Source organism: Arabidopsis lyrata, assembly GCF_000004255.2.
Source record: "Arabidopsis lyrata subsp. lyrata unplaced genomic scaffold ARALYscaffold_6, whole genome shotgun sequence".
NCBI classification, from domain to species: Eukaryota; Viridiplantae; Streptophyta; class Magnoliopsida; order Brassicales; family Brassicaceae; genus Arabidopsis; species Arabidopsis lyrata.
Window position 1 is genome coordinate 2181226 of NW_003302550.1, and position 64380 is coordinate 2245605.

The 64380-nt window shown below is 36.6% G+C and overlaps 16 protein-coding genes, 2 non-coding genes and 1 pseudogene across 36 annotated transcripts in view; 11 read left to right on the top strand and 8 right to left on the bottom strand.

The window, feature by feature from the left end:
• Nucleotides 1–2111, bottom strand: part of LOC9307259 (deoxyhypusine synthase) — a 2396-nt gene extending 285 nt beyond the window's left edge. Inside the window, exons 1-7 of one of the 2 annotated variants that reach the window (XM_021020342.1) lie at nt 1709–2111; nt 1460–1630; nt 1154–1372; nt 930–1016; nt 731–836; nt 115–350; nt 1–19 (exon numbers count right to left, since the gene is read on the bottom strand). The exon at nt 1–19 is cut by the window's left edge and continues 285 nt beyond it. In XM_021020342.1, coding sequence (XP_020876001.1) covers nt 1–19; nt 115–350; nt 731–836; nt 930–1016; nt 1154–1372; nt 1460–1630; nt 1709–1903 — 1033 coding nt within the window. In that variant the 5' untranslated portion in view covers nt 1904–2111. The remainder of the gene's footprint in view (nt 20–114; nt 351–730; nt 837–929; nt 1017–1153; nt 1373–1459; nt 1631–1708) is intronic. The other variant, XM_021020343.1, reaches the window with a different exon arrangement.
• Nucleotides 2112–2236: 125 nt separating this feature from the next.
• LOC9309298 (protein GUCD1) lies at nt 2237–5693 on the bottom strand. The gene is made up of 10 exons (XM_021020360.1): nt 5395–5693; nt 4724–4999; nt 4508–4632; nt 4245–4356; nt 3999–4073; nt 3638–3726; nt 3325–3386; nt 3000–3072; nt 2577–2652; nt 2237–2485 (listed from the first exon to the last, which is right to left on the bottom strand). The coding sequence occupies exons 2-10, from the start codon at nt 4895–4897 to the stop codon at nt 2447–2449; spliced, it is 825 nt and encodes a 274-aa protein (XP_020876019.1). The 5' UTR covers nt 4898–4999; nt 5395–5693; the 3' UTR covers nt 2237–2446.
• Nucleotides 5694–13968: 8275 nt separating this feature from the next.
• Nucleotides 13969–17138, top strand: LOC9309299 (rop guanine nucleotide exchange factor 5). Its single transcript, XM_002871143.2, has 7 exons — nt 13969–14933; nt 15041–15157; nt 15236–15390; nt 15481–15555; nt 15639–15929; nt 16012–16377; nt 16465–17138. Exons 1-7 carry the CDS (start codon nt 14630–14632, stop codon nt 16984–16986), a joined length of 1830 nt encoding a protein of 609 aa, XP_002871189.1. The 5' UTR covers nt 13969–14629; the 3' UTR covers nt 16987–17138.
• A 203-nt stretch (nt 17139–17341) lies between these two features.
• Nucleotides 17342–17413, top strand: TRNAD-GUC. Its single transcript has one exon. It is a non-coding gene; the product is annotated as a tRNA-Asp (tRNA).
• A 32-nt stretch (nt 17414–17445) lies between these two features.
• On the top strand, nt 17446–18143 carry LOC9307260. Its single transcript, XM_002871144.2, has one exon. It carries the CDS (start codon nt 17507–17509, stop codon nt 18032–18034), a length of 528 nt encoding a protein of 175 aa, XP_002871190.1. The 5' UTR covers nt 17446–17506; the 3' UTR covers nt 18035–18143.
• An 821-nt stretch (nt 18144–18964) lies between these two features.
• On the top strand, nt 18965–19577 carry LOC9307261. The gene is made up of 2 exons (XM_021020395.1): nt 18965–19333; nt 19419–19577. Exons 1-2 carry the CDS (start codon nt 19000–19002, stop codon nt 19433–19435), a joined length of 351 nt encoding a protein of 116 aa, XP_020876054.1. The 5' UTR covers nt 18965–18999; the 3' UTR covers nt 19436–19577.
• Nucleotides 19544–21302, bottom strand: LOC9307262. Its single transcript, XM_021020394.1, has 4 exons — nt 20864–21302; nt 20309–20372; nt 19884–20069; nt 19544–19807 (listed from the first exon to the last, which is right to left on the bottom strand). Exons 1-4 carry the CDS (start codon nt 20993–20995, stop codon nt 19791–19793), a joined length of 399 nt encoding a protein of 132 aa, XP_020876053.1. The 5' UTR covers nt 20996–21302; the 3' UTR covers nt 19544–19790.
• Nucleotides 21303–24341: 3039 nt separating this feature from the next.
• LOC9309300 (protein NEDD1) lies at nt 24342–28680 on the top strand. Of its 3 annotated transcripts, XM_021020270.1 has the most exons (11): nt 24342–24440; nt 24537–24701; nt 25014–25126; nt 25237–25497; nt 25588–25692; nt 25941–26006; nt 26195–26416; nt 26691–27197; nt 27400–28026; nt 28108–28284; nt 28362–28675. In XM_021020270.1, the coding sequence occupies exons 2-11, from the start codon at nt 24539–24541 to the stop codon at nt 28467–28469; spliced, it is 2349 nt and encodes a 782-aa protein (XP_020875929.1). In that variant the 5' UTR covers nt 24342–24440; nt 24537–24538; the 3' UTR covers nt 28470–28675. The 3 variants fall into 3 exon arrangements, with proteins under 3 accessions (XP_020875929.1, XP_020875928.1, XP_020875930.1); XM_021020269.1 differs by having other exon boundaries at nt 24360–24701; nt 28362–28680; XM_021020271.1 differs by having other exon boundaries at nt 24362–24701; nt 28111–28284; nt 28362–28680.
• On the bottom strand, nt 28653–33736 carry LOC9307263 (folylpolyglutamate synthase). Of its 2 annotated transcripts, XM_002873186.2 has the most exons (17): nt 33547–33736; nt 33419–33458; nt 33209–33324; nt 33050–33115; nt 32460–32569; nt 32229–32289; nt 31635–31718; nt 31459–31515; nt 31041–31101; nt 30812–30858; nt 30643–30720; nt 30179–30343; nt 29805–30077; nt 29555–29633; nt 29299–29454; nt 29075–29190; nt 28653–28958 (listed from the first exon to the last, which is right to left on the bottom strand). In XM_002873186.2, exons 1-17 carry the CDS (start codon nt 33688–33690, stop codon nt 28899–28901), a joined length of 1713 nt encoding a protein of 570 aa, XP_002873232.1. In that variant the 5' UTR covers nt 33691–33736; the 3' UTR covers nt 28653–28898. The 2 variants fall into 2 exon arrangements, with proteins under 2 accessions (XP_002873232.1, XP_020875949.1); XM_021020290.1 differs by lacking the exons at nt 33419–33458; nt 33547–33736 and adding an exon at nt 32767–32905 and having other exon boundaries at nt 33209–33307.
• An 89-nt stretch (nt 33737–33825) lies between these two features.
• TRNAV-CAC lies at nt 33826–33899 on the top strand. Its single transcript has one exon. It is a non-coding gene; the product is annotated as a tRNA-Val (tRNA).
• An 81-nt stretch (nt 33900–33980) lies between these two features.
• LOC9309301 (PRA1 family protein A2) lies at nt 33981–36013 on the top strand. The gene is made up of 7 exons (XM_021020378.1): nt 33981–34241; nt 34338–34378; nt 34467–34545; nt 35074–35160; nt 35243–35331; nt 35421–35492; nt 35572–36013. Exons 1-7 carry the CDS (start codon nt 34084–34086, stop codon nt 35673–35675), a joined length of 630 nt encoding a protein of 209 aa, XP_020876037.1. The 5' UTR covers nt 33981–34083; the 3' UTR covers nt 35676–36013.
• Nucleotides 35958–37130, bottom strand: LOC9307264 (uncharacterized protein At2g39795, mitochondrial). The gene is made up of 3 exons (XM_002873187.2): nt 36847–37130; nt 36315–36691; nt 35958–36238 (listed from the first exon to the last, which is right to left on the bottom strand). The coding sequence occupies exons 1-3, from the start codon at nt 37087–37089 to the stop codon at nt 36079–36081; spliced, it is 780 nt and encodes a 259-aa protein (XP_002873233.1). The 5' UTR covers nt 37090–37130; the 3' UTR covers nt 35958–36078.
• A 324-nt stretch (nt 37131–37454) lies between these two features.
• LOC9309302 (eukaryotic translation initiation factor 3 subunit G) lies at nt 37455–39159 on the top strand. The gene is made up of 2 exons (XM_021020357.1): nt 37455–37844; nt 38496–39159. Exons 1-2 carry the CDS (start codon nt 37514–37516, stop codon nt 39032–39034), a joined length of 870 nt encoding a protein of 289 aa, XP_020876016.1. The 5' UTR covers nt 37455–37513; the 3' UTR covers nt 39035–39159.
• Nucleotides 39160–39252: 93 nt separating this feature from the next.
• Nucleotides 39253–39959, top strand: LOC9307265. The gene has a single exon (XM_002871149.2). It carries the CDS (start codon nt 39316–39318, stop codon nt 39643–39645), a length of 330 nt encoding a protein of 109 aa, XP_002871195.1. The 5' UTR covers nt 39253–39315; the 3' UTR covers nt 39646–39959.
• A 3257-nt stretch (nt 39960–43216) lies between these two features.
• Nucleotides 43217–53231, top strand: LOC9307266 (probable methyltransferase PMT12). 14 transcript variants are annotated; one of them, XR_002330896.1, is made up of 21 exons: nt 43217–43950; nt 44032–44181; nt 44267–44537; nt 44801–44911; nt 45175–45334; nt 45546–45803; nt 45896–46018; nt 46140–46217; nt 46319–46611; nt 46851–47449; nt 47949–48095; nt 48919–49036; nt 49123–49223; nt 49393–49482; nt 49733–49771; nt 50146–50520; nt 50863–51597; nt 51687–51918; nt 52218–52334; nt 52519–52650; nt 52747–53231. XR_002330896.1 is itself a non-coding variant. In XM_021020275.1 (9 exons), exons 1-9 carry the CDS (start codon nt 43312–43314, stop codon nt 46572–46574), a joined length of 2046 nt encoding a protein of 681 aa, XP_020875934.1. In that variant the 5' UTR covers nt 43218–43311; the 3' UTR covers nt 46575–46741. The 14 variants fall into 14 exon arrangements, 1 of the variants encoding a protein (XP_020875934.1); XR_002330893.1 differs by having other exon boundaries at nt 52519–52638; XR_002330895.1 differs by having other exon boundaries at nt 52566–52638.
• Nucleotides 48134–53269, top strand: LOC110227856 (annotated as a pseudogene).
• LOC9307267 (tropinone reductase homolog At5g06060) lies at nt 53240–55200 on the bottom strand. 2 transcript variants are annotated; one of them, XM_002873188.2, is made up of 5 exons: nt 55061–55197; nt 54629–54836; nt 54051–54267; nt 53863–53969; nt 53240–53668 (listed from the first exon to the last, which is right to left on the bottom strand). In XM_002873188.2, the coding sequence occupies exons 1-5, from the start codon at nt 55129–55131 to the stop codon at nt 53483–53485; spliced, it is 789 nt and encodes a 262-aa protein (XP_002873234.1). In that variant the 5' UTR covers nt 55132–55197; the 3' UTR covers nt 53240–53482. The 2 variants fall into 2 exon arrangements, with proteins under 2 accessions (XP_002873234.1, XP_020876023.1); XM_021020364.1 differs by lacking the exon at nt 53863–53969 and having other exon boundaries at nt 53577–53668; nt 55061–55200.
• Nucleotides 55201–57525: 2325 nt separating this feature from the next.
• On the bottom strand, nt 57526–59640 carry LOC9309303 (probable transcriptional regulator RABBIT EARS). Its single transcript, XM_021020376.1, has one exon. It carries the CDS (start codon nt 58479–58481, stop codon nt 57801–57803), a length of 681 nt encoding a protein of 226 aa, XP_020876035.1. The 5' UTR covers nt 58482–59640; the 3' UTR covers nt 57526–57800.
• A 978-nt stretch (nt 59641–60618) lies between these two features.
• On the bottom strand, nt 60619–62145 carry LOC9309304 (LOB domain-containing protein 33). Its single transcript, XM_002873190.2, has 2 exons — nt 61510–62145; nt 60619–61349 (listed from the first exon to the last, which is right to left on the bottom strand). Exons 1-2 carry the CDS (start codon nt 61786–61788, stop codon nt 61080–61082), a joined length of 549 nt encoding a protein of 182 aa, XP_002873236.1. The 5' UTR covers nt 61789–62145; the 3' UTR covers nt 60619–61079.
• Between the last annotated feature and the right edge of the window lie 2235 nt (nt 62146–64380).

A 64380-nucleotide genomic window follows, 5' to 3' on the forward strand; every position in this document is an offset into this window, starting at 1 on the left:
TGGTAGCATCACAGTATACCTGCAAGAATGATCCAATATCAAATATGTGCTCAAAACCATTGAGTGAGATATTAGTTAGGATGCAAAGAATTTAAAAGCAGGTTTGAATCAGACCTTAACGGTTTTAGCAGAACCCCTAATTTTACCCCAAGACACGGCTTCATCAGGGCGTGCACCCGAGTCGCTCCCATCAAATTCTTGCCCGGTGTTTATGAATACAGCGTAATCTGCACCATTACGCATCATGTTGGCATTACATATGTGGTGCTTTGGCAAGCCCCCTCCAAGGATTATCATTCCTGTCTTTCTCGGAGTTGCATGGACAGCTTCACCATTCATAGCTCTGATATCTGTTCATAAAACGTTAACTGTTTCAAGGACTATATCCATACACGTTTAAAACGTAAACATTGTGATAACTGATAAGATTCAAATAGATAAAGTCCTTTATTCAAATCACCAACAGACCAAACTGTAGAAGAGTTTGATTAACAACTAACAGTATAATTATTCTCTAACTCTCAACCCAGTGCCCCAGACCAAAATCAAAATGCCCCTATGCTATTCTCATAGCTCCCGTTTAAACCTTAAGCTATCAATTAGCAGTAAAGTAAGTATGTTGCTGAATTGGAAAGCTACAATTCAGTAATTCACTGCTAGTTACAATAGTTCTCCACTAGATACAGCACAGATAATTTACAACAATGACTCATTGAATGAAAAGAAGAACCTTGCACTACATCGATGATAAGGCCAGAGGTACGAAAGGAGTGAAAATACAGCATATCGCCGAGAGAGCCATCTGTTAACCCCGGGCAGAATACTGGAATATTCATCTACAAACACCACAAGAGGCAGGAAAAATTCAATCCCCGAGTTCATCACAGGATGTCCAAAAGACTACCAAAAAGGGTAAAGATTTTTGTTACCTTGTATGCCCAATAAAGGTATGAACTCTCATTGTTGATTTCTTTTCCCAGCCGTGCTAACAGTTTAGAAGGTGTCCACAACACATTCTACAAGGAAAAACCAGAGAAAGAAGGATTCACCAACGAAGTCAATGATGCAAGAGAGGAAGCAAAATCTATCTCCTCTCATTAAACTTAGATACACGGACAAAACCATTCAAATCCAAGGAAAGATCGAGCAATACCTCTTCTTTCTGTTCCTTCAACATCTCATCAAATATAGGAATGATCCAATCCTCAAACTTGCAGTAGTTATCATTAGGAACGAGCAAGTTCCCAATTCGGTTCAATCCCTTTGACCGTAGATAAGCTCCAGGTAGAGAGAAATCACCTTTAAATGTAGGTGCAAGGCATTTAATGAGATCTTCCTCAACACCACCAGTTGTAGTGACTATAACATCAACCTGCAGAAAACCATTGAAATCAAACTAAAGCTCGAAAATTTAACATCTATAATAATAAACAAGGGTGATAAAGCAAAAATCACAAACCATATGATGCTGAACAAGATAACGAATAGTATCTCTAACACCAGATGAAACAAGATTGGAAGTGAAACCCAGAAAGATTTTACACTTGACAGACTCTCTATACGATGGGTCTTTCTCCTCTGCACTACAGTCTTCAGATACTATAGTTTCATCAGCCAGTCTCCAATCTAGCTTCAATACAAATTCAAACCCTTTGTTACTACTTAAAAAAAAAAAAAGGAAATTCGAGAATCGGAAGAGAATAAAAACCATTTGATTGACGACATCAATGGCTTCGCCGAGATTAGAGGCTTGAAATCCAGTGGTGAGCATGGATCGCATAAGCTTTGGGTAATTGACTCCCTGATTGAAATCGTATCCTTGGATTTTATCACACTTTCCTTCTAGCGATTCGGATTCTTTGAAAACTGTTGAGTGAACCGAAGAGAAAACACGATCCTCCATAGTTGCTCCAAGTTCAAAATTGATTTCCCTGGATCTGGAACTGCAAGTGTACTGGAGGGTTTTGTGAGTTCTAGGGTTCTTCTAGTAAACGGAATAAAGATGGAACCATCTTCAAACGAATCTTTGCTGACAAATGTTGTTGTGTTTGGTCCGAATCTAAAATCGGTTTAATGAAATTCGAAGCGCGCGATTAAATCCGGTATTGGTATGGTATGGTTCGGTTCGTTCCGGTATTTATTTTTTATGTTTTTTCTATTGATACATACAACAAAGCTTGTTCACTAACACATTGAGGTGTGGGATCACGATCACTCTTATTGCTCGAACACACGAATCAATCAAATCTTTACACATTCACTTGAAACCAATTTTGTACAAAAAGGATTATAACTGCAAACACAAGAATCTGATAAATTCAAACCTATACTGACATTATATATGTAAAGACGTATGTATAGACGTATACTTTTCACCTTTTGGGAGAAAACACTCCAGGTTTCATTCTGATCCAGAATTGATTTGATGATGATGATGACAACTATTCTAATATCCCTTCTGGTTCCTTATATTCTCCAAATTTATCTGCACAAATCCAATAAAAATAACAATACATGAACAACATGGCCATTACACAAACCAAAACTAACAGTTCGTGTGTGTTTCCCTATATTACCAGGAGAAGATCTTCATCTGTACCAAACGATTTCCGGGCATTCTCCAGGCATTTTGATGATATCCTCTCATGTATCCTGCAACAAGTCTCTCTGTCAATTCTTACTAGTGTCGACTGAGTAATGGCAATTGCACGTTCCAAGATGATTGCATAACTGTTCTCTCTTATGTCTATTCATAGAGAGTATGAGAACTCGCATCTTAAAACACTATATGTGATGGGATATCTGAGTATAAAACCAACCTACTAATACCTTGGAACACAATTTTCCATTGTGTTTAGATTTTAACTCATTCCTAATTTAACATGTTCCTATGTTTTATGTTAACAGATGAACATGGCAACCAGATTTAACATCTCAGGAAAATGCTGGAGGGCACCGATTTGTAAGTATTGAAGCAATGAGATATAACAAGAAATTACTTGGAACTGGCGGGATCTCTGATCTCGAACTCATCTCTAACAGCATCATAGCCACATATCACGATATAGTGACCTATTGGAAACACCAAGGAAACAAATAGATGTAAGAAATTTTGCAAATGTAGTCTTTACAGTTTGAGCTTCTAGATTTAAGCTTTTGTTCATTAAAGAATGATCCTTTTGTCTGGTCTTGGTTTCATAAGTTCCCGGAGTTCCAATGATTATAACAGAGATAATCAACATAAGAGAATCAAGGATGTGAAACTGGGGTTCCCATTTTGGAAGAAGAAGAAAACAGAGTCTAAGGCTAGGGGACAATTCTCACCAGTGTAGCAGGAGTTGCTGGAGTGAAGACCAGCGACAATCACTTCCTCCAACCAAGACTTGCTGCAACAGTAAAAGACGAGCATGAACACTATGCAACTTCTTTATCATACTTCTTGCACAAACACTTGAAACAAGAAAGGCACATAAACACTTAATCAAGGGAAAACAATATTCTCGGAGAAAGGCTTAAGATATGTCAGTGAGCAAATTTTGTGAAGAACATGAAAGAAGCAGCACACATTCAAAATTTGTTAATGAAGGGATCTGAATAGAGCGAATATATGAGAAGAGAAAAAAAAGAGATAACCGACCTTAGCTTGTCCTGGTCGACTAACGCAATGGCAATATAGTTCCCGGACAATAGCAAACAAGATATCTCATGGATACTAACTGTTCTGCACTGCAAAAACGATAAGGTTGATTGAATTTGATTTCTAAATAATTAATGGATTACACAAGGGAAGATTTGATGACAAGTGACTTTCCGCAGAAAATCCTAAAACAATGCACCGATTTAAAGCGGAGTGTCTACAACAAAAGATCATGTCGTGGTAACATCTTTGGGTAGAAGAATTGCCCGCGTATTTCAAGCAACACTAATGGAACAAAAAATAGCCAGCACTTTTTTTTGAAGACCAGAGCAAGTAGAAACGTTTGGCCAAACAGTTTTACCTGTATAATAATGCCAGATTCATGTGCTTTCCTGAAGAGCAAATCCACACGCACCAGATCTTCAGGGAGCTGCTCCTGCATCATGATTGCCAAAAACGAACATCTTGAATATTATCTACTTACAAGAAAAATCAGGCAATGCTCACCATTTCACTAACATACTCGCTAAAGCACACAGCATCACATGGTGCAAGAGAAACTATTAAATAAAAATATAGAGGTCTTTGCCATCTATAGTCCAGATACCTTGTAAAACTCCTCAATGGAATAATTCGGGTTTGCTCCAAATGTTATCGTGTAATAGGAAAATTCCACACAGAACTTCTGCAGTAAATATGCGAGATCTACAGTCCAAATGCTGCAGAAATGTCAAAAGTCGATGATAAGTATCATACTGAGATAGCATTCCCTACCAAATATTATCATCTTTAAGAAGCAGATAGGGCACATAATATTTCTAATGGGATTAAACTGCTGATGACCATTTTACTAAGGTATAATAGACAGACCTATTTGTGGAGCAAATCTCAGCCAAATCCTCAAGAGTGCAGCTTGCGATGCCAATTGCTCTGAGAACCATAAGAACACAAGCGAGACCGCAATCCCATGAAGCTAACTGATGTACATGAGGGACCTAATAGCAATACAAGGACCAGCAACATGGCAAAGAGGACGATAAGTTTGCAGCAAATATAGATTTCCTAATTTATATTGATCGGTCTTACCTCAATGCGGGACGAGGATGGCAACCCTGCATCTCGATACTTTCCATCACTCACCAACGGATCATCGAATTGGCAGTATTTCGGAGAAGTCAAATCTCCATGTCCTTCTAGTCTCCCCTGATTCCTCTCTTCAACTCTTAATAGCTTGTTAAGCAGAAAACAAAGAGGCCACATCAAATTACCAAGTGCGCTGTTACGTGGTCATAAAACACACTTGTAACAGCCTTCTCTAATGATCTGTTTGTGGATCCCCAAAACTAGTAGGATTAAATACACCTGCATATGCAACACAACGGAAGAATCATCAAAAAACGAATAAACTCACAAAGCGAGCTAAATCCTTCAGGAAAAGCTCGAATTCTCGAAATTGAAGCTACCTCAAACCTAAACCCCTAAAACGATGACTTTTCTTCGACAACAGAAATCTACCTAAAAGGGTTCAACGAAAAGTACCCAAAAGAAAACTTATTGAATCCAAAAACCCAGTTTTGATTAAATCTCCAGTGGCACCAACCAGAAAGTCTCACAGTTGCGAACCCATGACGCTAAAATTCATAATAGATGCGAATCTCTAAGTGACGCAACCCAACATTTAAAATCGAGAAATCTGTGATCTGGTTCGTCAGGATTGTACCAATCGATTGGAGGGAGAGAGAAGAAGAAGAATATACCTTTGCTTAAGATGCAAGAGAGACAGCGAGCGAGAGATGATTAGAGAGAGAGAGAGAGAGAGAGAGAGAGAGAGAGAGAGAGAGAGAGAGACATTATGGGGTCTGCAGCTTGTTGGCTTTAACCCAGATGAAGAAGAGTTTTGTTACTCAATTTTTCTGGGGAAATCAAAAAGGTTTTGGATAAAGGAGACGAGGACCTGTATCTTCACGTTTTTCGTGTTTTTTGTTGGTTTTGGTCTTGGGATAGCGACGAATCCTGAGATTGTTCTAATTTCAATCTTTTCTTCTTCTTGTTATTGTTGTCTTGTTCTTCTTATTCATCCTTCAACTGTTTTCTTACCAAATAAAATGGCAGCAATAAAACCGTTCAAATAAGTTGGAACGTGAAAAATCACGTTCTAAATAACTTCAAAACGTGATTTATCAATATTTCACCGTTCAGAACATGAAATCGTTTACCACTTTTTCACGTTTCCAAACATGTTTTTGATTAAATTTTCTTTTAATTCAAAAAGAATTATCATGTATTCAAAAGAAAAAAAAAAAACTAATAATTGTTGTATTCAAAAAGATTTATCAAGTTAAAAAAAACTAATTATTATATTAGTCTATTTAAAACAGTTAAAAGTGTTTTATGTCTATTCTATGAAACCCTCTATTCATCTATAATATTTTTGTTATTCAATAATATTATGCGATTTAGCAATCAATCTCACCGGCTAATGCTTACAATAACAAAAATTTGGTCGTTATAATTTTTTTTAAAAATAGGTTGTTTCATTTCAGTGAAGTTTTTTTTTTTAATTTTTATGATATCTTTTCTTATGAAATTTATGGCTGTATTTATTATGATTAGTGAGTTTATTCTTAAGGTTGAGGTTGGCATATGGTTAAACAACCCTATTGCTTCATGCTTAATTAGTTTATGTAGGTTAACTTGTCCTTAGATCTTAAGATAATATGTTTAGTTTAAAAAAAAAAAAAAGATCTTAAGATAATATGTATGCAGCCAGCGCTACATGTTTTGAACCATGTTTAGATAGTTTCCATTGCAATCTCATGGTATATGAGAATTGAAGTAAGGTTTAGACTTCGTGCTCTCAGTTATTATCACTTATCAAATGTGATTGAGTTTGAAACCTGAAACCTAGTGTTTATCTAGACTCCATATATAAACTCTCACGATATTTTGGTCATGAGTACGATAGTTTATCTAATTTGAATGGAACATCAAGACATTCCAATTCAACTGCGTTTCGCTCCTGAATAGAAAACGAATGCTTGTCTACGGATTGCATTTTGCACCTATGTAACGTGAGAGAATTCATGATCGGGAATGTAAGAAGAAATGGAACTGAACAAAACGGGGCCAAAGCTTTTTTGTCCATTCTCCATCGATACTGGTAACTAAAATATTTCTTTATATCCAAAAAAAAGAGTCTATAGGTCGGTCGTTTTCCTTTGAATTCAAACCTCTTACGAGATTTTTTAAAAATACTGTAAAAAGGAAAAGTCTATAAAAGACAATAATATATGCCAAAAAAAAAGTATGAAGACATGGGTTTGAAAACCGAGATTGAATGTAGAAGGCGGGACTTGGAACACATTAAACATATATACAAAAAAAGTATATAAAAGTCATTAAGAGAATAGAATATCAATATAGATTTTAAATTAAAAATTAAAATTACGACATTTGCGAAAAGTAAAATTTATGTGAGTGCTGTGTCCAAAAAGTCAAAAACTGTCACTTTAATAAAAAGTACTATACCTATATACACAAGTCATTTGAATTTTGGTAAAACACATCCGTTATGCTGTTAACAATTCGAATTTAGACAGTCCATAACCTTGCACTTTTATTTTACTAGTAATCAATAGTATCGCTTTATTGAAGTTCAAATTTTAGAATTGTTAGATGTGATGGACATGACAAAACAAAGTAGTTGTTTATTCTTTTTTTTTTTATATTAATGAAAATTATACATTTCTTAGAAAAACTAATAAACTTTTTTTGTATATATAAATTAATATGTAACAAATTGATTAATCAGATAAATAATGGATTTTACTCTTTCATTTGAAAGAGTATTTTTTGTTTTCTGCTTTCAAAGTCAATAAGTCATAAAGCTACGCCTAATTGTGGGAGGTTAGGCCTTTAAGCGGCTACTGTGGAGATGAAACCGTGATGACCAAGTTATGACACGATGAGATAAGGACTCAGTTGTTTAACTCATGTCTTACCAAAGTTGATGTAAATTGAACCATGGTAAGATTGCTTTTGGGACCACAGATAGGAGAAACGGCTACATGGCCAGCAAGGCGTCCGTACTCGTTGTCTTCTGGTGCTTTCAAATGATAAAGCAGTCTTTGTCTCATCTGTGAAGGTGACTCCTATGAGCTGTCACCAGCGACAAGAAGGAGGAGCGTCTACTTTAGGTCATTGCACAGGTTCCTTATGCAATTGCTATAAAAGGAACGGTTAAGGTAAAGAGAGAGCGGTGTGTTGCTGAGTGAGATAGAGTGAGAGAAAGCTTGTATTTGCATAAACTTATTTCAAGTTGTTCTCTAAGGTTAGAAACAGATAGAGTGAGCACCAAGTGCTAGTGAAGGGCATTGGTGCGGGTCACTTATTGTTTCTTGTTGTAATCTCTGTCTTGAATCTAGTGGATTCCGAGTATGATACTCGGCCCAGACGTAGCTACCCTTTGGGAGTGAACTGGGTTACCAAAGCTCTTGTGTGCTCTCTTTTATTTTCGTTACAAATACTCTCTGTCTCTCTTACATCTCTAAAAACACCAAACACTCTGTTCTCACATCCTCTGTTTTCTCTCTGCAACTTTCATTTGATTCCGTGTATCTCTGTTCTTGGTTTGTGAGGTGTTCTCTCAAGGAAAGTCGACGCCTTGGGGTTTAAGGATTCCTTACAAAGTGGTATCAGAGCAAGGTTCATTGTTCTCTGGTTCTATAAAGTTTCAAAGACACTGAACCATGTCATCGGCGAGAATAGAGATTGAAAAGTTTGATGGGCGTGGAGACTACACCATGTGGAAGGAAAAACTCATGGCACATCTGGATATACTTGGCCTGAGTTCTGCTCTTAAGCAAGTTGACGTTTTGGTGGAGAAAGTTTCAGATCTGAAGTTATCTGAAGAAGAAGAGAAAGAAGAGATAGAAAAGCGTGAAGCTTTAGAAGAAAAACTGAGAAAAGCGAGAAGCACCATTGTGTTGAGTGTTACTGATAGGGTTTTAAGGAAGATCAAGAAACAGCAGACTGCAGCTGCTATGATAATTGCACTGGACAAGCTATACATGTCAAAGGCGCTTCCAAACCGGATCTATCTGAAGCAGAAGCTTTATAGCTTCAAAATGTCAGAAAATCTCAGCATTGAAGGTAATATAGACGAGTTTCTACATATTATAGCTGATCTAGAGAATACAAATGTCTTAGTATCGGATGAGGATCAAGCTATACTGTTGTTGATGTCTCTGCCTAAGCCATTTGATCAACTAAGAGATACTTTAAAGTATGGTTCAGGAAGAACTACATTAACGCTAGATGAGGTTGTAGCAGCTATCTACTCTAAGGAACTAGAGTTAGGATCTAGCAAGAAAAGTATTAAGGGTCAGGCTGAGGGTCTCTATGTGAAAGAAAAGAATGAGACCAGAGGAAGATCTGAGCAGCGAGAGGGTAACAATAGCAAGAATCAAAGATCTAGATCTAAATCAAGATCTAAGAAGGGCTGTTGGATATGTGGAGAGGAAGGACATTTCAAAGGGTCCTGTCCTAATAAGAATAAGTCTCAGTCTCATAATAAGGGTAATAACAACAAAGGAGAATCGTCTAAAGGCAAAGGAAACTTAGCAGAGGCCAACGGTTTGTATGTGTCTGAAGCCTTGTCTTCTACTGACATACATCTTGAAGATGAATGGGTCATGGATACCGGCTGTAGTTATCATATGACTTACAGGAGGGAATGGTTCGAAGATCTTAATGAAGATGTTGGCGGGTCTGTGAGAATGGGAAACAAGACTGTTTCAAAAGTTAAAGGGATTGGATCAATCCGTGTCAGAAGTGAAGCTGGTCTAGTGGTTCTACTTACAAATGTAAGATACATCCCAGACATGGACAGAAACTTGTTGTCTCTGGGAACTTTTGAGAAAGCAGGCTATGGTTTTAAGTCAGAAAATGGAGTTCTCAGTATCATGGCTGGAGACAATGTTCTGCTTACACGAAGAAGGTGTGATACTCTATATCTCTTACAATGGAGTCCAGTAATAGCAGAATCACTGTCAGTGGTTAGAAGGGAAGATGATACTGTTCTATGGCACCGGAGACTTGGTCACATGAGTCAGAAAAATATGAACTTATTACTGAAGAATGGTTTCCTAGACAAGAAGAAAGTATCTACCCTGGAAACCTGTGAGGATTGCATATATGGTAGAGCTAAAAGAATTGGTTTCAACTTGGCTCAACATGATACCAAAGAGAAGCTAGAATATGTGCATTCTGACCTATGGGGAGCTCCATCAGGGCCATTATCCCTAGGTAAATGTCAATACTTCATTTCATTTATTGATGACTATACTAGGAAAGTTTGGCTTTATTTTCTGAAAACCAAGGATGAGGCTTTTGATAAATTTGTTGAATGGGCTAACCTTGTTGAGAACCAAACTGACAAGAGGATAAAAACTCTTAGAACAGACAATGGTCTTGAGTTTTGTAACAGGTTGTTTGATGAGTTCTGTGCATCTAAGGGAATTCAAAGACACAGGACGTGTGCCTATACTCCGCAACAAAACGGTGTTGCTGAACGCATGAACAGAACTGTAATAGAAAAGGTTAGAAGTATGCTAAGTGACTCTGGTCTCCCAAAGAAATTTTGGGCAGAGGCTACACATACCGCATCCATTCTCATCAACAAGACAGCATCAGCTGCTCTGAACTTTGAAATACCTGACAAGAAGTGGTCAGGAAAGGCGCCAATCTACAGTTACTTAAGAAGATTTGGTTGCGTTGCTTTTGTACACACTGATGATGGGAAGCTCAGTCCAAGAGCTAAGAAAGGGATACTCATAGGATATCCTATTGGTGTTAAAGGGTACAAGATTTGGTTGCTAGAAGATAAGAAGTGTGTTGTGAGCAGAAATGTCATATTTCAAGAAAATGCATCATACAAAGATTTGATGCAGAGCAAGCAAATTGACAACGATGATGAAGCAGAGTCATCAAATTCTTATCTTGACTTGGATCTTGATACTGAAGAAGATGTCACTTCGGGTGGAGAACATTCATCAGAATTTAATGGTCAATTGCAGGCAGTTTCAAGTCCTGCAACACCAAGTTCCCGAAATGACGTTGTTGAATTGGAGACTGACATAAACCAGTCACCAATAAGCTATCATCTGGCCAGAGATCGAGATAGGAGAGAAATCAGAGCACCTATACGGTTTGATGATGAAGACTATCTCTCTGAAGCTCTGTATACTACAGAAGATGGTGGAGAAATTGAACCTGCTGATTATAAAGAAGCTAGAAGGAATGCTAACTGGTTTAAATGGAAGAATGCGATGAATGAGGAAATGGATTCTCAAACCAAAAACCATACTTGGACAGTAGTTAAAAGACCACTGAATCAGAGAGTTATTGGAAGTAGATAGATCTACAAATTCAAGATGGGAATCCCTGGTGTTGAGGAACCAAGATTCAAAGCAAGACTTGTTGCCAAGGGATATGCTCAAGGAGAAGGTATTGATTACCATGAGATCTTTGCTCCAGTAGTTAAGCATGTATCCATAAGGATCCTACTATCAATAGTTACTCAAGAAGATCTGGAATTGGAGCAGTTAGATGTTAAAACTGCTTTCCTCCATGGAGAGTTAAAGGAGAAGATCTACATGGTTCCTCCTGAGGGTTATGAAGACTTATTCAAAGAAGATGAAGTATGTCTCCTTAACAAGTCCCTATATGGTCTCAAGCAAGCTCCTAAGCAATGGAATGAAAAATTTGACACTTATATGTCTGAAATTGGCTTCTTAAGGAGTGAGTATGACAGTTGTGCATACATGAAGAAGTTGGTTGATGGTTCAATGGTTTATTTACTCCTCTATGTAGATGATATGCTGGTGGCAGCAAAGAACAAAGAAGATATATCTCAGTTCAAAAGGGAACTTAGTCAAAGATTTGACATGAAGGATTTGGGAGCTGCTAAACGAATCCTTGGTATGGAGATTATCAGAAACAGAGCTGAAGGTGCTTTATGGCTGTCACAAGAAGACTATCTGAATAAAATTCTTGAGACATACAACATGTCAGAGTCAAAACATGTAATGACTTCACTGGGAGTTCATCTAAAGATGAGAGCTGCTTCAGCAGAAAAACAAGCTCAAGACAAAGACTACATGAAGACAGTGCCTTACTCAAGTGCTGTAGGAAGCATCATGTACGCAATGACAGGTACTCGTCCTGATCTTGCTTATCCTGTGGGAATCATTAGTCGTTACATGAGTAACCCAGTTAAAGATCACTAGCTTGGTGTTAAGTGGGTCTTAAAGTACATTAAAGGCTCACTGAGGACCCGACTTATGTACAAGAGAAACAGTGAATTCAAGATCACTGGTTACTGTGATGCTGATCATGGTGCTGACAAAGATAAAAGAAGATCAATCACTGGTTTAGTGTTTACTCTTGGAGGCAACACTATCAGCTGGAAGTCAGGCTTACAGAGAGTTGTAGCTCTCTCATCAACTGAGTCAGAGTATATGTCACTTACTGAAGCTGTAAAGGAAGCAGTGTGGCTGAAGGGGTTGTTGAAAGAATTTGGTTTTGATCAAAGAAGTGTGGAGATCTTTTGTGACTCTCAAAGTGCAATTGCACTCTCCAAGAATAATGTGCATCATGAAAGAACGAAGCACATAGATGTCAGATACCATTTCATTCGTGAAATCATTGCTAATGGTGATGTTGATGTGGTGAAAATTGATACTGAGAAGAACCCTGCAGATATTTTCACCAAGATTGTGCCTGTAAACAAGTTTCAGGCGGCTTTGACCCTGTTACGGGTCATGCCTGAGTAGTAAAACTCAGGAGGGAATCCGAGTAAGGGATCCTGCAACTAGGTTCAGAGGTATTGCTCTCTTCTTTCTCTAAGTTTGTGCAAGTTTCAGGTTTCTGTCATCAAGTTTTCAGGTGGAGATTTGTGGAGATGAAACCGTGATGACCAAGTTATGACACGATGAGATAAGGACTCAGTTGTTTAACTCATGTCTTACTAAGGTTGATGTAAATTGAACCATGGTAAGATTGCTTTTGGGACCACAGATAGGAGAAACGGCTACATGGCCAGCAAGGCGTCCGTACTCGTTGTCTTCTGGTGCTTTCAAATGATAAAGCAGTCTTTGTCTCATCTGTGAAGGTGACTCCTATGAGCTGTCACCAGCGACAAGAAGGAGGAGCGTCTACTTTAGGTCATTGCACAGGTTCCTTATGCAATTGCTATAAAAGGAACGGTTAAGGTAAAGAGAGAGCGGTGTGTTGCTGAGTGAGATAGAGTGAGAGAAAGCTTGTATTTGCATAAACTTATTTCAAGTTGTTCTCTAAGGTTAGAAACAGATAGAGTGAGCACCAAGTGCTAGTGAAGGGCATTGGTGCGGGTCACTTATTGTTTCTTGTTGTAATCTCTGTCTTGAATCTAGTGGATTCCGAGTATGATACTCGGCCCAGACGTAGCTACCCTTTGGGAGTGAACTGGGTTACCAAAGCTCTTGTGTGCTCTCTTTTATTTTCGTTACAAATACTCTCTGTCTCTCTTACATCTCTAAAAACACCAAACACTCTGTTCTCACATCCTCTGTTTTCTCTCTGCAACTTTCATTTGATTCCGTGTATCTCTGTTCTTGGTTTGTGAGGTGTTCTCTCAAGGAAAGTCGACGCCTTGGGGTTTAAGGATTCCTTACAGCTACGAACTTGAAACGAATAATCGAGATGGGACCATGCGTTTGAATAAGATGCTCGGATTACTATATTGCATACTACAAATATCCATATTAACGAAAATGCCACTCCCTTACAAAAAGATGGCTGCATTAAATCCACTTAATCCTTTTTTTTAATTTTCAACTCTTAGGGGGGTGTATTGAAGAAAGAATTTGGAGTGATTTGAGTTTTAATGAGTTTTGAGATGATTTTGGTGAATTTTGGTGAATTAGAGAATTTGATATCAAAACTCTCCCAAATCCCACCTAAAACCATGGGATTTGGATATTTGAATTTTTAACTAAGATGTTCTCTGAAATCCCACCAAAAATCACTCAAGTCATTTCAAATCCACAATTTAAAATGTTTTCAATAACAGTGGATTTGATTGTAGATTTTAAAATCACTAATCCAATAACACTTGATTTTAAAAAGATTTTTAAACTTCATGTTTGAATAACATAGAATTTATCTTTTTAATACAAATCATTTCAAATCCTTGATTGAATACACTCCTCTTAATTCTCAAATCTTATTAATATTGGCGGCCTACGTGACATTTTCAAGAAGAATGTCTCCACTTTCTTTTTTGTGTTAACATTTTTTTTTTCCTTCATACAGTACTCTGCATTTATTAATCTTCTGATAGTGGTTTTGTTTATATCTGTGCTCAATTATTATTTTGATATAATATGATAAAACTTAAAACTAAAATTTCTGAAATTAACCATCTTAATGTATAACCTCTGTGTGTTTAACTTTTAACTAAAACAAGTTAAACTTATTTTTAGTTAGTTCCTTCCTCAATATTAAAACTTGCTACTAGTATTAAAACTATCTAACAGTGTAGTTAAAATGTCAATTTGGTAATTCACCTGTCTCAGTTACAAAACTAATTATTGCCTTATCATTAATAACCACACCAAAATGCTATTTGTGGTAAAATACTAAATTCTTGATTTAACACAATGGGCAGAACCGTAATATCCACACCATTCAAGAAATTTGTCCGCCAAAAAGATAAATTAATATTTTGAAAAGAAAAAAGTCAAATACACCTCTCTCTCTCTCTACTCTTGAGTCGTGACTGTGGAAGAGAACAGAGAGCATAACTTTATATCAGCCGATTTTTTTCAAATTACTTACCTTTTGCTCTCACTAAAGCCATGCTCTTTTACCTTTATAGTGTTATCTAAAACTCTTTTGGTGTTTTGCAAAAGAAACCAGTTTTCAAAGTTCAAATTTTGTTTGTTTTTAAAAATGGAGAATTTAGTGAAGAGCTGCGCAGGGATCGAGAAGAAAAGAAGCAATTTGACTCATTCGGAGGAAGATATGGTAACAGAGTCAAAGGAGAGAAGCAGCACGAGCGTATCGAGCTACGAGGGTTCCTCCGGCACCACCGTCGCTTCGTCTTCTCCACCATCACAACCGTCGCAGATTCTGGGTTGGCCGATAAGAAAAGCTTCATTTCGTAAGAATTCCAAGGAGAATGTTAATTTGGATCATAAGAAATCTACCCTTCACGATGATTCTGGGTTTCAAGGAAAAGAGATGAATTTTGCAGGTTAGTGAGAAAAAAATCAAAAATTGAAACTTTTTTTCTCAGCCCTTTTCAAAATTAAGATCTCATGTGTTTATTCTGTTGTTGTTGTTGATTTGATTTTGAATTAGACGTGGATATGATGAAGGAGAGATTTGCAAAGTTGTTGCTTGGTGAAGATATGTCAGGTTCTGGTAAAGGTGTGTGTACAGCTTTAGCCATCTCCAACGCCATCACCAATCTCTGTGGTAAGTTAATAAAAAGACTATCTTGTGTTTGTTAAAATGCTTGAACCATAGTGTTGAATTTGATGTTTCTTCTTTTAGCTACGATTTTTGGGCAACTATGGAGATTAGAGCCACTTTCAAGTGAAAAGAAGGAGATGTGGAGAAGGGAAATGGAGTGGATTCTTAGTGTTAGTGATCACATCGTTGAGTTAACACCTTCAACGCAAACTTATCCAGACGGCAACAAGTTTGAGGTAAGTTCTTGCTTTTTTTTTTTTTTTAAAGATTGTTGCAACTGCAATTACTGGAGTTTGAATGAATCAATTTTGTGGATCTTCCTTCAGGTCATGACTTGTCGACCAAGATTTGATCTTTTCATCAATCTCCCGGCTCTTCGTAAACTAGACAATATGCTTCTCGTGAGTTTCACTCAACTTTCTTATACAATGATCCGCTCAGATGAAACCTGTTTTGATCTCAGATTTAATCTCTTTTGCAATAGGATATATTGGCGAGTTTCAAGAAAACCGAGTTCTGGTATGTTGATCAAGGTATTGTTGCTTCGGAAAACGATGGCTCAGCTTCTTTCCGCAGAAAGATTCAGCGTCAAGAGGAGAAGTGGTGGTTGCCTGTTCCCCGTTTAGCACCTAATGGTCTTACTGAAGAAGCAAGAACAGAATTGAATCACAAGAGGGAATGTGCGACGCAGATACTTAAAGCTGCAATGGCCATTAACAGCCTTGCTTTAACCGAAATGGATGTTCCTGAAACATACCTTGAAACTCTTCCAAAGGTTTACATCTTTAACTCAAAACATCCTTATAAAAACCAATCTGGGATAACTTTTTTTTCTGACATTTAAACTTTTGGCGCAGAATGGTAGGTCCTGCCTTGGGGATGTTATCTACAGGTACATAACATCTGATAAATTTTCTGCGGAGTGTCTTCTCGATTGCCTTGATCTGTCCTCTGAGCATATTGCTCTTGATATTGCAAACCGTGTGGAAGCTTCGATATATGTTTGGCGGAGAAGAGTTCAAACAAAACTTGGAGTCAACAACAATAATACTTCAAGCACTACTCCAAAGTTAACATGGGAAATGGTCAAAGAGCTAATGGCTGCTGGTGACAAAAGGGGATTGCTTGTGGAGAGATCCGAAACTCTCTTACGTTGCTTGAAGCAGCGGTTTCCATCTCTAACGCAGACTTCTCTAGACATTAGCAAGATTCAATGGAACAAGGTCCAAAACACAAATCCTCTAAATACATCACATTAGAAAATGGCTCTGCTTATTCTCTTATATATTCTGTCCTTGTGAAATTTTCAGGATATTGGGAAATCAATCCTCGAAAGCTACTCAAGGGCTTTGGAGAGCTTAGCATCAAACATCATTGCACGAATCGATGATTTACTCTACGTGGACGACTTAACAAAGCAATCAGATGATAACAATCTGTTGTCAAGTCCAGCGGTCAGCAGCATTATAGCTCACAAGAAAGTAGTACCACTCCCTTATATAATATCTGCATCAGGAACTCCATACAGAACAAGCTTCTCAACAACACCAGGCTTCTCTCCTTCAATGATTAGCCCCAAGAAAGGAGAGAGGAGGACACCTTACTCCAGCAGAGACACTAACAAAATCATTGAGAAAGGTCTTCCTTCTCGAGGATTTGGAGTGAGAAGAGTCTTGAACAATTATCTTGGCATGGAATCGAAACTGAAAATATGCGTGAATCCGTCAGATAATGCAGATACAGCTGTGATTTGCAAAGAAGGTGGAGAAGAGAAGAAAAGAAATTCAATATCAGTCCATCAAAAGGGTCCTCCAAAGTACACAGTCTCTTAAGAGCTAATAAAAGAAACACGGTGTATAATTTATGCAGACATGGATTGATTTGTTTGATATTACTTGTAGTTTTTGTCTTATTTCGAATGGTAAAGTGTCTACCTTTGCAAACCAAATCAGATCAAAATATACAAAAATAAGAGTAGTCGTAACTCGTAACAAACATTCTCATCAAATTTGTTCTGGTTGGTTTACCAGCTTTATTTATTTGGTAAGCAACACCAACAAAGTCATTAATAACAAGTAACAACAACAAAGTCTGTAGTATAATTAAAAGTTTAGAAATATTAGCTGTCTGTAGTATAATTAAAAGTTTAGAAATATTAGCTTTCTTTAAGTAGCCTATAACAACAAAGTCGTTGTAGTATAGTGGTAAGTATTCCCGCCTGTCACGCGGGTGACCCGGGTTCGATCTCCGGCAACGGCGATTATATTTTTTTTTCTTTTGTTTTTTTCTCCTCCTCTTTTATTTACCTTTCTCAACGAATCTCTCTGATTCGCCGGATCTGCCGGAGAGAAAATGACGACGAGTATTCACATCACAGCTCTCGACGGAATCGTCAACGTGAACTCTCTCTTCACACTCGCCGTATTTATCGGATTAGCTTGGAACCCTACCGATCCAGACAACAGCCTCGTAACCGACCCTAATTGCGTTCCCACAGCTCGTATGGCGGAGAATCTCGTCGCCTTCCATGTCTACTCTTTCGCTTCGTTCCTATTCTCAAGTCTCATCGCTCTAGGTCTCAAACAAGCCATGAGGCTCAACATAGCTTCTTCGTTTCACATCTCTACTCGAATCGATCCTGTGGTGTACTATGTGAACAAGACGGCTCTTAGATTTGGGATGGTTATCTCCGGTTTGGGATCGGTTTGTGGATGTGGGTTTCTCATGTTGGCTTTGATTAATGTTGTTCAGATCAAGCTTGGGACTTTGGGTTGTGGTGCCAGTGGTCATACTTATGCAGCTGTTGTGCCGCTTGTGATTCTGGTTCCTTCTGCACTTTTTATCTATGTTTCTCTTATGCTATATGCTTTTACTCGTTAGAGACATGGTTTTGATTCCATGATTGATGCAATTAGGATTATGTTTGTATGATGATGATATATGATGGGAAATGAGAATGATTCTATGCTTGATATGGTTCTTGTAAATCTTTGGTTTGGCTTCTGTTTTAAGTTTAATGTCTGAGTTTTGGATAGATGATATTCTAGATTTGATTGGAATTAGGCACTTGTGTGTGTTTATCAGTAATATTAACTGGTGGATTCATACTGATTCGATCCGAGGAAATGGGTATGAGATTATGCTGGATTCTGATGCTGGATTCTGATGCTTGTTTGGTTTGATCTCTTGGATTGTTGATAAAGCAGAGTTACTGTACAAAGAAGGATTTTTTTTACCCTACTTGGAATCATTCATCAAAAAGAGAGAACTTTTCTCTGTTCCTCACTTGGATTAATAGATTTTTCAGTTGTTTATAGTTTTGTGTCATCTGACTAAGCTGAATTTCCTCTGTAAACTATCCCGTTCCTACATATCTTCGGAACTGCTTCAGCTTTGAGGACTGAAGAAAAAGAACCTGATATATCTTAGATCTTATGTGGTGATCAGTGATCTTCAGCTTAAAACTTGTTCTCACTGAAGGCTCATAATACTACTGATGGTATCCAAGTGGTTGTGAGAAACAGATAAGCTCAGACCATACTTTTGAAGCTTTTTCTTTGGTTTTTGCTATTCCTTTGTCATGTAAAAACACCTCTTTGCTTTCTCATAGGTTCAAATGATTAGCTTAGAGACTAAAGGGCAGTGTAATCTTACTTTAGATTAAAATAACTATGCACTTAGAGGCTCCTAATGCGACTGATTAGGTGAAGTAATTACTATGTTCCTTTAGTGCTTCTTCCACTACTATGTGGAATTACATTGATCCTGCCAAGTCATCCGGCCATTTCATTTGCTATAAATCTTAGGTTCCATAAGTAGTATATGCATCAAGTCATCTCTCAAGAATGGAAACCCATGTTTTATCTCGCATTTTCCTCCTAGTTCTCTGCATCTACAGCCTTAAAACCATGGTTGATGGGGCTGGAGAATGTGGGCGAAATCCCCCAGATAGAGAAGCCATAAAGCTGGCTCCTTGTGCAATGGCTGCACAAGACACATCTGCTAGAGTGTCTCCAACTTGCTGTGCTCGAGTGAAACAGATGGGACAGAACCCGAAATGCCTTTGTGCAGTCATGCTTTCTTCCACAGCTAGGAGCTCTGGAGCAAAGCCAGAGATCTCAATGACCATTCCTAAACGCTGCAACATCGCTAATCGTCCCATTGGTTACAAGTGTGGAGGTAATAATATAAAAGCTTATTAACTTTTCTATTTCATTGCAGCTGCAGTTTTGCTTATCAAGTGTTTTTACTTGTTCTTTTACAGCTTATACTCTGCCTTGAAGCAGCAGACAGAGAGCAATGGACGTGTTCGTCAAAACCAGTCTTAATTATCATACACAGGTGTTTGCCTTGTAATTTCAATAAAAATTTGGATGATCAAAACGATGATTGATCATGAAATGCTATGACTTGTTACTGAGTATTTAACGACTTGTTGTATGCGATACATTAGTCATAGATGCTGTCCATTAACCGCCCTCTTTAACTACCAATCCCCAACATGTAGGATTACAAACGAAAAAGATGAAGAACATATAAACAAAACCAGAAGATCACACTGCAAAGTTACTGATATGAATGCAGTCGATACATATGGCCATTGCGGAAATCAAGTGGACCAGTAGTTAGGTTGATCTTAGTAATACAAAGAACCTGCATTAATGAAACAAGCCATTGATGAGTGATTTGAGAATAGAGATTACTAAGCAATTAAGGTATAATTAAGTACCTTTCCACCAATTTCCTCTGGAAGTAGAGGTGGTTGTGTCAGTGCGATCATCGGTTTCTTTGGGCTGATGAGATGGAGAAGTGGAGGAGCCATCGGTTCGTGGAGGTGAATAATGTTGCTGGCCTCCGTAGTAAATGGATGAGCTATAATAGGATGATTCTCTCTTTTCATGGCTGCTTCTCTCATCTTTAGAAACACAAAAAAAAAAAGAATAAGAAAACCATAAATCGTCAACATCTTCCTATACTTTAAACTTTTTCTCCAATTTTAACTTTCGAAGAAATGAGATTAATAAAAATGTCTGTAAATTACTATATAAGTTACTAATTAATTTATCCCTAAAATAGGTTTCTAACATTTTCAAAATTTGAAAACTATTTTAGAAATTCATCCCAAAAGAGAGAAAATTTGTATAATATTAATACCAGTGGCTAGAGTGATGCTGCCTTGAACTTCAGGAGCAGTGTGACTTCCCTTCTTCCTTGCTACCTACAATATAAAATTGCTTCTAATTAGGGGACCCTCAAATTAACTTCAAACTATATAAAAAAACTATAGACCGCATACACACACATATATATATATATACATAGATATAGTTATATACTGTATATATATGTATGTATATATATGCACCCATAGGAAGATTCATGCATGGTTCTGATAGTTTCTATGCATACTTGTCGTGTAGCTAGTCAGGAAAATGCTTTATGACTTTGTATTAATCCTTATCCATTCCCAAAAAAATCGACACAAAATTAATGTGTACCATAATTCAATTTTATTCTAGTTGTTCTATATGTAAATTAAAACCAACAAATTACAACTAAATTGAACGAAATATATATGTGATCAACCGCTATATATGTTCAAGATCATCGAGCTATACATGCATGTATATATGCATATAATAACACTCAACATATACATAAATATCTCTATTAAAAAAAAGCATATATACATATATGTAAAAAGTATACCGGGGGAGGGAAAATGGAGTCGAGTATAGTTGAACAAGAAGAAGCAGATGAAGCAGAGGCTGATCCTTTAGGACCAAACAGATTATCAAATGAAGAAGAAGACGAAGCAGCTTTGGTTTTCTTGATGTCCATTTTATGGGTATATGTAGTAACTAAACTTAAAGAATATAACTCACAATGTGAGTTTCTTGAGAGGGAGACTAGAGAGTGAGAAAGAGAGAGAGAAATGGATGTTGATTTCTGTTGAATGAGAGAAATGGATAATGATAGTTTTGGTTTTTGCCCTAACGCCCCAACGGTCTGTTATATAACCAACTACTTCTGATGAGAAGGAGATGGGTTCACGTGATCCCCACGTGGCTCTGCCGCCGTCTTCGACTCTCTTCCCACCGCCACGTGTGCTTTCTCATAGATGCTGTGGATAAACTTTGCTTTTACTACTACTTTTGTACTCTTTCTTCTCTTCTTCTATTTTGTCATTTGGATAAGTTCTTTTTTTTTTTTTCGATAAGTTCTTTTACCTTCTTCTTTTCTTCCTTTATACAATGGCGAAATTAAAATCTCGTTTTTATTATTGGTTTTTGGCATATTACACTGACTACAATCTCTATCTTCTTCGTTTTCTTGAAATTAAATAATTCGGTCATGTGACTCAATATCGACTTATTCTCGATAATGTCGCTTTTGATTTTATTCTAAGACTTGTAAGTTTGAATTATATTATTATGGAGTATGGACTAAAGGTTTATTCATTGACATCCTCAACTCTCGAATATTAAACATTCATTTTAAAATGTTTTTATATATCGGATTATGTAGGAGACTAATGGTTGGTCGACCCTTTTTTTTTTTTTGATGTTAAAAATAAGAAAATGTCTAGTCTATTGGTATTGGGTCCGATCGAGAATGTCATTTATATACGGATAATGTTTAGATAGTGAAACAAATTTTATGCCGTTGATGTGGTTTACAGGAATGTAAAATGCTATTACGATACATATGATTAAAACCTAAAAAAAATGGTCAATCTAAGATCAACACAGATAAAATCAAATTATATTCGATCGAGGTGAAAGATTGATTAATGAGTCCACCACCTTTGTGGGGATTAATTTTGCAGAAACTTCATGTATTATCTCATGGAATCTATTTCCCACATATTCGTCGTCGTCTCGTCGACATCTTATTTGTGATATAGCACATTTCATTTCTTTAGAATATATATATATATATATATATATATATATATATATATATATAACCCGATATTGATATTATGGTTTTTCTATTAACCAATAAAGGATGTATATTTCATCTTTTTACCGGAAATTCCGATCTCAGGCCAAGTATATATCTGCAGATTTTTTGACGGTGAAGTGAAGCTAAATCATATCAAAGAAGATCTGATAAATTGATTTATTCCAACAAAAAAAGAGAGGTAAGCAAGCTGAAATCAAACAGTAGCGAAGCATATTCCACGTCAATCTCTTCTTTAATTTTGATTGCGTTTTATCTTCTCCAAATCTAGTAAGATTCGCCGTATAAAAAAAACTTGGGGATATAAGAATCAAAATCACTTGACATTCTTGTTTCGGCGGATAAAATTTGATATTCCTCCACCCACACACATGCAGACACATATCTACCGACATAAAATGAACAGAAATTTTATCACAAAAAAAAAAGAAAGAAAAAGAAATGGCTTTCACATGTTAATAACAAACAGAAAAAGAGGACAGAAATATTGGTTAAGAGTATTCTTATCCACTTTGTTGGTCCAAAATGATTAACTTCTTATATGCTTTTATGTATGTTGTTTAGCTTCCATCTTATGTATTATGTATATAATTATAACTTATGAATAAAGTATTTAAACCTATTGAAGGTTTCTATGGTGTTGAATCCCATCATACTTTGTCGGTAGAGTCAGTACATATAGATTGGTAATGGGAGAATGATTCGTGTTAATGCTCCGGTTAATTAGTACCTATAAAACAAATTAAAGATTGGTATATATATGATTAATGGGATATATTCGGCTCCTATATATTGGGGTCAAATGACTTCAAGAATCAGAAAAGTGGTCAGCTAATTCGAAAGTAGGAGTTAGGAATAAAAAGGTAGATAACATGAAAGGACTAAATTGCAATATCTTCTAGAGTTTGAGTTATCAATCGAATGATTCGAATCTCTGTGAATTTAACTTTTTTTTTTTTTTCTTTTTTTTTTGGTAAAAGGTTAAATTTTATATCAATTTTCTGTTTTTTTGCTATACAATGCTGAAACAACTAAATAAAAAGAAACTAGAAAGGGAAAATGATACAACCAAAATAAGAAGCAAGAAGAGACGAGGAGCTTGAGGGAGAGCCTGGTAGCGATAGGAGGCGATCCCGCAAAGTCCGGTCAAGAGAAGCTTGTAGAGCAGCAGACGTGGTGGAGACGTTGGTGAAGATTCTGGCATTGCGCTCCCGCCAAATGAGGTAGCAAGCAGCCTGGAGAATCAATAAAACTGTTAGGGTTAACTTTTTATAGTGACAGGCCCCACCGCAAAGCGGCCCCATATCCAGAAAAAATCTCATCTCCGGCCTGGACCTACGAGTTAGTGTACACCGCTTGCTCCTACTCGTATGAAGGAATTTGGAGAGGCTCAGTACCACCGTGGTGACAGAGTAACTTGAACTCAAGACCTCTTACACTCATCTATGAAAAAGAATACCACTAGATCATGGACCCCTTCTATGAGAAAGAATACCACTAGATCATCTGTGAATTTAACTTGTGCATCAATTATAAATATTAACTCTTCCAATCCTAAAACTCTCTCTATAGCGTAGTGATTGCACTATTCAACACTAATGTGTTTTTGAAATCTCTTAAATAATTACTTTTGTTCTGTTTTTTCTTTCTCAAGGAAAAGAAAGAAGTCAACACTATAGTCGAATAAGTTTGCACAAAATACGCTGAGGAGCTAATTCTAGTAAATTAATAAATTTTTGTTTTATCCTAATCATACTTTCAACATTATCGTACATAATACATAAGGAAACAATTTTTTTTTAAATGCTGAAAAACTAATTATACATTTTAGTAGATTAGTAATATTTTGTATTTTAATTCATATTTTAACATTTCCATAGTAAATATAGCAAAACTAATATTTCTTCCGTTGACATTTTGAAGTTTTGCACACAGTTTAAGAAATATTCACCTTAATAAAGCTCAACCAATAAAAAAAAATTTAATAATATAAATAATCATAAAATATTAAATTAATCTATAATTTGCCTAGAAACTTGAAAACATCTCATACTGTGAAACAAATAAATTTCTCTAAAACGTCTCATATTTTGAAACAGAGAAAGTATTTGTTTTCTTTTTTTTTTTTTCTTCTAGAAAGTATTTGTTTTCAAAAATATTAATATATACATTCACTGCTAATTTCTTTTTCTTCAAAGGAGGAAAGGGGGACAAGAGGTCGAGAAACTAATTTAATTTTTTAAAAAATACAATTTTCTTTTATCTAATTTCGAATCTCATAGGGTTCAAAATTTTGTTTCTGCTGTTCTCTCGAGGAAAGGTAGAGTTCCCGCATTGTCCGGATTCTCAGAGATTCATTCATTAATCTGAGTTTTCTCGGGAAAATTTACTGACTCTGAGTCTAACCCGAATCCAGCGATGATGTCGAACTTGGTGGAGCCTTCGTGGCGCCTCCTGGCAGCGAGCGGCGGAGATACGGTTAAGCTTTTCGACGTTTCTGCCGATTCCGGCGATCCCTGCGTTTTGAGCTATACTCCGACACCTGGCTGTGCTGTCAACTCCGTCAAGTGGAATCATACGAGTATGTAATCTCCGATTAGTCGCATTTCCTGGTTTGCTTGGTTGGTGAGAGATTAGGAAAGTAACTCAAGTAGTGATTCGCCATTTCTACTTTCGATCCTAGCTTTATGTAATGTTTTAGCTGAGTTTTGGTAGGGATTTTCTGTGATCTGCTCTTTAAAATTGATTTTCTGTGTTGTATTGGTGTCAACTTTAAGAATCCTATTAGGGAATGTAATTAGTCAATTTCTGCTGGAATCAAACAAATTTCTTGGTAGATCGTTGTGATTCTCTTTCTTTTCCATTTGTTGAAGTTATGTTATTTGGGATGCAGATTTAGTGGTGGCGAGTACGGGAGAAGATAAGAAGATATCCCTGTGGCGGAAAAATGGGCAGAGTTTAGGAACAGTTCCAGTTACTGGCAAGGACGGTGGTGATAGTGCCGAGGTTAATTCCTTTGTGGATGAGTTTTTTTCTCTCCAGTGATTCTGATTTCCATGTCTTGCATCTCTTGAATGATACTGTTTATTTATATGTTTGTGTCATAATGAATTCAGGAATGTTTATCGGCTATTAGCTTCAGCAAAAAAGGATCCAGGTACATTTGTTCTGGAGGAACTGGTCAAATTGTTAAGATATGGGATCTGCAAAGAAAGCTTTGTATTAAGAAGTTGAAGGGTCATACAAGTACAATAACGGGTGTCATGTACAACTGCAAAGATGAGCATTTGGCTTCTGTTAGTGTTGGTGGGGATCTAATAGTCCACAACCTTGCATCTGGAGCAAGGGCTACAGAACTCAAAGATCCAAATGGGCAGGTTGTTCAGTTTGTACATGTATGTTTCCATCCATAGCTCAGAGCATTGTTCGTCAAACTAATTGACTTTTTAATCGATTCAAGACACCAGGTATTAAGGTTGCTTGATTATTCAAGGTCCAGTCGACACCTCCTACTCACTGCAGGTGATGATGGCACTGTGCATCTGTGGGACACAACTGGTCGTAGCCCCAAGGTTTGCTCTTTTACTTATTGCAATTCATTTGGAAAAGACTGTATTTTCCATTACATTGGTTCTCCTGTTAATTTTGAAAAACTTTTAGGAAGGGGGGGGGAAGCCAATAAACTTTTCTCTGCATTCGCAGATATCACACATATATATATAAACAGAAGTCAGACGAGTACTTATATTTTTTCTCAAGACGTGTTAATGTTTCCCATTTAATTTCTGGTATCTGTGATGATTTGCTTTCATTTCCGCAGATGTCCTGGTTGAAGCAGCATTCGGCACCAACTGCTGGCGTTTGCTTCTCTCCATCAAACGAAAAGGTCGCTGAATCCTTATTATTCTTGCTACACATACGCAAATAAGTCAGAAAAATGTGATTGCAATTGGTTATCTGTAAACATGTGCATGTGCACCCTCAATTTTGATAAGCCTGTCTGATGGTCTTTGACATAGAGTTTATAAACATAGTATCTACGTAATCTACAATCTAGATTATCTACTGTAACAGATAATTGCTAGTGTGGGGATGGACAAAAAGCTTTACACTTATGATTCTGGATCCAGAAGATCTTCGTCCTGCATTGCCTATGAGGCACCTTTCTCCTCTTTGGCGTTTGGGGATAATGGTTATATTCTGGCAGCTGGAACCAGCAATGGTAGAGTAGTGTTTTACGACGTCCGTGGAAAACCGCAGCCTGTTACTGTCTTGCACGCTTTCAGTAATTCAGAGGTCAATAAATTTTTAACCCACTGCAATCTATTTAGCATGCCCTATATAATGACTCTGGTTCCATGGATTGTCATATTTTGCACTCATCAATATTAGTTGTTTATTTGTTGTCCCTATCCTGGTTTGTCAGCCACTTCATCAATTTAATAACTCCAACAGTAGAAGCGAATGTTTTTTTTCATTTGGTGTATATTGTTGTGGTCAACTGACGCATGCTATATAAGATTTCTTACTTTGGATTGCAAAGTTAACAGCATTTGTTTGTATTGATCAGGATGTAACAAGTCTTTCATGGCAAACATCAAAACCAGTTATTGTGAATGAGAAAAATTACACTTCTGAGATGGCTCTTCTTGGCAGTACTGTGGAAGATTCAGTTGTCATTCCGGATCCACTTCCCTCAACGACACCCTCAGCTTCACAGTCCGCTTTGGCACCAGGTTCCCGTGGAGTTTCCGCGAGTACTGTAAATGCATCATCAGTTGAACAAACACCAAATAGAACTCATCTATGGCCTGGTGGGCCACTGGGCAGACTGCATGCACTTCGTGCAAGTGACAGTTTTAATGATGATATGGGTGTTTTTTCACCTATTATTGACGTATCATCTGTTGAGAAGTGGGCTGATAGTGAAGGATTCAATAATAAGGAACATTTCGTTGTTGACAAAAAGCCGTCCTCTTTGCTATTTCCTTCATCCAGCAAGGGATATTCGTTCGGAGACGATGGAAACAAGGAACATCCGATATTCGACTGGAAACCAAGTTCTACTTCGAAACAGGTTCGCCTTTCTTCATCATGCAAGTGCTATTACTATTTTTATAAATCAATTTCATAACTTCATTATGTCTCCAAAGTTTTGGTTAGTCTGTTTATTTGTGGTTGTACAGAATACACACTGGCTGGACTTAATTTAACTTGCTCTCTATAATTCTCTTTCATATGTTTCATCGGTTTCAAACGTTTTTCCATCGTTCACACAGGATGACACGAGGGTTGCTTTTTCGTCTTTTGGATCTACTACGCCAACAGCATCATCCAAAAGTGAAGACACTGCCTTGACACCTCCAGAAGCATGGGGTGGCGATAAATTTTCTGAGAAGTTTAACCAGTTGGCCAATGAGAAATTTTCTGATAAATTTAGCCACCTGCATGCACCTTCACGTCTCGCGGTTTCAAGCACATGTGCTAGTACATCTGGATCAATGTTCTCTAGCTCTCGAGATTTCCCCTTGTCGCTTGGTCAGACAAACCTCGCAAACGCTAGCTCAGAATTCCCACGGATCAGAGACTTCTCTTCAACCTTTGAGACATCCTCAACACAGACAGACAACAACTTGCCTTCAAGCCCATTGTTTACAAAAGGCATCACAGCTCCGGGTAACATTGATTCATTGAGGCTATCACCAAATTTTACTCGTAGGTTCTCAACATATGCTGAGAGAATCAGCACCACTTCTTCCTTTAGTGACGGGGCCTCTCTCACTCTGGGTGGTTCACCCAAGATAAAGAAAACAGGCGCAGAAACGAGAGAGGAAGTTTTAAATCATCTGTTGCCGAGACCAGAGATGGTGGCTGCAACAGAAGCAGGAGCTATGCCGCTTATGAATGTATGTACAAGTTTCACAAAAACCTGAGACTTTATCTCTTTTGGATATCTGTAACTTCACTAACTTAGTGAAAATCTGTAGCAGGGAGGGTTGAAGCAACCTCAAACGGATCAACAGCAGATGATGGGTAGTAGCAATTTCACGCTTCAGCTATTTCAAAGAACGCTCGAAGGAACTTTGGATTCTTTCCAAAACTCAATTCATGATGACGTGAGGAACCTTCACATTGAGATCCTCAGACAGTTCCACATGCACGAGGTAGTGCTTGCTCTTGCTTGAATCTCATCAATGTCTTCTTCAAATGACTTGAAACTTTGTTTTTTTTTTTCAAACAGATGGAGATGTCGAAGGTGTTAAGCTCGATTCTGGAGAACCAAGCGGAGCAAATGAAGGAGTTAAAATTGTTGCGAAAAGAGAATCAAGAGCTCAAAGAAAGGCTATAGAGGAGACTGTTGTGAGTTTTTGTGTGTTCAAATGTTGCGTGGATTTCTATCATTCTCTTTGGTACTCTTCATGTGTTCCTCTCCGTTTTGCGATCGAATCCATTTTGATTTCATATTATGATTGATTCGTTTGGGTTTTGGTAGAGATCTTGTTTACATTGTAACATTGCATTTCCATTAATCTGGAGGAAGCAAACCATTAATCATGTCACAACGTTTGCGAACATGTTTCCTTTTTTTTGTTTGTTAACTATTGCTCTTGAATTTGAAAAAGACCAGCACAACTTTGTTAGTACTTAACCTGGAAACTTAAATCCAAATAATACAAAATAATAAGAAAGGCCATCCTCTTCCACAGTAGATACGGTGATTGGTGGATGACGACTCTCGTGTATTGAAATTTGAAAAGTGAAGTGTGTTTGTTTCTCTTCATTTTCTGATTAATCTCAGTACATCGCCCACAAGATGTAACGAACCAGTTACAAGGACCTGCACACATACACACACACACACACACAGCCATCTTACATTGCTCACTATTCATTATCCGAAAAACTGAAAACCGAATTGAACAGTCGTCAAGAAAAAAGAGGTTTGTGTTATACCTGGAAACGTGTGGCTGAGCTACTCTCATGTACAGTCTCCCTTAGCCATTTTATTGCCATGGGTAGTGAAGTAAACACCTCACTGTTTCCATTACTTTCACCATCATTTTTTCCGTCTGCGTGACCAAAAAAGAAGACTTAAGTTGAGATATTGATATCGACGACGTGTGTTTATTTTGTTCCATGATCAGAAAGATTTAAGACTAATGAATTTTTGTTACTACCTCTTTCACTCTGGACAAGGCTCTCCCACACTTTCTGGAGTGTGAACTGCCATGACAAGTCAACCTGTGGATCATTCTCTGGCAAATCAGCTGCTGTACCAACCTTGTGATACACCGACATGTTTGGAACAAACAATGCCTTCTTGAAATGGACACCTACATCAACCATTATTCAGCTTTCTGTAACTATTAACTCAGGCCAAGTTTTCTGTTTCTACATTTCGTCTTTTGAAGACACAAGGGCTCACGAACTTACCATACTTTGCGCACGTATTCCTTAGATGTGGAAGCAGCAGATTGGGGTCCCGAACTGACATACAATTGAACAACAATATCTGCAAAGCAGCCAGATGCTCTCGTTCAGACATTTAAAAAGCTTGGAGAATCTAGAGAAAGACAGGTATAGAGATAAGAAGATACTCTTAACCCAATCCTTTTCTTATGAATTCATTCAGTCTCTCATATGATTTATAAATCCAAGACAGGCCAAGAAACCCGGACCTTACCTGTTGACAGGTTTCATTTGACCATTTATCATGAGAGGATCCTGCGGAGCCATTAACCAAATGTCCTGAACTCCCTGACTGGTTGTCTCCCTTAACGGCAACCGAAAACCATTTGGCGCATGCTTCCATGCTTTCTGGACTGTGAGCTCCATCCAGATAAAATACTAGATCTCCCGAAGTCCGAGATTCAGTATATTGATCAGGGACGACCTGTGCTCGTCCTTGCAAACTCGCTGTAGCTAAGCCTTTAATGAATTGCTCAGGCAAAATACTCTAATTCGAAGAAGAATGTGGAAAAAATGATGAAATTCGCAAATGAGAGAAGGGCCAAGATACAAATCTGAGTAAAAATAAAGACGGAAAGAGCAGTTTACCATCTGAGTCCGACTCGGAACTTCAAGTTTACCAATTTTCTGAAGCCAGGTAGAGGCAAGCGAAACTGCTAGACCAGCATTGAGATATTGGTGCTCCCCATCAAGCCCAAGTTTCTGACCACTCAACAGCCTTGTGGTTAGTGGTTGCACCACTTCGAGATTCACCTGTCAATATGATGTTAAAGCTTCTCAAAAACACCTACCATTACTTTCATAATCTGTCAATAGAATGTTAAATCATCTCTGCAAAAGCACCCACAGATATATATAAAAAAAGCTAGAATGGGACTATAACTAATGCACCTATTTGTGGACACATTGGTTTCTCAATTTTCACCTTAAAAGAATGGTACATCTAAAATACTACAATCAACCAAGCAGCACATAAACAGAAACTGTATATATGTGCATACATTGTCTAACAAATTGTGACCATAGTGTTCACTAATTAAAATTGAGCGTACTTCTGATTCGGAAGCTTTCTCTTCAAGGACACGCATGGCTTCATCAGGTTGAGGCACTGTGAAAGCTGGAACTCCAAGCTGAAATACGAACAGGGAAGATAAGGCAACTATGGAGAATATTAAGGAAAAGTCAGTTCTAGTTTTAGATAAATAAGAGTTATATAGTCACCTTGAAAATTCCAGCCTTCTCACCAGCAATTTTTCCAAGAGTATCACCTGTGATACATCCCACAGAGAAGAAAGAAATCATGATATACTATCAGAGCAAAGGAAATGTAAGTCAAAATATGTCTGCTCATTTAACGCAAGCATAGACCTCATGATTTAAAGTTTCAATATGATAAAAGTTTTCATAGCAGTATAGGTATGGCATGCATGAGAAGATTCCAGTTACAAACCTAGAATTTCCATGTGGTCATATCCGAGTGAAGAAATACCACAGACCATAGGTTTCTGAACCTGTAACAACAAGTCAGCAGTGAATCTCCATGGAAACTTAATTAGGCACAAGAAAAGCTACTTATACTCTTCCTGATAGGTTTTTTTTTTTTTTTTGATAAAAACCCTTCCTGATAGTTATTCTTATATTAGTAGTTGGAGTCTTTTGAGGATGTAACCGGATTTCAGTGTTTGATTAACTAATGATTTGGGTTCTGATCTAGCGTTTTCATAAAACTATTACATGAACAAAGAAAAAAATGGAGACGATTAGATTTCAGGTTTCCTCTTTCTTCATAAACCCCAACCTTGGAGTTTGGTAGATATGTTCTATTTGGAGACACAAGCATTTTAGCTGAGAAAAAAGGTCAAACTTACCGCATTGGTGGCATCAAACTTCCCACCTAATCCTACCTCCAATATAGCAGCATCTACCTGCATAAAAAAGCAAAGAGCAGCACCCCTTATATCAATAAAGAGAACAAGACGTTTCTTTATCTATCATGTCACTGAGTAAGAAAAATAGTCAATCAAGGTAAAGACTGGTATCAAACCTCTTCGGCAGCAAATATTTTAAAAGCTAGCAATGCAAGGAAGCGGAAATATGTAGGCATTGGTATCTCCTCGTTTGTTCTCTCCTGCAAATCAAATAGTCAGCAAAATTTGTATTTTGAGTAAAAAACTAAAGCTCCCATCTCAATTTGCAACGATGCACACCATTATAAGTTCTTATGAGTTCATATCATGAGATTCTCAGACCACAACACAAAAGGTGATTTCAACCAGATACAGGGCGGGACACTATACATGTGCTCTACAGCATCACTACCGCCTCGAGGAAAATAGTTCCAATAAAGATTTATGTTGATGGCTTACTAAGTCAGGTGGAAGACTTAGTTCAGCAGTATATCAATTATACAATTTCTCTATATACCACAACTTCAGCACAGAACAACTCGGTTTTCAGTTAACATGGAAAGACAAAAAAATGTGTTCATGACAAAAGGGTGCTCTACTTCTTTATCACATTCTATATGGCTTTCATCACTAAGACTCGAACTACTAGTCAATCGAGAAACCCAAGACTACAGATATAGAGTTCAAAACAAATGATTCAAATAACTAATCTTCTTTTTTAAAGAACATACCTTGAGCCTGTTATAGCACCACCAGAAATAGCCCAAGAATTTCTCCTCACTTATGTCCACACTGCAGCAATACATAGAACATATCAGATTAAGCGAATATAAGAAATTCTCAGTAAAGAAGAGTGCAAAATAGGATTATGCTAGCGAAGTATTGTTGGTTCCTGATTCTATGAGGGCCGATAAATCTATACATATTTCCTCAGAATTTTCAGCAAACTTAGAAAAACTTACCCATCCAAACGAAATCTTTCCCGGACATCAATGAGGTGAGGTGAAGTGAAGAGTCCAGTTCGAAAGCCATAGTTTCGAATAATAGACTCTGTAAAGGTACATGTGGATCCCTTGAGGCCACATAAGAAACAAAAAAGAAAAATGTTAGGTGCTGGATCAGATAGTAATCAGCCATGCAAACAATGAATCACTTTCATTAATCAAATTCACTGCTAGTTTCATAACATTTTCCTTTGTGATATCACGATCTAGAAAGAAGAAGTGATAAGAGACATCAACTATGAACCAAGATTTATAAAGTGACAACTTTGCAAAACTGAGACTCCATCAAATGAAACCATATGCATCTCCTGGCATGTAAGGATCTCAAACCAATGTCCTTCTCGCACATATGTACAAGCAGAAACGTATCTCTCAAATCCCCACAGAGCAAAAACCTTAGGCTTCTGGCAAAGCAGTGATAAGGACGTAACGGTCACAATAAGATAGTGGAGTAACTAAACTAACAAAACCAACTCCTGATACTAATAGAAGATGATTTAGTATCATTTATTGCGCTTTACCAGGAAAAACTAAAGTTGTTGTAGTACCTTGCCTTTGGTTCCAGCGACATGAATAACTTTCATCTTTAAAATGTCTTCTTCCAGGTCAAGCAGCTACAAATTGAAAACAAGAAGGTGCCATAAATAATCAAAACAGAGGTGCAATAGATAATCGAAACTCTAAGAGAATCAAATGGCAAGAGAAACCTTGAGATAATCAAAAACTAACTCGAACCGATCCCCTTTGTTGCTCTTATCAGCACGACTTCGTTTCGTGATCAGAGACGACAACGCAGCCAAAGCTTCCTCATACGAATCACCACCTGTAACCAAAAAACAAACAAGTGAACTCGATTCGATTACTGTTAGCATCAAGTGAGGACGAGCTAGAGAAGAATCAGAGAATCAACAACAAACCTTGAGCTGCCATGTCGATCTGCTTTCTTAACGAACGAATCTGAAACGCGAACAAGTGAGAATTAGAATACCAAAGATGCCAAAAAAAACTCCGAGATCCTCGGAATGTGAGAGAGAGAAAAGGAAACCTGAAAAGAGAGAGATGTTAGGTGAGGCTGCTGGTGTTGGTAGTGATGGTGGAGCCCAAGTGTGAGAGGAATCGAGAGGTGGCAGAAAAACGCAGAGCTCAAACGGCACGATGTGGTTCGAGGTACTATCGAAACTGCATACATTCTCTGGTCTCTAACATTGCTACACTTCTTTTGCTTTTTGTTTAGTCTTTTTCGGCAATTCGTTGACGAAAGCAGAGCATCACAATTTTGCAATCTTTCTTTTATTAACGACAAACACTAACACAATAACAAGCAGTCTGGGTGGTGTAGTCGGTTATCACGCTAGTCTCACACACTAGAGGTCCCCGGTTCGAACCCGGGCTCAGACATTTTTTTTATTTTTTATTTGGATTCGAACGTGGGGACTCCCTCGTACACGTGTGTACTAATCTCCATCACTTAAGCAAAATCAAAACTTGAGCGGAGAACCAAACAATCACAAATCGTAATCAAACTCATCGGAGCTTCTTGAATTCGTCGTCTTTGAAGAGGAAGAGAGGAGGTGAGGGAGATATGGATTGGGACAACGTATCTGCTGAGGATGTAATTGAGGCGTTGAGAGAAGTCGAATGGTCGACGCCTCCTCGTTCGTTTGGCGAGTTCTTCTCTAGATTCGCATTCCCTCGCTCTTTCTCTAAATGGAAGAGCCGCCTCAAATGCAATCTCTACTAGTATTACCTCTCTCTCTCTCTATCTCAATTTTTGTCTGCTTCGATAGGATTTATGATTTTGCTCTTATTTTGGTTTTCGCTTGTTTTATGTTGCAGCTATAGGACGAATTACTTTATCTTGGTGATTTTCGTTCTGGGTAAGTGATTAGTTTACAGAATTTTATTGCTTTTTGCTGTATTTTTGGGATTTTGGGTTTTGATTAATCCATGTTTTTGTTGAATCAGGTATTGCGCTTGTTACGAGACCTCTGGCTATTGTTGGTACTGCTCTAACAGCCTTAAGCATAGCTTTCCTTAACGACAGGTATCATCTCCTGTGACTTGTTTTGGTTTCTACTTTTATATCTATGCTGTGCAATGCGTTTAAGGCTTCATTGTAATGTGAAGTTGGTGTAGTTTCGCATGCATTGGAAGATATTAGACTCCTTTGTTGTATACAGTGGTTGCTCTTCAACTGGATTTTAGTATTGGATTCGATAGGTTATATGATCTATGGTTTTTGAAATTTGAGTGTTTCATGGTGGCTTGTTCCATGTGTATTCACATGAACTTCATGGAGGCTTGTTCCATTTGTATTCACATGCATTAGAACTGGATATCAGTATTGGAATTACTAGGTTGTATGATTTTGGTTCTTCAAGTCCCGAGTTTTTCAAGGTGGTTGTTCAATCCCCACTGTTGCGATTTCATGTTCATGTTAGAATCTTACATCGATGTTAGTTGCTATTTGGTGAGATTGGATCAGCAAGTATTGTAGTATGTGGTTGTGTGTGTGTGCTCCCTAATCTATTAGTTGTTCGAACTTAACGGGGTTAAATGTTGTCTTTTGCAGTTTTGCAGCTAGTTTTAATGAGAAGTTTATAAGGACGATTAGGCATTTCTCCCCACACTTGGCTGCAAAAATGAGACCTCCCCACATGTGAGTTCCTTTTTAATTTAATTTCATGGAAGATATAAATAGGGTTCGTATTTACATTTATATAATATGTGATCACTTGCAGGCCTGTCATCCGTGGAAGATCGGCAGCAAGAAAGACAGTATACATATGTGGGAAACCACGATGGGTATTCGTTGTTACATTCCTTACAGGTACTTGAATACTCATAATCCCTCGTTATGTAGTTAATGTAACATTGGTGTCAAAACTGATCAATGTGTTAATTTTCTCATGTATATAGCCAGTATTGTCATGTGGTTTTCTTCCTGCGGTTTGTTGTGGGTCCTCTATGCACTCCTTACTTCCCTTGCTGGTAAGTTATTTCACCTGTTTTATCATAGATGTCCTTTGATGGAGTTTATGTTTTGACCCCCTAGGTTTTCTCTCCACAGTGACCATTGTTCATGCAAGCATGAGAACCCCAAATCTCAAGGCACGCTTGAACACATTCCGTGAAGAATTTCGGGCGGTCTGGCGTAATTATAGTGAACTTTAAGTCACAGGTCGCTACACAATCTAGAAGCAAACAAAACAGCCATGTTGTCAATTGTCAAGTTAGGGGATGCTTTCCATCAACCATGTTCACAGTTTATTCTTATCTTCTAGTAATATTCTAGCAAGATAGGCCATTAGTGAACATCCCTTGTTTTGTGCGATGATGGCTGATGCACTCCGGTTACATGGTTAAGATGGTTATTGGCAGTTCGATTGCAGACAGAATAGATTCACTTGAAATAGTGGACATACTTGACCAAGTTACTTCTAATTGGTGTAGTGATTTGACTTCACAATACTCTTTTTTATATATATATAAATAGATCCAAATAGAACTGAGTGGTGTTTCAAGTACAAAATTTGGAAGACAAAGAGTATCGGAATACAAAAGTGTTTTCTTTTTCTCAAGGTTTGACAAAGTTCTTGAGAGATTTCAACCACAGTAAGTGCTCTCTACTATCCTTGTTGATCATGTACTCGTGCAAGAAGTTGATCATGCTCGGCTTTATCCCTCTTATCTCAATGTACCTATGGAATGCCTTCCTTAGCTTTTCATCCAAAACCCTGTAGAAAGAAACAATCAAGGATCACGACTTTGGTTCTTGTGACATCAGAAGCTTCAAACTTTTTCGCCTATTACCTGAAGGAAGGGCCTTCATAAGCAAGCTCATCTTTAGATGGATCATCAGGAAATGTAACCCACATGTCCTTGATTACAATCTTGTCTGGAAAAGCAGTACATCTAAATTCCAAACTGGATCCTGTCTTCTTGGAAAGAGTTACTAAGAGAGGCACATTCGATTGCTTAGGCTTCTCTGGCTTATCATCATCTTCAACTTCTTCATTCTCTGCCTCTTCCTCATCATCTTCATCATCTTCTTTGTCACCTGTCACAAGATTAGTCATGTGTACTTCAACTTTAACAGTCTCTCCTTCGTATTCTCTAGTCAATGTCACGATCTTTCCTCCAGGTTTGTCTTCCATTTTGAAGGGAAAACCACTTGGAGTTTCTTCAACCTTTATTCACACAAAAAAAAAAAGGAAACAGAAAGATTACACACCATTGACATTGAAACAGAGCTTCACTAAACCCATAAGATCTTAACAGGAAACAAAAAATGGTAGAAATAAAAACATGAGAAATGTAAAAAAAGGGGAAGCTAAGAGTTTACTCGATCGTAATCATCAGCTTTCTCGGCGTATCCAATCTCCGTTTCGATAATTCGAAGAAGCGGATCGGTTGGAGAAGCTCTCTTTTTGGTCGATGTGGTAAATGGAACATTCCGGTCAACCGACGGCGTCAGATGTTGCCTCCGGCCGTAAGCGGACTGGTCCAACAATGAGTAAACGAAAAAACGGTTCTTGCAATAATTTCCGACAAACCGAGAAGCTGCGCGACGTACAAGAGTCGCCATTTTTTTGTGTTGGAAGCTCAAATTGGAAGAGTGAGGGTTTTAATTTTCCTTTAGGGTTTAATATTATACTCTCTCCGTATTTTAATAAGTGTCGTTTTAGGATTCTCTTTTTATAAAAACTAGATGTCGTTTTCAAATTTCTACGCAAAATTTTTTACTTTTTAATGTTTTATCATAAAACATTAAAAAGTAAAAAATTTTGTATAAAAATTTGAAAACGACATCCAATTCAAAAAAATAAAAATTCAGAAAAATTCAGGACCGTGCTAAAAATACGGGCCAAGATGGGCTGAGTGGCCCATTACGACATTAAGAGACCGTTTCCATAATCGGAAACCCTAGTTTGCTTCTTCTTCAGTTGTTGCCTTTTAAACGAAAGAAACGAACACATTAAGCGGCATATCTAAATCTGAGAGATAAAAAAATGGCGATTGATTCGATGCAAAAAACAAACAAGCTTCGATGGGGAGAAATTGACGAAGAAGAAGACAACTTTGATTTCCTTCTTCCGCCTAAGCAAATGATTGGTCCGGACCAGAACGGTGTAAAGAAAGTGATTGAGTACAAGTTCAACGACGAGGGCAAAAAGGTCAAAATCACTACCACGACCCGCGTTCAGAAGCGAGCTCTGACCAAACAAGCCGTGGAGCGACGGAGCTGGAATAAGTTCGGAGACTCAGCCAATGAGGAAGCCGGTAGCTACCTCACAATGCGTTCAACAGAGGATATCATCTTGGAACGAATTAGAGCTCCTGGTATATCTTCATCTTTGCATTTTGGTTTGTTAGGATTCGTTGTTCTTATGCTCTGTTTTGATTTTGGTGGCTAATTAGCCAGTCACATGTTACTGTTTGTGTGAATGGTCAGTAAGCACACCTATAGCAATGTCGTTGGTGATTCGTTTCAACACTAAAACAGGATTAAACCCAGTTTTGGTTATGGATCATCAACTATATCTTTGGTTTCAATTTTTTTGTAAATGTGTAGCATAACAAAAGTGCCCAATTAGCCGATCACATATTAGCCATATGGCTGCTACTTTCTGTGATTGGTCAGTATGTCACCAATAGCACTATCTTTGTTGGTAGCCTTTTCTGAATGTGAGCAAATTTTGTGTTCTTCTTTCTTGGCTGTTAACTGTACACATAAAGTTCTCATTTTTACATAAGTCTCTCTATGGGTGGACACGTTAGTCAGCCACATTATTCTATATGTGGGTGGCCGTAATGCCCACCCAGATGTTTTGTTGGTGGCTTCTTTCACGAAAGTAGATTTCTGCTTTCACTTCCTAGCTATCAACTACATTTTTGAGTTAAAAGTTTTTGATGGAGAAATATCTTGCTTTACCATCTTAAGTGTACTTTTATTTTGAGGTTTTGAGATCTTTATTCTTTCGGAAATCTCAGGTAGCAACGCGGAACAGTCCACGATATCAGGAGATAGCATGTCTCAGCTGGGAAAACCGGGTGCGGTCCTCATGGTCTGCAGGTTATGCCACAAGAAAGGTGACCACTGGACATCAAGATGCCCACAGAAGGATCTCTTATCCTTAATGGACGAGCCTTTAACAGCAGAAACTTCTACATCGAGCATAGCTGGAACTGGAACTGGCAAGGCTGCTTATGTCCCGCCAAGTATGAGAGATGGTGCAGACAGAAAAGCTGCTGGTTCAGACATGAGGAGTAGAAATGAGGGGAACTCTGTCCGTGTGACTAACTTGTCTGAAGATACCCGTGGACCGGATTTGATGGAGTTGTTTCGTCCGTTTGGTGCTGTAAACCGTTGTCATGTAGCCATACACCAGAAGGCGAGCATGAGCAGAGGATTTGGTTTTGTCAGTTTTGTCAGGAGGGAAGATGCACAGCGAGCAATCAACACATTGAATGGCTATGGCTATGATAACCTCATTCTTAGGGTTGAATGGGCCACTCCTAAACCCAATTAGATCTTTTCATTCTCTAATTATAATATTCTTTGTAAGATGTTAATGCATATGTATTATTGACTATAAATTCTCGAGATAAATTCATGATGTTGCTAACTTTCACTCGTATGCAAGTTCCTACTAAATGCATTTTTGTTGAATACGTGCAAAAGGTAATAAATCTCTCTTTAATACGGCAACTAGCATGTTAAAACTTGGGAAAGTTTTATAAGGTGAAGTCATTTCCATATTCCATTGACCATTTTACCAATAACCAAGTGAATATCATTAAATTCAAAGAGATGGGAAACAAGGATTCGAAAGGCTCTTCTTCTACAACCAATCCGAAAGGGGAGATTGCTGCTGCATCTCAGCCTCAACTGCAACCACAGTCACCGCTATTGATCCGAAAATCGCAACCACAGCAACCATTACCACCACCCTCATCTGAGATGCCTCTTCTCTATCCTTGTTACAAAAAAGAAGACTATGAGAAAATGAGCGAAGAGACAATCGATCTGCTCTTAGCGACTTACGGAATCATGACAGTCCCCGGCGATTTGGCTAACAAGAGAAACTTTGCTTTTGAAACCTTTCGTTGGGATCATAAGAACAATCACCCCAAAGCTTAACAACTACTTGTATAGAATAATGAAACTAACGTTTTATGATTGGACCTAAACACATTCATAATTCTTTCATCAATTCACAAGAAAATATAAATCAAAATGCTACTAGTTGTACAATATCGAATATTATAATCACTTTAGCATCTCTTGAACAAGTTTCAGGGGAAACAAAAAGAGAGTAGGAAATTGACACTTGTCTCAGTAACAGGATTCAAAATTACAAAGGAGGCAGAGCACAATGTTAGTTAGATAACCAGAAGCAATGGTTGCAGATAAAACAAATCCTAACAAAGAACATTCCTTGCTTTTTTGTAATAGATATAGATAATAAAGAGAGTAGTATCAGCATAACTTCTTCTACAAATGTGGAGTCTAAGCAAAAGTGTCAAAAAAGGAAACAACAGAAGAGTAAAAAGAAAAAGGAAACTTGAATCACAAACATAGGCGAAAAAAGGAAATTACACAGACTTGAAAAAAAAAAGGAAATTACAGAGAGACTTGAAAAAAAAGGAAATTACACAGAAGATGAGTCTATAAATATAGAGTCTCTTCTCTGTGTCTATTCGTTTTAGTATCAATCGTCACAAACCAGAGAAAGACAAGAGTTATAGAGTGAAAAGATTGCAATTACATGCTCTGTTTTTTTTAGCATTCTCTTCTTCGGTTCATGTTTCCTTTGCTTCTTCTATTTCATATTCGACTCCAACGTTTGATTTTTTTGTTTCTCTTCGCCAATAAGAAACGAGCGTGATGGAAGATGAGCTCGTCGTTTACAATCACTGAAGCGAGATCATAGATGTTTGTGTTTGTGCGATCTCTCTTCTCCGCGGCCGGTTCTTCGTGACTCGTGACGGCTGGTCATGTGGTTTCTAAGAAACTCTACGACGAATACTGAGGAGGTGGGTGCTACATCCTCGTCGGAGATGACCGGAGAGAGGCAAGATACGTATGCCGGTGACTGTGATGAAAATTAGAGATCTACATATGTGCAAAGCCCAAAACAACATTCCAGCCCATAAAACAAGGTCAATTTCAGCCCATCTCTCTTCTTTTTTTCTTTTAGTTTAGAAAATTAATAAATTTAATACTTTTATACGCTTAAAATTCTAATTGCAAGTTTATAGATTTTAGTAAAATAATTCTAACGGATTTTAAAAGTTTTTTTACAATTTTCCATTTCTTTTCTTTCTTTTTATTTTTAAGTGTAAAACTAGTATTTTAGCTTTTAAATTGTTATAATTCTAAATTATAGAAATTTGGATGATAAATTTACAAGACGATGTGAAACTAACCGGATTTTGGATCCCGTCATTGATCGTTAGCGATTCCACAAATTCAACTTGTTTTTGCATCGTTATGTAGATTTAGTATACAAGTTTCTAATTTTTTAGAAATATTTTAATTTTTTCCATGGATTTTAAAAGGTTTTTTTCCCAATTTTCATTCAATTTTTTTTGTTTTAAAACTGATGTTTTTTAGCTTTAAATTTTTTCAATTTTAAATAATAGAAATTTGGATGATATATTTATAAAACGATGTGAAACTAACCGGATTTTGGATCTCGTCATTGATCGTTAGCGATTCCACAAATTCAACTTGTTTTTGCATCGTTATGTAGATTTAGCATACAAATTTCTATTTAAAAAAAAAAAAGATTTTCAATTTTTTTTTTTTTTAAAACTGATTTTCTTTAGCTTTTAATTTTTAAAGTTTTAAAATAATAGATATTTGGATAGTAAAGTTACAAAATGATGTGAAAGTAACAGGATTTTTTATCCCATCATTGATCATTAGTGATTCCACAAATTCAATTTATTTTCGCATCGTTATTTAGTGATTCCACAAATTCAAATTTATATAGTGATTATATGTAATATTTTTTCATTTGTAAACTTTTTTATATGTATTGCATAATTTAAAATACATGAAAAGGAAATTGAGAGGCGTTCTAAATGTTTCAATCAAAATTTTTAATGATTTAAATATATTTTTATCATATTTTAATCCAAAATATCAAATTAATTTCTTTTCAATGCATTTATGATTTGTCTTTTATTAAAATGTTATTAATAAAACATTGTAGTTTTTGAAAAACAGAACAAAAAATAAACAAATTGACAAAAAATAAAAGGAAAATTTAAGAAAACCATATGCAAAATATAAGAAAATAAAAATTAAAAATGATAAAGGATAAAAGTCGTATGTTCAAATTTGAAAATTCAAAATAACAATAGATGAAATTTTTGGTTCAAATTTGGAGATACTTTCAAAAGTAACACATATATTAGATGTTTTTTCAAAAATATCGTTGTGTACGTAAATTTTCAATAATATCACTTTTTACTGTTTATAAGATAGTTATAAAACTTTTATAATATTTTGTAGAAGTTTTATCATTATTATAGGAGTAAGCACTAGCTGAAATCAAAATTTTGTGATGCTTAACTGCTAGTTATAAAACTTTTATAATTTTATGTAGAAGTTTTCACGTTTTTGAAAAATAAATTTATAATATAAACACAGGTTTGTTATATATTATCTATTTTTCTTAAATTGATTTATATGGTATCTTCAAATCACTATTTTTCTTATTGATATATTATTTACAAAAACAATATCAGAAAATAATTGGACCTATTAACTCTTTTACAAAAAACTTTTTAGTTTTCATGTTGTCTTTATAAACTAATTTGAATTTTACAATTATTTGGACCTACATACACTATGGTGGACATCAAGAGTCCACCACAATATCAGTAACAGGATTCAAAGTTACAAAGGAGACATAGCACAATGTTAGTTAGATGACCGGAAACAATAACTGCTAAATGGATCGAATCGCGCCATATCGTTGAGTTTGTTATGAATTTTATTAAACCGAGATTAGATTCGGACCCAACATCTGTTGATGTCAGGAATGATTATTTTGAAGATAGCTTTCGTTTTTCCGTCTGGTAGAGATATCGTAGGCGTAGCAGCCTACTTTTATCCTCTTGGATCATGTCTCTCTTGGAACAATTCTCGGGGGTGGGTGCAGCCTCAAAGTCACATTTTAATGATACATCTCAAATAATGCATTTGATCAATTTCATAATTGCTTATCTTAGATTTGGTCCCAACTACGCGTGTTACTTCTTCTTGCGCTTTCTTTAAAACATCAGGATACTTCAATGCTACGAATTGGCACAAATGTACTCTACAATTGCATCAAATTTCAGGGTTTGTTGATGCCCTCTTTCTATCAATATTTCAGCAGTTGGTCTTTCTTTATGCTGATTGTGTGTGATCTGTTCTTGTTGCGGTTACGTTCACAGGACGTTACAAACACAATGTTCAGCTTCAGCTTCTCCGGCGGTTCCTGATCGAGGAGAGAATGTTGCGGCATGTTAATCACCATCAACTTACCGAGGGTTCGTACAATACGAACGGTTAGACAATTTCAATTAATACATATTGTGAATGGGAAAAAAAATAAGTTGAAAAGATGGAGAAAAATTCTTATACAATCTATTCCGTAAAATATATTTGTAAATTAAAAAAAAAACTTATCCATTTAATGGATAGTAAAAAAAAAAAAAAAAAATCTTCTTCACTACCAGTCTGAGGATTCCCGGGAAAGTAAAGAAACTTGCACTGCTAACACGTAATGCTTCTGAGAATTCGAAGCTAATGAAGCTCTTCGTAAGTAGCAATCTGCTCAGAAACTCTGTTTTCTTCAAGATCTCCGCCTTTGTTTTGATCTCCGTTGCTTGTTTCTTCCTCGGTAAACATTGGTCTGAGGATGGCTTCCGCCGTCTCATCTTCTTCTCCGCCGAGCCTTCTCGATCCCCCATTGTCGCACTCTCACCTGATTTCGGAAAAACGTATAACATCTCTGATTTGATCTATGAGAGTCACCCGATTTTGCCTCCGTCTTTGTCACCGCCGCCGCCGCCAGATTCTGTTGAGCTGAAGGTGTTTGGGATCGTTAATGAGAATGGAAAAATGTCTGATGAGTTCCAGATTGGTGATTACGACGCTGAATCGGTGGAGACGTTGGGGAATCAGACGGAATTCGAGAGTAGCGACGGTGATATTAAATCCACCACGGCTAGAGTTAGTGTGAGAAAATTCGAGATGTGTTCGGAGAATATGACGGAGTACATTCCTTGTTTGGATAATGTAGAAGCCATCAAAAGGCTTAATTCGACGGCGCGTGGAGAGCGATTTGAGCGGAATTGTCCTAAAGAAGGAATGGGGTTGAATTGCACCGTTCCTGTTCCCAATGGGTACCGTCCTCCGATTCCGTGGCCGGGAAGCCGTGATGAGGTATTTGTGAAGCTCTCTGTTCTGATTTTGTTTTTGGTTGATTGTGTATTGTCAAGGGAAAGTTCTGATTTTGATTTACAGGTGTGGTTCAACAATGTTCCACATACTAAACTTGTTGAAGATAAAGGTGGTCAAAACTGGATTTACAAAGAGAATGACAAATTCAAGTTTCCTGGTGGTGGTACTCAGTTTATACACGGGGCTGATCAGTACTTGGATCAGATCTCTCAGGTTATTTGATTTTTATGTCTCAGTGTGAGAATTATTTGCATCATTGGAATCTGAAGTTACTGTGTTTTTGTGGTTGTATGTATAGATGATTCCTGATATCAGCTTTGGTAATCATACACGAGTTGTTCTTGACATTGGATGCGGTGTGGCAAGTTTTGGTGCCTACTTAATTTCACGAAATGTCTTGACTATGTCTATAGCTCCAAAAGATGTTCACGAGAACCAGATACAATTTGCTCTCGAGCGTGGTGTCCCTGCAATGGTGGCAGCATTCACAACACGGAGATTGTTGTACCCAAGCCAAGCTTTTGATTTGGTTCATTGTTCAAGATGTAGAATCAACTGGACTCGTGATGGTATGCAAATCTTTTATGCCACCGTTTTACTTATTACAATGTTACACCATAAATCTTATTCCAATTCGGCTGCACAAACTTGTTACTGGTTCCTTCCACCATGTTCAGCTCTTTTAGTTTATTCACAAAGTTAGAGCTACAACTGTGCTCTGATAGCTGCTGTGTCATTTAACATCAAACCTTAAGTAAAAAAGGTGAAACTGAACACCAAGTATTTCTAAGCTGACAGATTTTCCTGTATTGTCATTGTTTTTGATATGAAGATGGGATCCTGCTCCTTGAAGTTAATAGGATGCTTCGTGCCGGAGGATATTTTGTTTGGGCAGCACAACCTGTATATAAGCATGAAAAGGCCTTGGAAGAACAGTGGGAAGGTATCATCCATGCAGCTTAATATTTCATTTCTGCGTTCATGAAGTATCAGTTTTGGTTATACAAGCATGAGAATGCTCTAAAAGCTACTACCTACACTACATTGCTGAATTAAAAAAAAATTCCATATCCTTGATTTCGTTTGCCTATCCGAAGGCATTTAGAGAAAGTTTCTTTTGGTCAGCAAGGATATATATATATAGTCTATTTTTTTATACCATGATTGTATGTGATATAGTAAGATGAATTTTTTTCGTTTTTCCAGAGATGCTAAACCTTACCACTAGGCTATGCTGGGTTCTTGTAAAGAAGGAAGGATATATAGCTATCTGGCAGAAGCCTGTAAATAACACTCGTTATCTTAGTCGTGGTGCTGGACTCACTCCTCCTTTGTGCAATTCTGAAGATGACCCAGATAATGTTTGGTATGTTTGTGCTACCTTAAATTTTCCACTTCTTTTAGCTGCCAAATTAAAAATTAACATCGAGAAACTGCTTTGGTTCCCAATCTTGACATTGACTGTTCGACTTGTTGGTGCGCCTTGCTTCTATTCCTTAGGCTAAGAGTTGTTTGATTCAGCAACTTCTTGTATCCTAGGGGTTTTTCACCTGTGAACGATGCTGTGATTATGTTAGGTACGTGGATCTGAAGGCATGCATTACTAGAATTGAAGAAAATGGATATGGAGCAAATCTTGCTCCTTGGCCAGCTCGTTTACAGACCCCACCGGATAGGCTGCAGACAATACAAATCGATTCTTACGTAGCCCGAAAAGAGCTCTTTGTAGCTGAATCAAAGTACTGGAAAGAAATAATATCAAACTATGTAAATGCCCTACACTGGAAGCAGATAGGACTCAGAAATGTCTTGGACATGAGAGCTGGATTTGGCGGGTACGTTTTCTCATCGCTATACTCTCTCATTAGACACAGCCAAAATGGCTACTTCATATATTCTTGAGTTTCTAACTTCCTATTTTTGGTAGATTTGCAGCTGCATTAGCTGAGCTAAAGGTTGATTGCTGGGTTCTCAACGTTATCCCAGTCAGTGGTCCCAACACATTACCCGTTATATATGACCGTGGACTACTAGGCGTAATGCATGACTGGTATGAAGACTTCTTACTCCAAAAACACAACCATATCAAACTAATAGGACCGTTATTCCTATAACACACAATAACATTGTATAAATTGGCACTGCTTAAGACATCGATAATTTTCTTTCAGGTGTGAGCCATTCGATACTTACCCGAGAAGCTACGATTTGCTGCATGCCGCGGGTCTATTTTCCATTGAAAGAAAAAGGTAACAACAGCCATTCTGTTTTGCAAATTAAATAAACTCATCTAGCCTTTTTCCCATTTGAAAGTATTGTAAACTTTGTTCTGGCTGGTGGCCTTGTTCAGGTGCAACATGACAACGATGATGCTAGAGATGGACAGGATTTTGAGACCTGGAGGACGTGTATACATACGGGATACTATCAATGTAATGAGTGAGCTTCAAGAGATTGGAAACGCAATGAGGTGGCACACGAGCTTACGTGAAACTGCTGAAGGACCTCACGCAAGTTACAGGGTTCTCGTATGTGAGAAGCGGTTAGAATCGTCTGAGAAGCGTCGGACCAAGAAGAAGAGGAAGACTAAAGGAAAAAGAGCTTGACATGTCCATAAAATACAAACAATTTTCATTGATAATGGTTAGTTTAGTTGGGAGGCTTTTGGAATTTTAGAAAAGTTAGGGACTCTAAAACAAACTCTAAATTGTTTGTGAGGATTTGGCTAATAACCCTCTTTCACGTTGATTGAAACCGGCTTAAACTCACTAAACCCAAATATTTCACCTGTTGTTTACATAATCTACGAAGAGTCGACAAGACAATACTGGTTGATCCATGATCTAAATAACCTTGGTTATGGTTCTCCCAAACTCATACAGCCCATGGAGCTGAGCTTGGGGAGAAGGAACTTTGGGTGGCCGTATGAGGTAGTTGAGGATGTGAAAAGGTAAGTAGAACCTAATCCTGACTCCGGAAAAAGCTCTTCTTCTTCGAGGTACGTTTGATTTTTACTCTTTTTGCTGTCTAAATTTCCCGTTGGGATGTTGACAAACCATGGAAACTGCCAGCAATTTTCTGTCCAGAATTTGCTGATTCCGTAAGGGAAATATGTTTACATGGTTCGGTTTACATGGTTTTGAAATTATAATTGATTTCTGTTCGGTTTAAATTGGTTTTGAGAAGAAAACAAAAAAACATTAATAAGTCACGCGATGGAAATTTTGGAGAGAAGTGCGTCGATCGAAATAGGCATGATTCCGAAAGGTAAACCCCTTTAGGAATTGCTCTCACTCGCGCAACGCGCACTTTGTGCGAGTGGGTGTGAAATAGAGCCTTCTGATTGGCTTAAAAACTCTAAAAAAAGTGAAATAGTATACATGTTGCTCCTCCTCTTTTATATATTTTGCTTCTTCTTCTCTGTTTTGAGGCAAAAACACGAAGAGCTCACAATAAGATTCATGCTTTCAGATTTAGACTGGTGAGTGCTAAAATCTATATAAACCTTAATCATTGCTAATCTTCTTTGTTCTTATCGAATCTACAGTTCTGGTATGATTTTTATTCGTCCTGTTTTGTTTTGACTTTGTTGCCGAGAAATTTAACTAAAACTAGTAAAGCTAAGCTCGTTTGTCATGTTTAATTTGGAGCAATGAATCGTTTTTCTTCCTCTATTGGATATAGATTTTTTTTATAATTTGGAACCACGGAAGTAGATATCTTCAGGAATCTTCTTGGCTTGATTCTGAGTTTTTGGAATTTCAAAGTTTAATCATTTCCTACACTTCTTGCAAATAGAATGTTCAAAGATTACTGTGATTTGGATCCTTTTATACACTTGTTAGTTTGTGATTTTATCTGAAATTCCACACTCTTAGTTAACTTTACTAAACCATTTGATTGCCAAAGTATATATATGCTTCATAGTATGATCTAATGATAATATGAATGTCTATTTGTGGCATAAAATTCTATCTCAGGAAAAGAAAATTCAGAAGCTTAACGAGCTGGTCCGAGATCCAAGGAGGCAGTTATTGCAATGCAGAAATGAAAATTAGGTTGAGTTGACGGAGCTAGAAACTGAGATGATCAGCTATTAGTAACAGGTGTTTAGCTCCATATTACAGGTACATTCTTTTCCCCTAGTACATCTTTCTGTGTAGTGATGCATGATTTGAAAGCATTCATTGACTTAAGAGTTACTATTGATGGATACCTCGAAGCTCGAAAGAAGAAAATGGAAGAAGCTCTTAGCAGCTTTGATTTCAAAGAAGTTGCAGCTTCGCTTTCTGATCCCATCACACCAACATTGACTCAACACCAGTCTAGTGGGTTTTCACCACATGATTTGTTGGCTGAATTGTGTGAGAGAATTAAAACCTTACCCAAAGCTGAAGTCACCAATATATTCTTCAGATCTATTGCCATTGCCTTGCTGAGAGGTAACATAAGGAAATATAAATTGGAGAGAACTAGTGATACTGGTAAAGCAACTATCAAAAGAGTTGCTGCAACTCTAGGGATTGAAATCAGAGACAAGTGTCACAAAAAGCTTGTTCTAACAAACAAAACTGTGACTTTCTCAAGAATGATAGCTCTTATCCCTCACTTGGCAAGCCAGCTAATTATCTCTAAGGAGAGCCTTTTTGTCAAAAAGTTTGCTCCTTTCATTAATGCCATTAGTTTCCTGCTCAAACTCATAAGCTTCCTATTGCTATGCTTCATTCTGGATTTGCTGGTCTGATTCCGAGAGAAAGTGATGATATAGAAATGATAGACCTCATCTGCATGTGTCACTCTGCTTCTGTGGATGAGTTCTCTCTTTTGATTACTCCTCAAGAACATAGAAGTTTTCATGCAATGTAAGAGAATCGGAAAAGATATACCGAGGCTGCCCTCCTCTCCTATGTTATTTATTGATAAAGGTTTGTACTTGCTTCATTTTTTCAGTCACCGGAAGTTCGAATTTGGTTTCTGATGGGATCTAAACAAGTATCAAAGTCTAGAATTGCTGGATTTAGCAAGTAGACTGCTATGTCACAGTCCCAGTTCGTTTTCGTCCACTCAGGTGAATGGCGATTCCGCTGTGTAGGATTCAAACACTTTGTTTAATGTTTTATCTGTGGATTATTGACATTGGTTTATTCTTGACAGTAGTCCAAGGGAAATCCAACAAGGAGAGAAGATTGCATGGTATGCAGATGGGGAAACAATTGTGAGGAATTAGCATAATCAATCAATAGCTTATGCATATGGTTAGTTCTAACAGTTTGACTAGTGTTCATTGGTTTCTGTACCAATCATAAATGTTGTTATGTGGAATAGACTGAAGTTTCCTGCATCATGAATCAAGACCTAAACTAAACTAGATGTCAAAGTCCAATCTGCCATATTGTTTCTTAAAATTTCTGTCCTTTCTTACAGACCGTGTTTTCGGGCCTACGACGACTACACGCTATATCTATTATGTTGCTACTCAGCATGTCGTTCATGGTGCTACGGTGGGGATCAATGGTATGGAGTAAACACCTTTTATTGGTCGGTCTAGTTAAGACACTATTCTTAGAAGATAAAAAGTAGTTATATTATCAAAGCTTACCCCAAGCTACAATAACATGAACAGTTTGCATGAGCATTCATTTAGAAAACGAGATCTTTGAGATGCCAAACTGTATCTAGTGCTTCTTCTAGTCTTAAGAACACCTTGAGTTATATTTCTTTTGCCAATTTGATTTTAATGAAGTGAGTGTTAATCCAACCACAGGGACCATTTTCGCATATGGAGTGAACTCACACTATGCATGTAAGATTCACTAATCATGATATTTCTTACTTTTCATCTTATTATAATAAAACGTATTAGGTTACTACCTTGTACAATGTACTTCAATGTGTTATCCCAGACATGCTTCTATGTCAGAGAGTCATTTATCTCGTCCTTCGTTCCTGGCTAGTCTTGTAGTAGCCATAACGATTTGGCTATTCTCTTTCTAGCTAGTGTTGCTGTTGACCTTATAAAGCCTTTTCTTTGACTCTAGTTAGCATATAGCTGCATTCTTTAGGTTAGTGCTCTGCTTTACACACTTTTCAACCTAGTAGAATTTTTCTCTTATGGACACCCATGATCCGTACATGGTCCTGCCCTAATGCCGGATGATTTCACACACTTCATTTCAGGGACCATGTTTACGTTTGAAGATGTGCATGAAATAGAACAATTTTATCTCATGAAGACAGTTTTGTTTGGTTTAAATGTCAGAGGGACCAAAGATCTCCAGGTATAATACCATCAGCCGTGAAAGATGCTTTCCGCATTATACAAGAGGTACTTCTTAGGTTGTTGATTAGTCGAATTCCCTGGCCTAAGTGCTAGCTATTCTACCTGCTTTTCGTCTCTCCTTTCACTATATATCCTGTTCACCAGTGGTGCAAATGATAGTCAGATTCTGCTTTTGATATATCTTAAAATCCATAAGGTTCATTTTACTTGAGGTTGTCAATGATTTATTGAACCCAGCAGGACAAAATTTGAGGAATAGAGAAGATGAGCAGGTACTTGTTTCAGTATTTGATCCTCTTATTAACTTTCTGTTGGTGACATGCATAGTGCTTATTTCACTGTCTTATTTGTTACTATAGTGCTTATCATAGAATCCTAAAACCTTGCACACCATATTTGTTTAATTAGAGGTGACATCTTTTCTCGTACTTTCATTTTCTTATAAATGAAATTCTCTGGGCAATGTGAAAAGTGGCCTGATTATCAATATTTGAATGTTCTAGGTTACATTTCTTATTCAAGTACACTAGAATTGATCCTGTTGAGTGTTGACTACTTGTATCGCTTTGCCCTCTACAATTCTGCAATGAATCTCTCATTATTGCCGATTGTAGGGAAATTTTATTGAAGGGATTGAAGAAGAAGTTGGTCTATCCCTTGCTCATGCGCTTTCTCTTATAGCAGCTGGCACTTCCATGTAAATTTCGGTTCGGTTTACAATGGTTTTAAAATTACAATTGATTTTCGGTTCGGTTTATATTGGTTTAAAAACGAAAAAAAAAAAAGAAAAGAGTCACGCGATGGAAATTTTGGAGAGAAGTGCGTCGATCGAAATAGGCATGATTCCGAAAGGTAAACCCCTTTAGGAATTGCTCTCACTCGCGCAACGCGCACTTTGTGCGAGTGGGTGTGAAATAGAGCCTTCTGATTGGCTTAAAAACTCTAAAAAAAGTGAAATAGTATACATGTTGCTACCTCCTCTTTTATGTTCTTATATATTTTTCTTCCTTCTCTCTCGGTCTGAGGCAAAAACTAGATTCATGCTTTCAGATTTTGACTGGTGAGTGCTAAAATCTGTATAAACCTTGATTATTGCTTATCGTCTTTTTTTTTCTTATCGAATCTATACTTCTGGTCTGAATTATTTGGTGTTTTTTTGTCCTGTTCTGATTTTGTTTTTGGTTGATTTTGTATTGTCAAAGGAAAGTTTCTGATATTTGTTTACAGGTGTGGTTCCACATAGTCGACTTGTTGAAGACAAAGAAAATGACAAATACAAGTATCCTGGTGCCTGGTGGTGTACTCAGTTTATACACGGAGCTGATCAGTACTTGGATCAGATCTCTCAGGTTAGTATGTTTTTAAGACTCAATGTTAAAAATATTTGCATCTGTATTCACGTGAATCTGATGTTGCTGTAATTTTATATGTACATTAGATGATTCCTGATATCAGCTTTGGTAATCATACACGACTTGTTCTTGACATTGGATGGGGTGTGGCAAGTTTTGGTGCCTACTTAATGTCTTGGCTATCTCCATAGCTCCAAAACATGTTCATCAGAACCAGATACAGTTTGCTCTTGAGCTTGGTGTTCCTGTAATGGTGGCCAAGCCAAGCTTTTGATTTGGTACTTTGTTCAAGATGTCTAATCAACTGGACTCGTGATGGTATGCAAAACTCTTATGCCACCGTTGTTTACTTATTACAAAGTTACAGACATAAATCTTATTCCAATTTGGTTGCACAAACTTGTTACCCATTCCTTCCACCATGTTTAGTTATTATTGCTCTTTTGATTTATACACAAAGTTATCAATCTGTGCCCCCCTAGAGCTAAGACTGTGCTCTGCTAGCTGATGTGTCATTTAATGTCAAACTTTCAAGTAATAATGTGAAACTGAACATCAAGTACTTCTAAGCTTTTACTGACAGATTCTCCTCTATTGTCATTGTTTTTCATTTGAAGATGGGATCCTGCTCCTTGACGTTAATAGGATGCTTCATGCCGGAGGGTATTTTGTTTGGGCAGCACACGCACAACCTGTATATTTTCATGAAAAGGCCTTGGAAGAACAGTGGGAAGGTATCATCCATGCTGCTTACTATCTCATTTCTGCGTTCAGGAAGTGTCACTTTTGTTATACAGTACAAGCATTCCAACCAATGCACTTTTGGCTGAAAATTCTCAAATTTCTAGGGAGGAAGCTCTAAAAGATACTATCTACACGACACTGCTGAATTAATATATTTCCATATTCTTGGTTCAGTTTGCCTATCACAAGGCATTTACAGCAAGTTTCTTTTGGTCTGCAAGGATATAGTCTCTTAATTGAGAGCAAGTTTCTTTTGGTCTGCAAGGATATAGTCTCTTAATTGAGATCATGCTTGTATGTGACTTAGTAAGATGGATCTTTTTCCGTTTTTGAGAGATGCTAAACCTTACCACTAGCTGTGCTGGGTTATTATAATGTTTGTTGGTTGGTGGCCTTGTTCAGGTGAAACATGACAACGATGATGCTAGAGATGGACCGGATTTTAAGACCTCGAGGACGTGTATACATACGGGACACAATCAATGTAATGAGCTAGATTCAAGAGATTGGAAACGCAATGAGGTGGCACATGAGCTTATGTGAAACTGCTGAAGGACCTCACTCAAGTTACAGGGTTCTCTTATGTGAGAAGCAGTTTGAATCGTCTGAGAAACGTCGTACCAAGAAGAAGAGGAAGACTAGAGGGAAAAAAGCTTGACATTTACATAGAATGCAAATGATGGGCTACAAGTTTCTGGGGATCTTTGATCAATGGTTAGTTTAGTTGGGAGGCTTTTGGAATTTTAGAAAAGTTAGCGACTCTGAAACTGTTTGTGAGGTTTTGGCGTTTAACCCTCTTTAACGTTATTGAAACTCACTTAACCCAAATATTTCACATGTTGTTGACATAATTTAGGAAGAGTCACAAGGCAACACTATATGATGCATGATGGTATGTTTGTCAATGAAAATACTCTGTTCCATATACCTAAATCAATGACAAATGTTGTAGATCTACATAAACTGGTGCATAACTGTGCCTTGATTTATTTAACGGCTATATTAGGAAAACCAATGTGAAGATAATTCACATTATTACTACAAGTTTAAAGAAGTCATAAAAGGTAAACAAGACCAACGGGCAAAAACCTCACGAGGATTCTTGCTTTACTAGTAACGTTGATATGAGAGATTTTGGCTACATGGTGTAGCTAAAACCGTTGACAGTGAATCCTCCATCGACGGATATGACCTGTCCGGTAATGTAAGATGCTGCGGGAAGGCAGAGAAAGGCAACCAGTGATGCGACTTCCTCTGGTTCTCCAACGCGCCCAAGTGGAGTCCGTGAAACTACCGCCTCAACAAAATCTTTCTTCTCAAGTAGCTGCATAAGAACATCATAACAATATCAAATCGTTAATTATCTGATATTCACATAAATCATCTAAGTGAACATCAGAAGCTACATAATATTCATGGTTTTTATCTGCCAACCCATAACCTTATTCTCCTACAGCTTTATCAATCTAAGTGAAACAATGTTCCATATGCGTTATTTTAGGGCATAATATAGTATACCGTTTCCACAAGTGAGGTCTTGATGTACCATGGCGCCACGCAATTGGTTCTGATGTTGTCCCTTGCCCACTCGCAAGCTAGATTTCTTGTAAGCTGATTAAGTGCTCCTAAAAAAACAACCCTAATGTTACCTACTTTTACCATCCTTTATTTTCGGTTTCTCTGAAAAATGAAGAACATAGACTCACCTTTAGTTGCACCATAGATAGATCCACTTTGAAGATGCACCAGGCCAGCTACAGAGGAGATGAACACAATGCTTCCGACACCAGATGCTTTTAAAAGAGGATGAGCAATTTGGGATAAATGGAAAGCAGATTCTAAGTTGGTCGTCATGATTTTTGCATATTCCTCGCTTGAGTATTCAACTGTTGGTTTCCTGACATTAGTTCCAACATTGTTTACCTGAAAACAAAACAAAGTTGAGAAATTTTCAGAAGGGCAAAGAATGATTCAAACCCCTAACTTGTGCCTGTAATGTTGACCATGTTATATAAGATCTTGCATAATAGGTGGAAACTTACATGAGATCAACAATCATCACTATATGGTTCAACGATAAATCGTAAGCCTTAGATTACATGTATTGAATTGACAGATAGCTGATCATTACATGTATTAAACCATCACAAGTCTAATAAACTTACAAGGATGCTGAGCTAATTTGATATATGATTTCAAGATTTGGTGAAGATTCCAATGTGTAGAAACCTCATCAAAAAAGCATAGAAAACAAAAAAGTCTTTAGCAGGAGAAGGAAACTTACAAGGATGTTGAGCTTGCCGCTGAAGGCAGAAGAAGCTTCCTGAATCAACTTCTCCCTCTGATCCCTAACCGAAGCATCACAAACCGAACCAGACACCACTAAACCATTGGATTTCCAATCATTCAAGCATGCATTTAGCTCTTCCTGGTTCCTTGAACAAGTATGAACTTTTGCACCAAATTTTGCTAGTTCCTCCACTACTGCTCTCCTGAAGGGTGTACGCCGGGAAAAGAAAAAAAAAACAGAGATTATGCATTCAATACTATACTCATGCAAGTGATGCCATAAATTCGATTCAAATCTTGTTATAAAATGTCAATACAGAGGCTCAACAGGTTCAAGAGTTTCCTAACAATCACAGGATAAACCAAATCATGCCAGTCGTGAGATAATTGGAAGCCAATTATAAAAAAAAAGAGAGGAGAGACAAACCCGATTCCACGAGTCCCGCCGGTAACCAGAGCTGTTTTTCCGGCGAGAGACCATCTTTTGTCAGCTTCCATTGTCACGCTCACTCCTCCTTGGAATCTCTCACTGTCTCTCTTTTTGTGGATGTGTGAGTGAACGAACGAACGAACTGGTTGGGCTCAACTCCTATAAGAGCCTCAACTCCGAGATATTACTATTGGGCCTCAACTCACGATGGGTCCGTTTATGTGCTCACAGCCCATTACGTTCATTATATCCACTACCTTGAAATACACATACATAGGATGCAAATAGGTAAAACTGTAAAATTAGGATTTGGGTTGGTCAAATTGGATTACATACGGAGAGACACGACCTCAATGAAAAAAAACAAAAAAAGAGTAATTTTTTAATAAAAAATGGTGATTCTCCGATTTGACTTTGGATGCATCTTAATGCACACGGTTTTGTGAAGGTGTACATGCGAAGCAGAACAAATAGCCAAAAAAGGAAAGTACATTGAAACAAGAGGAAGAAGGAAAGGTTACTAAATTAGTAAATTCTAATGGACAAATCATTAAAAAAAAAAGAGCTAGCCAGAAAAATGAATTTTGATGAATAATGAGAGAGGAAGCATCAAGCATGAGCATGTGCCTTCTGAGCTCTCCTTTAAAGGCTCTCTCTTCTTCTCTGTATTATCTTGTTTTACACTAAAGAAGTCACCTATTTGCCACTCTATCTCCGAACCTTTCACTTTCCTATTGTATGCATTTTGATATTAATAAGACATATTGACATTATAGATGTGTGTAATGATGGTGCAACTTCAAATTGAGTTTCTTGAATGGGAAAGCAAGACAACAGAGAATTTGGACTTTTCACTTTACCTGTTTGTGTATATAGGTGTTATATCAACACACACCAAAATAACTTTGGGGTACATTGATATATATTAGCTTTTATGGTAACTATTGAATTATATATTCTTAACTATATATATATATATATATATATATATATATATATAGGTTATTAGAATAACATGGTAGCAAATATTGAGACTAAATTCAAAAAAAAAAATTCATAATATCATCACACATTTTTATAACAAATATTTATCCTCAAACTTTCAAAAAAAATGAGTGAGAGGAAACCAAATAGAAAAAAAATATAAAGTAAATTAAGAATGAAATTGAGAATGAGAAGAGCACATTGAATATTCAGAAGCAGAATTTCCTAAAGAGGAAATGATGTTACAGCTGGTGGTTACAAGTTACATGACATAAATTCTTTTTATTCTCCTTTTTACATTCGCTTTACATTTTTTGTTGAGTTAAGTTCTCTTCTTTTTGCAGTTGCAGAGCAGAGTCTGAGAGATTTTTTAATTCTCTGTTTTAATTTTTTGGGGTAGACTTTTAGTTCAGTTTGGTTTGGAGGCTTCGAAATATTAAGTCAAAAACCATATCTCATGTGGTTTCCTCTTTTAGACAACGTTGAAATTCGATGCCTCTCCCTTTTAAAACCATAGTTTCCTTTTAAACCATCGGTTTCATTCTTTCTTTCTCATTTTTTCCTTAAATTTATTCCATTTCTCTCTTATATACAAACGTTAGAGTATGTTTAAATTAGGGGGTGTAAATTGTGAAAACTGAAAAGACCACTCTCACTTCCTTCAATTAGATTTTACCCCTTCTCCTCTTAGTCGGTACTAGTTCCACAGTCACAACAGAATATATGTATATATATATACTGATATACATGAGTAATTTATTTTTTGTGCAACATGTGTAATATGTTCATATATATCTGCAAAGTTGGTGTGAACAAATAATAATCATCTGTTCCCGCATATGCCCATTACATTTCTATTTAATTCGATCATTAATACTTTGATAGTCCATTTTCCTGTTTACCAAGAGAAATAATGAGAAAAATATTTATTACTGTTCAGTATTGTTTCCAGATACAGTTTTATTGATTTATCAAATTATAAAACCAACTAGTTAGCAAAAGTAAATTTCGAAGTTCCTACTATTTCCAAACATATAAAACACAATGATTATACTGTTTTCATGTGCCAACCACTGATACAGCAATATATGTAAAAATGTTAAATTTAGATTGGAGCTTATAGTAAACATTGATTACGTTGCCGCTATTTACAAGTAAAACCCAAATATACAATTATAGGCTTTTTTTTTTGTTCACCACCTAATTATAGGCTATATATATACACTATATCAGCTATTAAGATTACAGTTAAGTTAAATAATTTATACTAATTTTTTCTTATTTTTAAATTTCATCGTAAGATTATGATAATTTGTCTCTAATTTCTCTTACGGCTATTGTTTGAATACCAGGGTAATTTTCATCAACGATTATTTATTTTTATTATTTTTGCCAACCAATGATTTATTGTTTAAGTTTGTCATCACAAACGAAACTCCAATCAACAGACCTTTTCAAAATTATTACGGCAACTCCAATCAACAATCTTTCGATAGGCATAAATATTGAAAACCAAATCGTGAGAAAGTTACATCATTCGTAAATAAAAAAAAAAAAAGTCAAAAATATTTAGATTGTCTTATGAATTAGAGCAAAGACTATACGTGTTGACTTTTTCCATAAGATAAAAATATTACTATATCAAAGCCAACACTACAGAACCTACTCTCGTTTCACTCTTGAGATTAGAGACAGTTTAACTTCTTCTTTTTGGCAATCACATTAACTATTATTACTTTTTTAATTACTTAAGCTAGTTAACCTTAGGCGGATCAGCTCCTAGCCTTAGCTCAAGATCCAACTCCTCATGATGACCGTTGATCTTGGAAACTCCAATGACCAACCCTAACATCATCGGAAATCTTGCCACATCCGTCTTTGCCCTCTTCCATGATGAAGATGATCCTTTGATTAGTTGTTTCTTCCGAGGATCAAACTCAGAACTTAGTAGACCGACTGACAAGTCAGTCTTGACTTCATCATTGTCATGCTCATATCGTTGCATAGAACTTTCTAAAACATTATTATTACAAACATCACTTATCTCCCTTTTAGTTCCATTAGGCTTTCTTGTTTCTTCTTGGACGAGAACCTTTGACCCCACATCAAGAACTTGTTGTTGACGATCATATTCAGGATGTGTGGCTTGGTCAGTTGATGAAGGTGATAATGATTGCTGTTTGAGTCTAGCTCGGTCTCTTCGATGAACGTTCATATGACCGCCTAGTGCTTGCGCCGACTTGAACTCTCTCCCGCAAAAGCTGCACGAGTAAGACCTCGGCGGCCACATGCAAGCGCCTCCACCGCCATACTCCTCAGCTGACGCAAACGCTCTCTCTTCCCTAAACGGCCAAAACAATGTCCCATCCGAAGATGGCCTCGTAACCATCGGTCTAAGCTTCATCGACATCAAGCATTCTCCTCTCTCCATCATATGTAAGATTTGTATATTATAGTAGAAGAAGTTGAGAGAGTTTTTCTGTTTTTTTCTTTCAATTGTGGGAGTACTGAAGTGTGTAGATTTAGACGCACGTAGACTTATATAAAGAGGGACGCATATAGATAGGTGTGTGTGAGAATATGACTATATGGTTAAAGCATTGAATGTGAGAAAGCAACGTGGAGAACCATGAGTAAATAGGGAGAGGCTTTGATGGGGAAAGTTCTCTTTTACTTTAGTTACTCGTATGTCTCCACTCTATATATCTCTATACATGTTAAATGTTTAGATATTAATAATTTAGTTGGCGAGCTTTTGATTTGATAATAGCTAAATTAATGCCAGACGCAACTTAAGTTTTCCACGAGTCTACAAAATTAATAAGTTAGAGTCATGTTTAATTTTCTAACACCTAGCTAATAATATGACAAAAAATATGGTTTAATTTGAAATATTTATATTATTTTTATGGAGTCTACAACATATACCATCTTCGGATGTATGTGGCTGTGAGGTGATGATTACAGTGGACCAACAAATTGATTTATGATTAATTATTATATTGATTTAGCTAATGAGACAATGGAGCCGTGGGATACTGACAATAATTTATATGGTGTGATTTATTTACAATTATTATACGGATGAGAAGTAGAGATCTTTGCCTGAAATCTAGATTATTTTTATTAAGATGTTAACTGAAGAAGGACTCATATGTCAAGAGATTCTACCTACAATTTGTCTCCATATTACGGGTTTTCAGACAAGTACGAGCGAAAAATACAAAACGAGATTGGAGTACAAAGTATCCAAACTGAAGTGACTTAATTAGAAAGCCAAAATGTGTATATTTTTTAATTATAAGAAAAATGTGATAAAACGCCAAAACATGAATTTTGTTTTCGTATTGTATATTGTTTTGTGGAGTTAAGTGATTTTGTTGAGTGTGTTCTGTGTTGCATGAAAACATTTTTAGTTTTGGTGTCGTAACAAGACGCCAATACCTGTTCAATAAATAAAGAAATTATCACATTATTTATCGGATAGAAGAAAAATCCACTTACATATATATATAGGATTTTGGGCTTAAAGTGGTTTAGACTTAGGTGAGCTATTGGGCTCCCAAGAAAACCGTAAGCCATTGGGCTCAATTTCATTTCTATATAAGTATATATGTTTAAATTATAGGATAAACGACCTGTGTCTCCCTAGAAAGTTTCATATAGTATCACAACTACACAAAAGTTCGACACCTTGGTCCCCAAAATCAAAAGTTGGAGGTTTTAGTTTGGCATCGTTTCGGTACAGTAAACCACATATATGGCATCGGTTCGGGACAGTAAACCATAGATAAACCACGAAATTCAAAATTTTGGGGACCAAGGTTTCGAACTTTTGATTTGGGGGGAAACTGGAGTTTAACTTTGATCTGTGTGGACTGCGGTCGAGGTCCGAATTCTGTGTAGTTGTGATACTATATGAAACTTCCTAGGGGGACACAGGTCGTTTACCCTAAATTATACTATAATTTATTAAGAATTAACAGTAAATGATAACATTACATTATGTTTTTATTATGTAACATGTCTGCTTACTTCAAAATTTTATCATATAATAATATAAAATTGAAATCAATAGAATCTATAAAGGCATATCCTCTAAATTCTTAATAAATCTATTTATCAACTTGTTTCAATTTTTAGAGAAATAACTTTTTTTTTTGTAAGATATAGATTACAATTATTTGAATATATATACACAGATTATTGTTAAAGATGATAAAAATATCTCTTCATATATATATATATATATATATATATATATATATATATATATATTCGGTTAGATTCGGTTTAAACATTTGATTTAAAATGTTTAATTTCTATTGGTTTGATTATGAGTAACCACTAATCCATTATAATCAAAATCATTTCAATCCAATTCATTAAACTCATTAATCCATTTAATCCATTAATCCATTAATCCATTAAGATCCAAATTTTACATCCATTAGATCCATGGATTGGATTGGTTTGGATTGATCCATCAATTTCAATCCATTTTGACACCCCTATATATGATCTTAATAATTAAGCGAATCAAATATATTTCTTATTATGGCGAAGACAGTTATACTATAACCAATTTAATTTTCTTTGTTATTTTGTAATAACATTTTATATGATGTTATACAAATTAAATGTCATTCTCTCAATTGTAGAGATGTGCCTATTCGACTCTAGTGATATGTAATTATGTATTATTAAATTTCATCCGATTCTAAAGATTTATCATACTAAAGATATATATAAAATATTACATCAATTAGAACTTAACACAATTATACACAAAACATTTTATACATATAAAGAGAACCCTCACAGAACCTGAATACAAAACGAAAAAAAAACAAAAAAAAACTTGCATACATAATAATCCAAATTTAATTGGAGATTTAAGATCTACTAAATCTTTAGCAAATTGCATGTGATAAATAACAGGAATGTAAATAAAAAGATCGATATAGGAAATAAAACAAAAATCAGATTTATCATAGCGTTGTTTTATGGATCTATCATTTCTAGTTCGCGTCTAATTTTGTGGTGCATAGTAATAATAATCCATGTTCTGAAGCCATTGATGATTCACGAGCATTTCCTCTGAGTTCGTGAAGAACCCATCAAGGCAGTTTCTTCCGTCGACATTGTTTAAAACACTCTCATCGACGAAATTGGTCGTGTCCACAGTCATCTGATTCACAAACTCCGGTATGTTGTTAAGTTGTGATCCATTTTGAGTAGAGTATGAGAAATTCGTCATCTGTGATCCAAGAAACTCAATTTCCTCTTGCAAAGTCACAACCTATAAAAACAAGCCCACGAAGCAACATGACCGGACTGTTTCGAAAACACAAAACCATGATTTATATACATATGACGACATAAACAGGATCTACTCGTAGCTTGAAATGGTCTAAACTCTCAACAAGAATAAAAGAATCTTGTTCAAAAGTTTAAGAGACCTGTTGATGAAGAGCGAAGATGTGAGCAACGCAGCCATAGACAGGATCACGCATGCGAGAGAGAGCCTCGTAGGAGATGGTGATAGCAGCGACGCTTCTTTGATGTAGAGGCAAATGAAGCAAATGTTTAGAGACATTGCTTGCGCCGAAGACTTTGTGGACCGCTGCGAAATGGGAAGAGGCTTGTTCGTAGCTGAAGTAAGGCGAGAAGACACAGTCGCGGTTGCATTTCCTCCTTAGGAACTTGCATGCTCCACAAGATGATCCATGACCTGCCATTTTTTTTTTCTTTTGCGTTTACTCTGTTTTGTTTTATGGTTTTTGACCTTTTGTTAGATTGACTCAAATCACGTTGGTTTTTATAAGCCCCACCACTAAAAGTTCTTGAAAGAACGGCAAAAGAGTTCAATTTTGAGATAAACATCAATCATTTTTATAACTTTATAGTATTTTACTTGCACTTGATTGATCAATCTCATGAATAGTAAGGTACAAATTTCATAGACACTATAGTTAAATTACATTTTCGTAGATTTTTTTTAGTACGAGTATATATGTTGTATGGAATACCGAATACTGTTCGATCCACGCTGGAAACAAAAAACACATTTGTGTAGAAAGTCTGGGCTTGAGCCAAAATGCCCAAGCAGTTTACCTGGTAGTCCAGTTTACCTGAGATTGATTGATCAATCTCATGAATAGTAAGGTACAAATTTCATAGACACTATAGTTAAATTACATTTTCGTAGATTTTTTTTAGTACGAGTATATATGTTGTATGGAATACCGAATACTGTTCGATCCACGCTGGAAACAAAAAACACATTTGTGTAGAAAGTCTGGGCTTGAGCCAAAATGCCCAAGCAGTTTACCTGGTAGTCCAGTTTCAGGCGATCTAGCTACCTTCTGACATTAGTCGGATGCATTCCAAACTCGGGACAGATAGTGTGGTGGCCCTTCGGAAAGTAGTCCACTCTGAAGCACTTCGGTGCGTTTCTACCGGGACTGACCAAATCAGCCGTTAGGATTTATAAAAAAAAATATATATATATATATATATATATATATATATATATATATATATATATATATATATATACCGAATACATATATGTACGTCGAATTTTCATAATATCCAGTACGTGTCTAGTGTCTACTCCTAATATAAAATTTGCTTTATCTTATTTTCTGGGGGTCTGCATCGTGGCCTACATTTTCATGCTTGTTTTGGGCAAGCCAATATATTATTGAATGGCTTAAAGTGCCTTTTAAATTTCCTTCTAAAATCATTATATATATGTTTAGGCCAAACTAGTCTTGTTTTCCCTTATTCTCAACTGTTAAATAGTCTTTAGGCTTTACGGAAATGATAAATAATTGGTTGGGATGCAAATGCAGCCATTTTGCATGGGTGACACAGACAAAAGGTACAGTATCTTAGAAAAGGTCAATCTCTTATCAACTTCTTGTACATTGAACTTATTATTGAAGCCAATCCTGATTTCTCTTACCTTAATAGTTAAACCGAGAGATACAATCATCAAAAAAAAACTAGAAATTAATAATTATACATCTCTTAATATAGGAATTAATTACGGATTTTACCCTTTTTTATAATGGCATTTGTGGATTTTGCCATTTTTTGAATAATTTATGGATTTTGCCCTTTTTTTAGGTTCCAAAAATATGATTTAACATGCGTTTCATTCGTTATGTTTGGGTTTAGTCGGTTCCAGTTGTTCTTCGGGTTTAGTATTTGGTATAATGTACGTATTTTTGCAAAAAAAAATCATAAATACGTACATTTTTAAGTGTTAAAAAGGGCAAAATCCATAAATTATTCAAAAAGGGCAAAATTCATAAATGTCATTATAAAAAAGGGCAAAATCCGTAATAATCCCCGTAATATAGTGGTCAAGGAGTTTATGCTCATTAGTCTTTTTTATGGCCAGCATTGCGATCATTATACATATCGTAACAATAATAGATCAGCTTAGTCACTAAAAAACTAGAATAATTATATTGTTCTATGTATATGGTAGTTTTTTTTTTTTTTTTAATTGAAATCAAACTCTGTTTGAAGTCAAAATTAATCAAGACCGCATCTAGATGGAAGCACACTTAAATTTAAATACATACTCTTTTCGTTTTAAAATATAAGACGTTTTAGTTAAAAGCACGCAGATTGAGAAATATCAACTTTTAAAAAGTTAAACTAATCATGATTAAGACTGCATAATAGAAATAATAAAAAATATCAAATTGATATATAATTTGCATAGAAATTTGAAAACGTTTTATACTTTGAAACAAAAATAATACCTCAAAATGTAAAATGTTTTACATTTTGAAACGGAGAAAACATTTGAATTACTATTTTCGCCAAATTAAATTACTGTTCGGATTAGATATAGAGGTTATGAATCATCCTCCCCTATAACTACGTCGTCTTGATAGATCAATAATTGTTGATAACCTAAGTTCGCTGTCTATTTGATTTTCTGTTACATGCATAATCAACCTACAATTATGATTATTATATTTATAAATGGCCTTTCTTTGTTTGCCACTTCTTGTTTTGGGTGCGCAATGTAAGAAAATTAAACACCAAAAAGACGGCGACTATGACCCAACTGCCAATAATATTGAACTTACTGTTGTAAGTGCAAACCTCAATCAGTTTTTTTTTTTTTTTTTGTAACCTTAACGCATTCTAAGGAACCATGCACGTTTTATTATTGCTTTCAAAAAATAGAATAAAGTATTTCGTTGATTAAAATCAGTTCCGGAAACCTTCTTCTTAACATTTTCTCATATAAATGATGTTATTTTTATATAACATTTTCATACTACTGAAATTCGAAATTCCAA

Coding starts and splice junctions, on each gene's coding strand:
- LOC9307262 (XM_021020394.1), bottom strand. CDS start 20,995: ATGGACATCAAGAAAACCAAAGCTGCTTCGTCTTCTTCTTCATTTGAT. Junction 20,373..20,863: donor ACTCCATTTTCCCTCCCCCG/GTATACTTTTTA, acceptor TTTATATTGTAG/GTAGCAAGGAAGAAGGGAAG. Junction 20,070..20,308: donor CAGCATCACTCTAGCCACTG/GTATTAATATTA, acceptor GTGTTTCTAAAG/ATGAGAGAAGCAGCCATGAA.
- LOC9309300 (XM_021020270.1), top strand. CDS start 24,539: ATGATGTCGAACTTGGTGGAGCCTTCGTGGCGCCTCCTGGCAGCGAGC. Junction 25,693..25,940: donor CAACTGGTCGTAGCCCCAAG/GTTTGCTCTTTT, acceptor TCATTTCCGCAG/ATGTCCTGGTTGAAGCAGCA. Junction 28,027..28,107: donor GAGCTATGCCGCTTATGAAT/GTATGTACAAGT, acceptor GAAAATCTGTAG/CAGGGAGGGTTGAAGCAACC.
- LOC9307267 (XM_002873188.2), bottom strand. CDS start 55,131: ATGGAAGCTGACAAAAGATGGTCTCTCGCCGGAAAAACAGCTCTGGTT. Junction 54,837..55,060: donor GGCGGGACTCGTGGAATCGG/GTTTGTCTCTCC, acceptor TACACCCTTCAG/GAGAGCAGTAGTGGAGGAAC. Junction 54,268..54,628: donor GCGGCAAGCTCAACATCCTT/GTAAGTTTCCTT, acceptor TTTTGTTTTCAG/GTAAACAATGTTGGAACTAA.
- LOC9307261 (XM_021020395.1), top strand. CDS start 19,000: ATGGAAACCCATGTTTTATCTCGCATTTTCCTCCTAGTTCTCTGCATC.
- LOC9309303 (XM_021020376.1), bottom strand. CDS start 58,481: ATGATGGAGAGAGGAGAATGCTTGATGTCGATGAAGCTTAGACCGATG.
- LOC9309304 (XM_002873190.2), bottom strand. CDS start 61,788: ATGGCAGGTCATGGATCATCTTGTGGAGCATGCAAGTTCCTAAGGAGG. Junction 61,350..61,509: donor TCTTCGCTCTTCATCAACAG/GTCTCTTAAACT, acceptor TTGTTTTTATAG/GTTGTGACTTTGCAAGAGGA.
- LOC9307260 (XM_002871144.2), top strand. CDS start 17,507: ATGACGACGAGTATTCACATCACAGCTCTCGACGGAATCGTCAACGTG.
- LOC9307266 (XM_021020275.1), top strand. CDS start 43,312: ATGAAGCTCTTCGTAAGTAGCAATCTGCTCAGAAACTCTGTTTTCTTC. Junction 44,538..44,800: donor AATCAACTGGACTCGTGATG/GTATGCAAATCT, acceptor TTTGATATGAAG/ATGGGATCCTGCTCCTTGAA. Junction 45,804..45,895: donor ATGAGAGCTGGATTTGGCGG/GTACGTTTTCTC, acceptor TATTTTTGGTAG/ATTTGCAGCTGCATTAGCTG.
- LOC9309301 (XM_021020378.1), top strand. CDS start 34,084: ATGGATTGGGACAACGTATCTGCTGAGGATGTAATTGAGGCGTTGAGA. Junction 34,242..34,337: donor CTCAAATGCAATCTCTACTA/GTATTACCTCTC, acceptor TTTATGTTGCAG/CTATAGGACGAATTACTTTA. Junction 35,493..35,571: donor ACTCCTTACTTCCCTTGCTG/GTAAGTTATTTC, acceptor TTCTCTCCACAG/TGACCATTGTTCATGCAAGC.
- LOC9307265 (XM_002871149.2), top strand. CDS start 39,316: ATGGGAAACAAGGATTCGAAAGGCTCTTCTTCTACAACCAATCCGAAA.
- LOC9307263 (XM_002873186.2), bottom strand. CDS start 33,690: ATGTATGCAGTTTCGATAGTACCTCGAACCACATCGTGCCGTTTGAGC. Junction 30,078..30,178: donor TTCCGAGTCGGACTCAGATG/GTAAACTGCTCT, acceptor TCTTCGAATTAG/AGTATTTTGCCTGAGCAATT. Junction 29,455..29,554: donor GAATACGTGCGCAAAGTATG/GTAAGTTCGTGA, acceptor TGGTTGATGTAG/GTGTCCATTTCAAGAAGGCA.
- LOC9307264 (XM_002873187.2), bottom strand. CDS start 37,089: ATGGCGACTCTTGTACGTCGCGCAGCTTCTCGGTTTGTCGGAAATTAT. Junction 36,692..36,846: donor AAGCTGATGATTACGATCGA/GTAAACTCTTAG, acceptor GTGTGAATAAAG/GTTGAAGAAACTCCAAGTGG. Junction 36,239..36,314: donor TATGAAGGCCCTTCCTTCAG/GTAATAGGCGAA, acceptor TTCTTTCTACAG/GGTTTTGGATGAAAAGCTAA.
- LOC9309298 (XM_021020360.1), bottom strand. CDS start 4,897: ATGTGGCCTCTTTGTTTTCTGCTTAACAAGCTATTAAGAGTTGAAGAG. Junction 4,357..4,507: donor GAGATTTGCTCCACAAATAG/GTCTGTCTATTA, acceptor ACATTTCTGCAG/CATTTGGACTGTAGATCTCG. Junction 4,074..4,244: donor CCATTGAGGAGTTTTACAAG/GTATCTGGACTA, acceptor ATCATGATGCAG/GAGCAGCTCCCTGAAGATCT.
- LOC9309302 (XM_021020357.1), top strand. CDS start 37,514: ATGGCGATTGATTCGATGCAAAAAACAAACAAGCTTCGATGGGGAGAA. Junction 37,845..38,495: donor GGAACGAATTAGAGCTCCTG/GTATATCTTCAT, acceptor CGGAAATCTCAG/GTAGCAACGCGGAACAGTCC.
- LOC9309299 (XM_002871143.2), top strand. CDS start 14,630: ATGGAGAATTTAGTGAAGAGCTGCGCAGGGATCGAGAAGAAAAGAAGC. Junction 14,934..15,040: donor AAAAGAGATGAATTTTGCAG/GTTAGTGAGAAA, acceptor ATTTTGAATTAG/ACGTGGATATGATGAAGGAG. Junction 15,930..16,011: donor ACCTTGAAACTCTTCCAAAG/GTTTACATCTTT, acceptor CTTTTGGCGCAG/AATGGTAGGTCCTGCCTTGG.